Here is a 72089-nt window from a genome sequence, read left to right on the forward strand (position 1 = left end):
AACTGCATGTGTATGTAGAGGAATCGATTATTAGTAAATGTGATACTTTTTTAACATTACCGTAAATGTGTACAGTAAGTAATAAAACCTAGTTTAGCATCCTGAAGTCCACTACAGACGACATTCATAAACAAGCTCTTACTTAGCTCTTATTAAATGTAAAAACAGAAAACTCACCAAACTATTCCAGGTTGAGATATTTACTAAAATCTCAGTGGCCCAGCGCGCATGCGGGTGGAGCGCGCCTACTAGTGATGACAGCAGATGACAGCTGACTGAGCTAGCGCGCTGAAGGAAAGGGGAGATCAGGAACGGTCTCGAATAGACATATCTAGCGATTTAACTGGTTTAAATCTTTCACGGTTATAGGGATTCCATAAAGAACTGGTATACTATCAACAAATTGTTTGGTAAGTCATTTAATTCGTGTTATAGCTAACGCGTTAGCTAGTTCTGTTTTCATCGCTGGCCTTCTTCTGCTAACGTTAGCTAGCTACTTATTGGATGTCCTCCGTGATTGAACGCTATTTTCTTCCACAACTGGCCAGCCTGGCCTACCCGGGCAACATTGACATATCCCTATAAAGGTATCCCACCGTAACTCGATGTTTGGCTAGTAACAGTGCTGCAACATTTCAAGTTGGCTAGGTCTCTAGCTAGCGTTACTTAACCAACGAGCTAGTAAGCTAGTTAACGGTTACCGTTGTTGATAGCTAGCTAAGTACAGTAACGTTAGCTATGCTCTCTGTGATAACTAGTTAACAATTTTGATTGTAAACTAGTACCTAGGCACCTAGCTAACTACGCTATAGCGACCTGTTAGTGTTAACGTTAGCTAGTTACGTTAGTTAGATAATTAGGTAGTTTGCTAGATAGCTATCCAATGCGTCTCTAATAGCAAGCTTTCTAACTAACGTTAGAACGTATGCCAGTATGACGAAAGGAAGCTAGCTAACTGTTTACAACAGAGGCCGACGGTGACACATTAGCTAGTATTACTAACTAACGTTAGTTAGATAACTACCTAGTTAAACTAACAATTCCGCAAGATGTCGACTGTGTTGCAAAAGTGAACAAGACAAGGCTGGGGCCCTAAAAATGACTAGATGGGCAAGTTGTTGCTGGAATAATTAACTAGCTAGCGAACGGCGGTCGCCTCTCCCTACCCACCTGAACCCCTACATTAGGTGTAGAATTGAGCCCCACCCAGTGCATGGGCCGTGACTATCCATGACTAGGGTAGTATGATGAACCATAGAGAACTTCATACGTGTGTGTATCAAGCGGGGCTCAAAAGGTTTTCAAAACAGAATGGTCACAATAATTTACGTTGATTTAAGGAATGCACTTTACCTTTTGATTAGGCTAATTGTTAGAGCCAAAACATGAATACATCTCAATCACACAAATGAAGAGAAGAGTGTGCTCCTAGCTTTTTAAATGTTTTATTCTTGAGTTATCGTGATCTACCAGACATTGGATATCATTCAGGTTCCTTTGAATATCAACTGACTTTGCCCCTGGAGTACTAGTCGTGTTGTTCCGAGGCAAGGTTGAAGTCTTTGTTTTGGCAAGGTCAGGAGTTAGGATGTTGAACGCTCCAGAGCAGAGGATCAGGATGTCTCATTCAGCGTAGGAGTGCGCTGTCAGGCTTTGTCTTCCTGGCAGGAAGCATTTGGCCTACATTTAGCAAAATAAGATTTTGAGCATACATCTCAGTGAAGGTGTTGATTTTAGGCATACCAGAATTTCTCCTTTCCTTATATTTGGAAGCTACCCATTTGCACCCACCTCTGAACTTAAAGCCTTTGTAGATATTGCACTGCTTTGACCTACAGAATGCCCTCCTTTTTGGTATGGTTGTGTAAGAGGAAATGTTTACAAATTTTTTATCCCTGGGATCTGATTGCCTAACCCAAGGTTGTAGGCATTGATGATATCACTAGGGTTATTTTTTCCCAGTATTTTACAAATGTTTCAACCCCGAGAATAAATCATTTTCCTCCCGAGTAACACAGTATTTCCTGCCAAAACCAGAAGTGTCATTCAAAAGCATTATAAAGCATATAAATATGCCTATGTCTGGATTTAAATAGAGCTTTGATTGAACATTCAAGCTTGATGCCTGATGAGCCATACTGACTCTGCGTGCAATGAAAGCAAGAGAAGTGACACAATTTCCCCCTAGTTAATATTGCCTGCTAACATGAATTTATTTTAACTAAATATGCAGGTTTAAAAAATTATACTTCTGTGTATTGATTTTAAGAAAGGCATTGATGTTTATGGTCAGGTACATTCATGCAACGATTGTGCTTTTGCTAAATCATCACCCTTTTGGCGAAGTAGGCTGTGATTCGATGATAAATTGATTATATGCAATGCTGGACAAGCTAGTTAACCTAGTAATATCATCAACCATGTGTAGTTAACTAGTGATTATGTGAAGATTGATTGTTTTTTATAAGATAAGTTTAATACTATCTAGCAACTAACCTTGGCTCCTTGCTGCACTCGTGTAACAGGTGCTCAGCCTGTCAAGCAGTTTCTTTGTGGAATGCGATGTAATCGGCTATAATCGGCGTCCAAAAATGCAGATTATCGATTTGTTATGAAAACTTGAAATCGGCCCTAATTAATCAGACATGCCCGATTAATCAGTCGACCTCTACACTCTACTGTCAATGTTTGTCTCTGGAGATTGCATGGCGGTGTGCTCGATTGAATACACCTGTCAGCAACGTGTTTGGCTGAAATAGCCAAATCCACTTATTTGATGGAGTATCCACATACACTACACTGTATAACGCATATACAAAAGTATGTGGCAGGTCTTTAAAAAAATACATTAAAAAAAACTTGTTCCTACACAGTAGTTGTAGGACAGGCATATGGTAGGCCTACTAGATGTGACAAACAATGTCTGTGGGGAACTCACGCATGAAAGAGACAAGGGTCTCTTATTCATATTTTTATTGTGCTGTCCGACACCCACTATTCCTGAGCTTCGGTGATGTAGCCTAGTGAATCACTTCTCAGATCCTTGTTCTGACTGAAGTACTTTAGGCTGTTTATTACCACTACCTCACTTTCAGCTACCCTGCTTACCCTGGTTTCAGTTTCATATTTGTATTTTCCTAATTATCTAAGACCAAATATCTGACTATCTTATGTTGTCAGTTTGATGTGGTGGGGCAGGATTGCTGGAATTGGTTGGGTAGAGTTTTGCCATGTCTCTTTGTGCTGTGTGAGCCCCTTCTGAGAGGTGATTGTTGGGAGGTGCAGCGTGCACTCCAAACCATTGCACACAGGAGCTGGTAAAATGTCTGCAGTCCAACGGAAGAAGGCCTTGACGAATTTCAAAGGGACACAGCCTTTGAAGCTGCTGTTAGGCTAGGCAGTGGCGTACCACAGATAATACAACTGGAGTTGTTAACCTGCTAATGCAAACAGTCCTATTTGATCTCATGTTGAGGGGAAGTGAAAAGGGGACTTTGTGTTTGAGTTTCGAGTGCCTTTAGAAAGTGATTCCTTTCTGTGTGTCTATAAAAAGCACTTTGTTCTGTTGGCTTGTGTTGCATGTTCAACTGAGGGAATGTTTGGGCTGTGTTCCAAACACCTCCATAAATGTGCTCTTGTGGTGAGCTGCATCATTGGTTGAGGTGCTTTTCAGTTTTCTTTTCCAGATGGTTTGCTTCACAATGATTCCTTGTTCTGAGCCTAAGCATCATGTACGTAATGTTGGGAGGGATGGCTTTGGACTGAATTCTATTTCTAGCGTACCTACCACTAACTACCACCACTAACTACCGTCATTCTCTCGCACACCCCCACCTGTGCCTTTTCACACCACCTATAGTGGTTTTTCTTCTGCTTTTGAGTTCCCCTGTCCTTTTCCATGACTTACTCATTAGGTAGGTCTACTCAACAAATATTCAACTCAGAAACTGCTTTACCTGTACCAGGCCACAGGTCCTACAGTATCACCTGTGTGTCGGCCCTAGGCCTACACCCTTTACTTCCACACAGGACTGTGACAAATGTAGTCTACTCTTTCAAGAGCCTACGGCACATGCATATTCTCATGGACTGGTACACTATGTTGGTCATTAATCTATTGATTAGCCTTAAGTAAATGTTTGACAGATTTTATTTTTATTTGCCTGAGATCCCCCAGTATCTTCATGGTTCCAGAACTCCACAGTGGCCAGTCCATCATTGGATTTAGCCTACTAAAGGAACACACTTTGTGTATAACCCATGATTAACCTTTCTTATCTGGCATGACATGGTTAAGAAAACGCTTCTAAGCCTCATCAAAATATTTATGCCTCAAACCACATACGTTTAATAGTATCAAGCCTTTGTAGTTGTGTGCAAGCTCTGAGGCAGGGTTCTCTGGGCTGTTTTCACAGGCCTCCAAGCCTCACAATCTTGTCTGTTTTCCTCAGTAGCAGCCATCCACAAAGAACCTCGTGTCAAAGAATGCTCTAGGAAATCATTTAAATTTCATGCATTTTGTCTGGTTTGTGTGTGACCGAAAGGGAGACTAATATGATTTGCATATACTCTCGTGCTGTGAATAATGCTACCAGATGCTTGTATGAGCGAGAGTAGGGACTTGCTTTTGTTTAAAAGCTTCCCCACCCCACTGTCAATCTTAGCCAATAGAACTAGTGTTTCTGCCTTCTCTTGACTACTGACAGTCTACTTCCTCTGTCAGTGTGTGAGCTAGGATTCTGCCAACATGGCCTTCCCTGCTCTTCCTCAGGATTCCACTCTGAGAAATAAAAATTATCCATTGTCCTCACTTGTAAATCTACTCCAAACTCCCCTGCATGTACAGTTAAAGTCGGACGTTTACATGCATCTTAGCCAAATACATTTAAACTCAGTTTTTCACAATTCCTGACATTTAATCCTAGTCAAAATTCCCTGTTTTAGGTCAGTTAGGATGACCACTTTATTTTAAGAATGTGAAATGTCTAATAGTAGAGTGATTTATTTCAGCTTTTATTTCTTTCATCACATTCCAAGTGGGTCAGAAGTTTACATACACTCAATTAGTATTTGGAAGCATTGCCTTTAAATTGTTTAACTTGGGGCATACGTTTCAGGTAGCCATCCACAAGCTTCCCACAATAAGTTGGGTGAATTTCGGCCCATTCCTCCTGACAGAGCTGGTATAACTGACTCAGGTTTCTAGACCTCCTTGCTCACACACTTTTTCAGTTCTGCCCACTAGTGTTCTAGGCTTTGTGATGGCCATTCCAATACCCTGACTTTGTTGTCCTTAAGCCATTTTGCCATAACTTTGCTTGGGGTCATTGTCCATTTGGAAGACCCATTTGCGACCAAGCTTTAACTTCCTGACTGATGTCTTGAGATGTTGCTTCAATATATCCACGTAATTTTCCATCCTCATGAAGCCATCTATTTAGTGAAGTGCACCAGTCCCTCCTGCAGCAAAGCACCCCCATAACATGATGCTGCCACCCCCGTGAATCACGGTTGGATGGTGTACTTCGACTTGCAAGCCTCCCCATTTTTCCTCCAAACATAACGATGGTCATTATGGCCAAACAGTTCTATTTTTGTTTTCTTTTGATTTTCCCATAATGTCAAGCAGAGGCACTGAGTTTGAAGGTAGGCCTTGAAATACATCCACAGGTACACCTCCAATTGACTCAAATTGTCAATTAGCCTATCAGAAGCTTCTAAAGCCAGGACATCTTTTTATGGAATTTTCCAAGCTGTTTAAAGGCACAGTCAATGTAGTGTATGTAAACTTCTGACCCACTGGAATTGTGATACAGTGAATTGTATGTGAAATAATCTCTGTAAACAGTTGTTGGAAAAATGACTTGTGTCATGCACAAAGTAGATGTCCTAACTGACTTGCCAAAACTTTAGTTTGTTAACAAGAAATTTGTGGAGTGGTTGAAAAACGTGTATGTAAACTTTCAACTTGTGCTCTGTCCTGACTGTCCAGTACTCATTCTCTCGCCAACAATGTCATTACCATCCTCATTACCATTTATCCCCCAGTGTCACTGATCTCCCTCTTCTCTCACTCTTCTGCAGACTTTAGCCTCTGAGTGAGCTGGTAAAGATGGTGAAGCCAGACATCCACACTCTGGCCCACCACCTGAAGCAGGAGCGGCTGTATGTGGCTTCAGAGAAGCAGCTGATCCAACGGCTCAACGGGGACGTGCTGAAGACTGCTGAGAGGCTGTACCGTGCTGCCTGGATCACCAAACAGCAGAGGATCAACCTTGACCGGCTCATTCTCACCAGGTCAGCATGGGGCCCCCCAGAGCTGTTCTTACCAGGGCATTTCAATGAGATTGATCCAATTGGAGAATAGAAACAGTTCTAATAGGAACTCGCCATTATAAAATGGCGATGGTTTGTTGTAAATCCTGCCAAACACAGTGCGTGTCAGAGCCAGCCGAGCACTATGTAGATTAGCAGCCCAAAAGGGAAATAGCAAGGAATCAGAGGAGTCCTGTGATCAGCAAGAATGTCATACAAGCATGTCACTCCAATCAGTAATCAACAGCTCTCTGTTGCTCACTGTTGCCCATTTCCAGCCACTGGTTTGTGGTGCCTTCTCCTCTCGTAGTAATTAAAGCTCCCTGTCCTACAGTGCTGAGGCCTCCCCGGCCGAATGCTGCCAACATGCCAAAGTGCTGGAGGACACGCAGTTCCTGGACGGCTACAAGACTCTGGGCTTTCAGGAGAGCATCTATGGGGAGTTCCTGGGTCGGGTGCGCGAGAACCCTCGGCTGTTGGCCTCCTGCCTGGTGGCCGGGGAGAGGCTGAACCAGGAGCACACACAGGGGGTCATTTACACGGTCTTCACCTCCCTCTACGGTAACTGTATCATGCAGGAGGATGAGCGCTACCTGCTGCAGGTGAGCTGCCCGGACATATTCTGATCTAGACACTTGTACTATAAACACACAGCCAATAGCCAAATGCACTCACCAAATTCACAGCAGCCACCTCTTATTTACCACTATTACCTGTCCTCATAGGTAGTGTGATGAGGCCATTTCTAACCTCTGTACATTATACCTTGATGCTATTTTATCGCCCCCAGAAACCTCCTTTTACTCTATGTTCCAGACGTTCTAGACGACCAATTCTCATAGCTTTTAGCCGTACCCTTATTCTACTCCTCCTATGTTCCTCTGGCGATGTAGAGGTGAATCCAGGCCCTGCAGTGCCTAGCTCCACTCCTATTCCCCAGGCGCTCTCTTTTGACGACTTCTGTAACCGTAATAGCCTTGGTTTCATGCATGTTAACATTAGAAGCCTCCTCCCTAAGTTTGTTCTATTCACTGCTTTAGCACACTCTGCCAACCCGGATGTTCTAGCTGTGTCTGAATCCTGGCTTAGGAAGACCACCAAAAACTCAGACATTTTAATTCCAAACTACAACATTTTCAGACAAGATAGAACTGCCAAAGGGGGCGGTGTTGCAATCTACTGCAAAGATAGCCTGCAGAGTTCTGTCCTTCTATCCAGGTCTGTACCCAAACAATTTGAACTTCTACTTTTAAAAATCCACCTCTCTAAAAACAAGTCTCTCACCGTTGCCGCCTGCTATAGACCACCCTCTGCCCCCAGCTGTGCTCTGGACACCATATGTGAACTGATTGCCCCCCATCTATCTTCAGAGTTCGTGCTGCTAGGCGACCTAAACTGGAACATGCTTAACACCCCAGCCATCCTACAATCTAAACTTGATGCCCTCAATCTCACACAAATAATCAATGAACCTACCAGGTACCTCCCCAAAACCTTAAACACGGGCACCCTCATAGATATCATCCTAACCAACTTCCCCTCTAAATACACCTCTGCTGTCTTCAACCAAGATCTCAGCGATCACTGCCTCATTGCCTGCATCCGTAATGGGTCAGCGGTCAAACGACCTCCACTCATCACTGTAAAACGCTCCCTGAAACACTTCTGCGAGCAGGCCTTTCTAATCGACCTGGCCGGGGTATCCTGGAAGGATATTGATCTCATCCCGTCAGTAGAGGATGCCTGGATATTTTTTTTAAATGCCTTCCTAACCATCTTAAATAAACATGCCCCATTTAAGAAATTTAGAACCAGGAACAGATATAGCCCTTGGTTCTCCCCAGACCTGACTGCCCTTAACCAACACAAAAACATCCTATGGCGTTCTGCATTAGCATCGAACAGCCCCCGTGATATGCAGCTGTTCAGGGAAGCTAGAAATCATTATACACAGGCAGTTAGAAAAGCCAAGGCTAGCTTTTTCAAGCAGAAATTTGCTTCCTGCAACACTAACTCAAAAAAGTTCTGGGACACTGTAAAGTCCATGGAGAATAAGAACACCTCCTGCCAGCTGCCCACTGCACTGAAGATAGGAAACACTGTCACCACTGATAAATCCACCATAATTGAGAATTTCAATAAGCATTTTTCTACGGCTGGCCATGCTTTCCACCTGGCTACTCCTACCCCGGACAACAGCACTGCACCCCCAACAGCAACTCGCCCAAGCCTTCCCCATTTCTCCTTCTCCCAAATCCATTCAGCTGATGTTCTGAAAGAGCTGCAAAATCTGGACCCCTACAAATCAGCCGGGCTAGACAATCTGGACCCTTTCTTTCTAAAATTATCTGCCGAAATTGTTGCCACCCCTATTACTAGCCTGTTCAACCTCTCTTTCGTGTCGTCTGAGATTTCCAAAGATTGGAAAGCAGCTGCGGTCATCCCCCTCTTCAAAGGGGGGGACACTCTTGACCCAAACTGCTACAGACCTATATCTATCCTACCGTGCCTTTCTAAGGTCTTCGAAAGCCAAGTCAACAAACAGATTACCGACCATTTCGAATCTCACCATACCTTCTCTGCTATGCAATCCGGTTTCAGAGCTGGTCATGGGTGCACCTCAGCCACGCTCAAGGTCCTAAACGATATCTTAACCGCCATCGATAAGAAACATTACTGTGCAGCCGTATTCATTGATCTGGCCAAGGCTTTCGACTCTGTCAATCACCATATCCTCATCGGCAGACTCGACAGCCTTGGTTTCTCAAATGATTGCCTCGCCTGGTTCACCAACTACTTCTCTGATAGAGTTCAGTGTGTCAAATCGGAGGGTCTGCTGTCCGGACCTCTGGCAGTCTCTATGGGGGTGCCACAGGGTTCAATTCTTGGACCGACTCTCTTCTCTGTATACATCAATGAGGTCGCTCTTGCTGCTGGTGAGTCCCTGATCCACCTCTACGCAGACGACACCATTCTGTATACTTCCGGCCCTTCTTTGGACACTGTGTTAACAACCCTCCAGGCAAGCTTCAATGCCATACAACTCTCCTTCCGTGGCCTCCAATTGCTCTTAAATACAAGTAAAACTAAATGCATGCTCTTCAACCGATCGCTACCTGCACCTACCCGCCTGTCCAACATCACTACTCTGGACGGCTCTGACTTAGAATACGTGGACAACTACAAATACTTAGGTGTCTGGTTAGACTGTAAACTCTCCTTCCAGACCCATATCAAACATCTCCAATCCAAAGTTAAATCTAGAATTGGCTTCCTATTTCGCAACAAAGCATCCTTCACTCATGCTGCCAAACATACCCTTGTAAAACTGACCATCCTACCAATCCTCGACTTTGGCGATGTCATTTACAAAATAGCCTCCAATACCCTACTCAACAAATTGGATGCAGTCTATCACAGTGCAATCCGTTTTATCACCAAAGCCCCATATACTACCCACCATTGCGACCTGTACACTCTCGTTGGCTGGCCCTCGCTTCATACTCGTCGCCAAACCCACTGGCTCCATGTCATCTACAAGACCCTGCTAGGTAAAGTCCCCCCTTATCTCAGCTCGCTGGTCACCATAGCATCTCCCACCTGTAGCACACGCTCCAGCAGGTATATCTCTCTAGTCACCCCCAAAACCAATTCTTTCTTTGGCCGCCTCTCCTTCCAGTTCTCTGCTGCCAATGACTGGAACGAACTACAAAAATCTCTGAAACTGGAAACACTTATCTCCCTCACTAGCTTTAAGCACCAACTGTCAGAGCAGCTCACAGATTACTGCACCTGTACATAGCCCACCTATAATTTAGCCCAAACAACTACCTCTTTCCCAACTGTATTTAATTTTTATTTATTTATTTATTTTGCTGCTTTGCACCCCATTATTTTTTATTTCTACTTTGCACATTCTTCCATTGCAAAACTACCATTCCAGTATTTTACTTGCTATATTGTACTTACTTTGCCATCATGGCCTTTTTTGCCTTTACCTCCCTTCTCACCTCATTTGCTCACATTGTATATAGACTTGTTTATACTGCATTATTGACTGTATGTTTGTTTTTACTCCATGTGTAACTCTGTGTCGTTTTATCTGTCGAACTGCTTTGCTTTATCTTGGCCAGGTCGCAATTGTAAATGAGAACTTGTTCTCAACTTGCCTACCTGGTTAAATAAAGGTAAAATAAATAAAAATAAATAAATAAAATCAAATGGTAATGGTGCTACTGTTTCTATCAATTCCAGGTCCTCCGCTACTTGGTGGAGTTTGAGCTGAAGGAGAGCGACAACCCTCGGCGGCTGCTGCGGCGGGGCACGTGCGCCTTCAGCATCCTCTTCAAGCTCTTCTCCGAGGGGCTGTACTCAGCCAAGCTTTTCCTCACCGCCACCCTCCACGAGCCCATCATGCAGCTGCTGGTGGAGGACGAGGACCACCTGGAGACGGACCCCTCCAAGGTGACGGAGCGCTTCACGCCGGCCCAGCAGGAGCGCCTGTTTGGGGAGAAGGGCTCGGAGGGCTACAGACAGAAGGTGGCAGCTGCCGTGGAAGCCAACGAGGCCAAGCTGGTGACCCTGGTCAACAAGTTCATCGGCTACCTGAAGCAGAACACCTACTGCTTCCCCCACAACCTGCGCTGGATAGTGTCTCAGATGTACAAGACGCTATCGTGCGTGGAACGGCTGGAGGTGGGTGAGGTGCGGACCATGTGCACAGACCTGCTGCTCACCTGCTTCATCTGCCCAGCCATAGTCAACCCTGAGCAGTACGGCATCATCTCAGACGCCCCTATCAACGAGGTGGCTCGCTTCAACCTCATGCAGGTCAGTGGACAACCCAACAGACTCATACATCCACACTATTCTTATCCATGCCTGGACATTGACCGCTTACGATTAAATATTGTTACCTTTCCCCTTTATGCATTCTAATCATTATCTTTGTCCTGTAGGTAGGGCAGCTTCTTCAACAGTTGGCAATGGCTGACGATGATGGAGACCCCCGGAGGAAAAACAGTTTGGCCAAGTTCGATAAGGTAACATCCTCAAACACACATCTTAATATATAACCGGTTTGTCCATGGGGTAGCTTTTATTACATTCTGAATACATGTTTTGCTTCTTGCGTTATTATTGAAGTTGACTGTCTGGTTGTGTCACCTCAGAGCTGTGTAGCTGCCTTCTTGGATGTGGTAATCGGAGGGAGAGCTGTGGAGACACCTCCCATGTCCTCCATGAACCTACTAGAAGGACTCAGCAGGACTGTGGCGTACATGACACACAGTCAGCTCCTCTGCCTGGTACGCTGCTGATCCGACTGTTTCAGTCTGAATCTTGTGTGGCTTATGTTGTAGTTAGCCTAGTCTTGAACAGTATGTACACATGTTTTAGACGGGCAGCAGTAAGCGTTCCTATGTTACAGGAAGTGAACTTGACATGCCCAGGCTTGTCAGACCAGAAAGGGAGGAGACATTTCACACAGGTTGTTGAGGGTGCTGTTATGTCTCAACGACTGGGAGTTACCGTAGCGTACTCAAGAAACAAAGTATTACCACATCCTCCTGGAATTGTGGTGCTGTGGCTCCTACCTTAGTTACCTTTCCTTATGACATTAGTGTGGTAATCAATAATTACCCTAGCTGTATTCTGTTGGCATGTCTCAAGCCCCACTTTTAGTTTGATTGTGAAGAGCCCTGCATTTATCACCCTTGTCATAAGTTCTCTACCAGCTTAGCTATTGAAGTCTTAGTAAAAAGGTAATTGGATTCCTCATAGAAACTAGGATGTGAGAGTATTAAAATAAGTAATTAACTCCTATGGTGTTCAGGTGGACTTTGTACGGAGTGTGATGGCAGGGGACCACCTCCGGGAGGAGGAGCACATGCTCCTGGAGACCATGCTGGCCAACGTTCCCCAGTCCCGCACGGTGAAGAGCAACAGTCTGGAGCTCACCCCCTCCAACACCCCTCAGCTCTCCCCAGCCACCACCCCCGCCAACAAAAAAAACAGGAACATAGGTACCTACCGACCTCCTCGGCTGTTGTTACTGTAGACCTGCAGCCACTGGCTTTCTGACAGAGAAATACATAGTGCATAATGATATACGTGGTTTATCTCCAGTATTTGTTATTCTTGTTATAGCATTGTACCAGTTCGAGATTTCAGTTTGAAATGACAATGAAACCAGCCTTTTATGTACTAACTATAGGTTCTTTCATTCATGGTAATAAATAACTAGCTGAAGTAGCTCAAGTTGTAATGGCTGCAGGAAGCCTCTTATGTAGGAAGCTAATGAGGTTCTGGGCCTGTTCAGGTAATTAGCAGCCTCTAGATTGGAGATCCATTATGCAAATGAAAGCCAATTAAATTACAAAATATAAATGAACCCTTTCTTAATTGGTATGGATGGAGAAATATATACCTTCTCCATCATTAGGAATAAATCAGTTAAATGTGATGGCGACAACATCCTCCTCCATTTGAAATAAGCCACTTTAAGCTGCCCTACTGAAATGTGAACCGTTTTGATTTGAAGCTGTTTTACGCAGTTGCTTGCTACTCGCTCTGTATTCTCTCTGTTGCCCTCAACCTTCTTCCTCCTTTCCTCCTTTGCTGCCTGTGATCGACCCAGGACAACAGTTAGCAACTTCCTGGGACTCCACAACCACCACCCTGTCTGCTCACATTCCATTAGTTACCCCTTTTGGTGGGTAGCCTGGCAGCCCTGTGAGGCTGACTAGAACTAAAGCGTGTTTGTGCCACCTAGTCATGTGCCACTGCCAGTCACATACACCCAGTACCAGCCATACTCATAGCCATGGTCCCTGCTGCAGTCCCACGGCTTCACCACCAGATAGAGCTAGCTGCTAGATGTGCTCTTGTCACCATGCCTTTTCACCATGCCTGCTTTGCCCTGTGCTCTAGTCTTGTTGACCTGGTTTATACCTGGTTCTCTGCTGCTTGTTTTCACTCACGTGGTAAATTCTATTGTGTTTAATGATATGTGCTTTTGGCTAAAGAGAAGATTGAAGTCAGACATTTTTTGGGGGTGTTTTTATTGCTGATGTTGGGATCTTAGATCCTTCTGCATAAAGCAATGTATCACAATTACCATCCAGAGCACAATCAGGTCAGTCATTAGAATGGTATGCATGCCACGTGCTGATTGGGATGTGGAGTGTGGCTGCCTCAACATGTCCGACATGCACTTGTGATTTGTGAACCTTATTGGATGCACTCATTGACCTGTATTACACTGGACGGGTTACACAGCACAGGTTGTCTAAGCAGTGCAGAGCTAAATATCCAGTCTCTATTAGGAAAGATTGATTGATTGATTTAATGATTGAATCCAATTGAGTCATTTCACTGCAATACCTCTTTCACAATGCAAAACTGAAAGGTTGGGAGCAGCTTACGGGTTGGGAGCAACTAACAGGTAATCAAAGAAGCAATGCAGTCCGTATGTAGTTGTGTATAGGTACGTGAGTTTTTGTTTATAGTTAGTATAGCCTACCTTTTTGCTTTTATTATTATTATAGTTGAAGCCGATCCCTGTCTTTTGCGCCCCCTGAATCTGTGAGTATTACAGAGTAACACCTTGTCCCCTGCTCCCACTGAGTCTCTGTTGGTTAGTAACATCTCGTCCCCTGCTCCCACTGAGTCTCTGTTAGTTAGTAACATCTCGACCCCTGAGTCTCAGTTAGTAACATCTCGGCCCCTGAGTCTCTGTTAGTTAGTAACATCTCGGCCCCTGCTCTCCCTGAATCTGTCAGTGAAAGAGTAAAGCCTTATACCCTGTCTCTCTCCCTGCTCCCCCAGCAGCCTCCCGCAGTCGTAGCCGTTCCGAGCTGGCCCAGCAGGGGGAGGCAGAGGCTAGCTCTCTGGAGTCCCTGCAGGAGGTTATGCCAGAGGAGGTGCTGGTGATCTCACTAGGAAGCAGCCCGCAGACCATCCCTGGGATGATGTCAGAGAATGAGGTAACTAACGAGCCTGGAACATGCACGTTGTTATGGAGAGTAAATGGTGTAATATATACTTGCACACAACATTGGAAATGAAGGGTCAATGCATTTTCTATATAACAGGTATATTTGTCATTATCGGAGGCCCACATTAAGAGCCAGGATGGCAGTAACCAGTGCTGTTCCCTCTCAGGTGTTGACCATGCAGCTGACTGATGGGTCACAAGGGGACACTCCTGCAGATGACACCAAGCACCATGGCAAGCCAGACAAAACCCTACGCTTCTCCCTCTGCAGTGACAACCTGGAGGGCATCTCAGAGGGTCAGCGTTCTAACAGCCCACATGCCCTGCTGACTTACTAGTTACTACAGCAACACAACATAATGTTTTTAATGTATCACCATTGAATGAGGTGTTAATGGCTCTTAAACTACTGTAATAAGTGTATCTGTTCTAATGTAAACAGTAACTCTTCATGTACCACAAAAATAGGACCTTGTGTATTCTGATGCGTTGTAGTTGGAGATCTCTAAATGTAATTGTTTTCTTTGCACAGGTCCATCCAACCGGTCTAACTCCGTGTCGTCTCTGGACCTGGAGGGAGAGTCTGTGTCTGAGCTGGGAGCTGGGCCATCAGGGAGCAATGGGGTGGAGGCTCTGCAACTGCTGGAGCATGAACATGGTGTGTTGTGGGAAATCAATGTCAGGGATCATTACATTGAGCCATGATAACATTGTCATTATCCCTGTCCCACCCCCAGCCACCACTCAGGACAACCTGGATGACAAACTGCGTAAGTTTGAGATCCGCGACATGATGGGCCTGACAGATGACCGGGACATCTCTGAGACAGTGAGTGAGACCTGGAGCACAGACGTGCTGGGCAGCGACTTTGACCCCAACATGGATGAGGATCGACTGCAGGAAATAGCTGGTAAGTCATAGGGAGAATCTCCATCTCCTCGCCTCCTTCTTAAAATCCATTGGATTTATAAGCCAGAGGTCCCTCCCCTCTGACCTTCTTTAACAATTGGTTTTGAGAAGGGGGCAGGGAGAGAAGATGCGAGGAGTATGCAATTGAGATTCTCCCAAAGACATGGAGGTCCTTACTACATCAGAAAATGTAGCAGAATACTGCCACCTTGTGGTTTATGGCTAAAATGGCATGTTAAGCCTTCATCAAATCAAATTGTATTTTAATTGTCACTTGTTTCGTGAACAACAGGTGTAGACCAAAAGGGAAAAGCTTACTTATGGGTCGTTTTCAACAATGCAGAGTTAAATATAAAAAATACAAAAATATAAATAAATATTGACAAAAGGAATAAAATACACGGTGAATAACAAGTAAAAATAACATGGCTATATACAGGAAGTAGAAAATAACAATGTGGCTATGCACAGGGAGTAGAAAATAACAATGTGGCTATGCACAGGGAGTAGAAAATAACAACGTGGCTATGCACAGGGAGTAGAAAATAACAACGTGGCTATGCACAGGGAGTAGAAAATAACAACGTGGCTATGCACAGGGAGTAGAAAATAACAACGTGGCTATGCACAGGGAGTAGAAAATAACAACGTGGCTATGCACAGGGAGTAGAAAATAACAACGTGGCTATGCACAGGGAGTAGAAAATAACAACGTGGCTATGCACAGGGAGTAGAAAATAACAACGTGGCTATGCACAGCCACGTTATTTTCTACTCCCTGTGCAAGCGTATGAGGTAATTGAGGTAGCTATGTACATAAAGGTAGGGGTGAAGTGACAACAGGATAGATGATAGACAGTAGCAGCAGTATACTGTAGGTAGGGTAAAGTGACTATACAACAGGATAAATGATAGACAGTAGCAGCAGCGTATGTGGTGAGTGTGTTTTGCGTCAGTATACATGTTATTTGTGTGTGTGTATCTAGTGTGTGGGTTGGGGTGTCAGTCTAGGTTGTGTGTGTGTGTATAGAGTCTGTGCAAATAAAAAGTGTCAATGCAGGTTGTCCAGGTAGCTATTTGAGCTATTTAGAAGTCATGTTTAGCAGTCTTATGGCTTGGGATTATAAACTGTTCAGCGTTCCTGTTGGGTCCAGATTTGGTGCACTGGTACCGTTTGCCATGCGGTAGCAGAGAGAACAGTATGGCTTGGGTGGCTGGAGTCTTTGAAAAATGTTTGGGCCTTCCTCTGACACTGCCTGGTATAGATGTCCTGGGTGGAAGGGAGTTCTGCCCCAGTGATGTACTGGGCCGTACTCACCCCCCTCTGTAGCGCCTTGCGGTCAGGTGCTTACAGTTGCCGTACCAAGTGATGCAGCCAGTCAAGACGCTCTCAGTGGTGGAGCTTTTTGAGGATCTGAGGGTCATCGCCAAATCTTTTCAGCCTCCTGAGTGGGAAGAGGCACTGACTTGCCTTCTTTACAGCTGTGGGTGTGGACCATGTTCATTCCTTTGTGATGTGGACACCGAGGAACTTGAAGCTCCACTACAGCCCTATTAATGTGGATGGGGGTGTGCTCGGACCTCCGTTTCCTGTAGTCCACAATCAGCTCATTGTCTTGCTGAGGGTGAGGTTGTTGTCCTGGCACCACACTGCCAGGTTTCTGACCTCCTCCCTATAGGCTGCCTCGTCGTCGATGATGAGTCCTACAACTGTTGTGTCGTTAGAAAACTTGATCATGGTGTTAGAGACGTGAGTGTACAGGAGGGGACTTGAGCAGCCCCCGTGTTGAGGGTCGGCGTGGCAGGAAGTCCAGGATCCAGTTGCAGGAGGAGGGGTCCAGTCCCAGGATCCTTAGCTTATGTGATGAGCTTGGAGGTCACTAGGGTGTTGATTGCTGAGCTGTCACTGAACAGCATTGTCATGTAGTTCCTTTTGTCCAGGTGGGAAAGGGCAGTGTGGAGTGCAATCGATTGCGTCATTCTGTGGATATGTTGGGGCGGTATGCGTATTGGAGTGCGTCCATGGTGTCTGGGATGATGGTGTTGTGAGCCATGACCAGCCTTTCAAAGCATTTCACGGCTACAGATGGTGAGCGCTACTGGGCGATATTCTGGAGCATTCCATCTATTTTTTTCAGTTGTTAAATAAGTAAGGACAACCTTCAATGTTCTCTAAGACATAATTATCAGAATGTTCATTTTATTCCACACAAACCTTTCTTCCTCCGTTCTCCTTTCTTCCCTCACTGGTTTCTCTCTCTCGCTCTCTCGCTCTGACATTCACTCAATCCCTGCAGTCTTATTGACCTTGGTTCCTTCTCATTTGCATCCACCATTTTTCATTGCTTGGAATATGGCGTTGGGGGACTTTTCCATCATTAAGTGAATTTACAGCGATTTCCTTATGTGTTTTCTCCAAGGGATTGGGTTATGAGATGCACATTAAATATCCATTAATACCTCATTATCCCACTGATAAGATTACCATGATAATGAGGCAGAAATTCTAATTGTTTCACTTCTTGTTGTGCCACTCATTTAATCATCCACCTGAAAGACAAGTGCTCTGCGCCCCTACCTTGAAGACTGTAAACATGGACAGCAGGGTAGAGCTCTCCTGCCGCTAGAAAGGGCCCTGCCCCCTCCCAGCCCCGCAGACTGTTGCCTGGGCGCTGGCACGCATGTGCGCCCATGGTGTGTGTGTGCTGTGAAGTGGAAACATGGCGTACCTGTGGGTGCGGGTACCACGGGTCGACTCCTGATCCGCTCCCCGGCCACCATACTCCCAGTCACACCTGCTAGATCTTTCCCTCCTCCGCATTCTTCCGCCTTGTTAACCTGCCGCATCCCAAATGGAAATGGAGGGACGTCGTGTGGAGGACTTTGTGGGTGTGGGGTAATTTAGTTGAGTAATGCCCAGCTTAATCAACATCTCAAAGTCATGGCTCAGGAGGCAATGGTGGGGTGAGATATTACCATTAACCTTTGAACTTTGGCACAGTAGTGTGTGCCTGTGGGCCCAGTGTGAAATGCCTGTGACCTCAGGCTCTCTCTCTCTCTGTCTGTCTGTGCTAAGGGGCGACTGTTGAGAACATGCTGGGCAGCCTGCTGTGCCTACCAGGCTCCAGCTCAGTGCTGCTAGACCCTTATGGATCCACCATCTCAGAGACCACCAGCGAGGCCTGGAGTGTGGAGGTCCTGCCCAGCGACTCAGGTGGGTTCAATGTTGAGAAGGGGTTCTAGGAGCTGAATGGAGTCTCCTCTTGTCTGTTTCGTAACTCTACAAACTTTTTCCATGAGTTTCTACGTAGAAGTACTTTCCTTGTCTTCCTCCGTGCACTACATCGGCAGGAATCACTCCAGTAGGTGTGTTTACGGTATAACTCCATGTGTGTGGGTGGACACGCCAGGTGTGCCCCCCCCCCAGTCCATATCAAGGAAGTGGGTGCAATCTGTCATGTTTGTGTACACTACCCTGTCTATCAGGGTAGATCTGCCTTTGCCAGTAAAATACAGCTCTGGGTTTCCCCAAAGGAACCTCCAGGTGTGTTTGCACCTGTAGTGGAGGAACAGCCATGAGGAAATGTTTAAGGACAGCAGCTGTTTGCAGTCTATTGACATGGTGTCAACCTTTCTGCTGGCAACATCCTCTCACAAATCTGTAGGGGGGGATTTATGTATGGACATGTTGTGCTGAGCAGTTCCAGCACAGTGTGAATATGGTCCCATTGCAGCAATTACAAACCAAACGTTATTATGAACAGTAGGAGTCAAATCAATCTTAAAATATGTCTCTTTGTTTAACACAATGTCCTAAAACGTATGTTAGATTACATGGTTAAACCCCCTTGAAAGTCAGTGTTTCATGAATCTCAATAGATTACTTTAGTAATAGCAGTACAAGTGTTTCTTGGGAAAGCCCGGACTCTCTCTGTTAATTGAAGTGCACCATTGCAATATGTGCAGTGTTAAATTGACATGCATGAGTGTCTTGATTGCTTTTTGTTTCTGTTTGCTGCCCCTGTTCTGCTCTGTAATAGGGCTATCTGATGCGCGCCTGGAGTTGAGCGTTTGTTTCATGGCTATGCAGCAGAAAACTACACTCCAAAGAGCACTTCACTAGCACATTATTACTAACGAGCATGCAAATGAGTACTGCGGTTACTTTGGGGCCTCTGGGTTAAGCTGAACAGCTCCATTGGGCAGCCACAAAACGGCCTGGACTCGAGTTTACGCTTTTCCCTTTGTCAATTGTAGATGGTTTGTTTGCTTTCGTGCATATTAGTTTTCTTAGCTATTACTTTATCCTGCCAGAAAAGGGAGACTAAACATACAGTAAGGTATATGCCTACACTTGCATTCTTACATGCACTATGTGCCTATGAACGACTTACATTGTTGACTGTAACTGGATGTGACTGTACTCTCTGTGTGTTGCTCCTCCCCCTCCAGAAGCCCCAGACCTGAAGCAGGAAGAGCGTCTACAGGAGTTGGAGAGCTGCTCAGGGCTGGGCAGCACCTCCGATGACACAGAGGTCAGAGAGGTCAGCTCCCGGCCCAGCACCCCAGGGCTCAGCGTCATCTCAGGTACCCTGCACCTCTTACACTCATAGAAGCTATACAGTATGCCTAACACATCAGTTTCTATACTAACGTACATATTGAAATAAAACAAGTCTAACCAGTCAAATAATTATAATGAATGTATTTCAGAGCCATATTGGGTTTTGTCTGTGTTAGCTGGAGAGCAGTCAGATAGTGCTAGATAAGCCAGTACAACCAGGTCTTTGTGAGAGTTTGGCTAGGACACAGAGGTTAACACTGGTAGCTCAGGTGAACAGGGTGCATTGACATGCTTGACGTAGCATCTCAGATTAAGATGACTAGGCCTGTGCCCACGGCTGAGCTCCTGTAGGAACCTGTCCCACAAGGGCCGTGCCGATGGGTAGGCTCTGTCTGATTTATCAATCTTACTGCTGCATTTCACTTCCCACCCAAGGGAGCTCCCGCTACCATATTTAGAGGTCCCAGTGGGCCCCTGTCTGAGAGGGACTGTTCAGCATATCCTCTCAATACGCTTTGTATGCTCTGTCTGCTAACTGTCACACATTCCCCGTCACTCAGAATAGAAACTAGTCAGCCAAATCCAAACCAAGTCTTCCACAAAATGCTACCAACTCCTGGATGGCACAGATTTTAACAGATGTTTTTTTTCTTATTTATTTTTCCTGCAGCGACATCAGAAGATAGAGGCAAGACGGAGGACCTGCGGTCGGAGTGCAGCTCGGACTTTGGGGGAAAGGACTCTGTGACCAGTCCAGATGGGGAGGAGTTGTCCCACGGTAGGAGAGAGGGGAGAGTGTCACCTCCCGTGTGGCCTGGACGTGGCATCACTACACTGTCAGCAGCTAGACCTATCAATCCCTGTCAGATGAGCTGCCATAACCTTTCCACTATACTAGAATGCTGCTGACCCTGTTGGAAATGTTCTGCTTTGTTTTCTAATGAATGTTTAGACCAGATGGCTCATCAAGCATAGGTACATGATGGCCAATACAAAGAACAGCCCATTTGTTTTTTTTTAATGGCATGAACAATTCTATCAGAAAGTGGCTCTCTGTTTAATGTATGAATAACATTCTTGTTTCAGGAGCACACCACAGTTTGGCTTCTCCAGCCTCGCAGGCAGACTCCTTACTGGCCATGTTCGATCCCCTATCCTCCGGGGAAGGTAATTTCTGCTCCCCCAATCAGACCAGGAAATTAGCATCATTAAGTTTCTAGTGGCGTAGGCTCACAGAACAGCTTGATCTCTGAGAAAATGAACCAAAACAGTCTTGCCCCAATTACTGGACAAAACATTAGTGCAATAAAAATGTCTACTGGGTGGGAATGTCATTTCAATTAGCTAATTTGAGTGAGGGTAGTGAGGTGAGGGGGATGAAAGGTTGAGAGACCATGAGCACAGTCCCTTGTGCCACTGTGCTCATGGCACCAGGCTGCCATTGGAAGCTTTTCAGGAGTGAGAATCTACCCTTGGAACAGGTGGCCTACCGACACCTAGGGCTAGTCTCCCACCAACCAGCCTCACTTTCCTCCACTTCCTCATTGTTTTGCTGTGTTTCCTTTGTTTCTGGACACACTCGATAATTGTGAAAGTGTTTCTGAGGAATGAGGAGGTGGTTGTTGTTCAGATACACCCCTATGTGCTAAGCTGGTTAACCAAACTAAGCCTTTTTTTCCCACAGGTTTCTCTACTGGTACCATTGTGAGGCCCAAAGTGCACTACGCCAGGCCCCTTCATCCTCCCCCTGACCCTCCCATCCCAGAGACCTGTGCCCTGGGCCAGGAGCCCCGCTACTCCCTGTTCACGCCCCACTGCCTGGCCCAAGCCGAGCTGGAGCACACCAAGCAGCGCCACTCCTACCCAGACAGGCTGGTACGCAGTCGCAGCTCTGACATTGTCTGCCAAGGCCGCCGGCCTACCAGCGACCCGGGCCTCAACCGCAGAGCAGCAGCCGAGGAGCGGGATCCTGCCGGGCACTTCTCCATGGGTCCGTCCTCGTCCCCCAGCAAGGATTCCCTAAAAGGAGAGGTGAGAGCTGCTGTTCATCATTGTCACATCAGTCCTGCATGCTGCTCTGCTCTCCAAGCCCAGTTTTATACCAACTGAATTCTGGAACAGTCTTAGTCATTTCACTAAAGATAACATTTATAAAAGGTGAAGTGAGATAAGGAAGTAGAATGTCACTTTGTCAGTACATTAAACCTGTCTTTCCTGTGCTACCCATACAGCGTCAGTATGCATTCAAAAACATACTTGAATATTTATTTTCCAAAGGTTGAGGAGAGAAAGGACAGTGATGAGGAAAAGTCTGATCGCAACAGACCATGGTGGAAGAAACGCTTTCAGTCAGCCATTCCCAAAGGTAAGAAAACTTCTAAACCTGCTCTTTCCCCCTCCATCTCTGTGTCAGTTTGGCACACCCTCTTTTCTATGTTGCAACAAATGCTTTTAGTGGGTTAAGCATTTTGACAATTTCTTTGAAAATTGCATGAAATTGTTACTATTTTTCGTTCATTTTCACTCTTTCACGATGTTCTCTTAATAACATCTATTGCAGAAAATGTACACTTTTTTAAAAAAGACCTGTACTTTAACACTTTGTAATGTGAGAAGAATGATCGCTCCACTCCACCGTCGATGTTCTGCTTTGAAAAATACCGTTTCTTGTTGTTGAATGTTACACCAGACAAATGGACAAGTGTTTTCTTACATCTCACTTGCACTAGATTTTCTCTTTTTTAGTTTCTAAAAACGAATCAGTCGTGAGGGGTTTGAGTGGGTGTAGAGTGTGCATTGGTACCCCTCCCAGCGGTCCTGTCATCCCCAGCCAAATGGTCATTACATAGACCTCTCTGTCATCACAGCTGATTGATTACACATCTCTTGTTGCGGTTAAACTCCAAAACCATCTCTCATAGAAGTGTCAGGGAAATAATGAGCTGTGCCTACAAGAGATGACTGCTTATTACTCTTTTAGATAATGATGTTCCTTTAGTAAACATTAAACATTGTATTAATAAAGCCTGCTCTGCACAGAGAAGTGTAAACCCGATAAGTTTGAGTTTGACAAAGAACAGCAGAGCACCGTTTAGTGTACATGGAATAGCCTATTTAATATTTTATTCTTTGAGGGAAGAATGTCCTTGTCCATCCATTCTATATCAACACCTCTGTCGAACTGTTGAAAACCAGAGTCCACAAAAAGGCCTTTCTGTTGGCCTGGTCCTGCTGCTGCTGTGCTGTGAAATATATCATGGTGATGTGTAGCCTAGCCCCTCAGAGTGTCAGCCAGGTAGACTTGAGTGTGTGTGAAAGGCCAACCCTGTCTGTTGTGTTCCTCACACAGTGCTGTATTGGACGGCTGAGAGTGAAGTCCCAGGTAACACTTCCAACACTAGCTGTCATCATCGAGCTAGCTGCCCTGACGGCAGTGCTAGTGGCTGAGTGCTGTAAGCCGTGACGCTTGTAGACGTGGCCCTTTGTGATAGAGAGAGCTGTGATGTGACATGGTGCTGCCTGAGTTGATGTCCCTGCTCCTCATTCATGCATTTCTTTTGGATGCCCCCATTTTTCTGTACTGTAATGTTTGCAATGCAGCATTAGGGCTCACAGAATGGCAACGCATTTATACATTGCTATACCTCTCCACGTTCTCTGGCTGTAAATACCGACCTGTAAGATTATTCTGTCATCTGGATCTAGACCCCCTGTTTGTACTTTTGACACTCGTGTGTTAATAGCCTCACCTGCTTATTTGCATATATATCTCTATCGCGCAATATCTCTATCATATATATATATATATATACACACACACACACTCACTGTATATATTTATCTTTTAATATGTGTACACTGAGTGGACAAAACATTAGGAACACTTTCCTAATATTGAGTTGTACCCCGTTTTGACCTCAGAACAGCCTCAATTCTTCAGGGTATGGACTACAAAAGCGTTCCACAGGGATGCTGGCCCATGTCGAATCCAATGCTTCCCACAGTTGTGTCAAGTTCCCTGGATGTCCTTTGGGTGGTGGATCATACTTGATACGCACAGAATTGTTGAGTGTGAAAAACCCAGCAGCGTTGCAGTTCTTGACACAATTCCTGGCACATGCTGCCATACCCCGTTCAAAGGCACTTCAATATTTTGTCTTGCCCATTCACCCTCTAAATGGTACACATACAAAATCCATGTCTGAATTGTTTCAAGGCTTAAAAATCCTTATTTAACCTCCTCCCCTTCATCTACACTGATTTTGAAGTGGCTTTAACAAGTGAAATCAATAAGGGATCATAGCTTTCACCTGGTCAGCCTGTCATTGGAAATGTTCCTTATGTTTTCTACACTCGGGGTGAATCTGACATGTTTTGTCCATTACGGTCTGGCAGTTGTATTATTTCAGACATTTTGCTTTTATTTACCTCTCTAGCATTCCTTTGCTATTATCGTGCATTCAGAATAGGGATACATCTTAATTTTGTTCAGTTTATATGCTGCTATGCTACTGTGTGCATGTCTCATCTACATTGTTAGTCAATGGTAAAAACCACCGTAAATGTGTGCAGCAACCACTTCTTGTTCTGCTGTCATGAAGTGAGTCATGATGAGACTGCGGTCCAGAGAGAGTGAGAGCAGTGCATCACTTCTCCTAGCCTACTCATTATGCTCTCTCCACAGCTCCGATAGCCTTCCGGAAAAGGGACAGGCAGGAGAAAGACGATGTGGGACATGAACGCGTCCCACAAGGTCTGTCCTGATTTGTCATTGCACTCAGATATTGCTGAATTGGGGGGGGGGGGGGGGGGGGTGGTGGTATGTTTCCCATGGTAGGTTTAACCCAAATGCGTCCTGTGTGTTTGTCAGATGACACTCTGTCCAGGAACTCCCAGGCCCAGGCAGCAGAAGACATCCTGGACAAATACAGGAACATCAAGAGGACCAGCCCTAGTGAAGGAGCCACCGCTGCAGCCTATGACACCACAGGAGGTCAGTGTCTTTCTCACACACACACACACACACACACACATTCAGTGAATTAATTTGAGCATGTGAATGTGTTGTGCACAGAGCTGTGTGGAGAGGAGGGTTTACACGACGAAGCTCTGCAGAACATGTCCACAGACGACCTGCCAGACTCAGCCAGCCAGACAGCCCAGCAACACGACTCCAGCAAGTTCTCATTCAGGTCAGTAAACCCTTACCAGCTCACAGAAGTCACACACCTATGATAACAGTAATAATACAAAATGTGTTAAAGCATTGCATGAAAGCTGAAGTATTATTAACAAGAGGTGCCTCAGAGGCATGAAGATTGACACAATTAGACAAAAGTGATAAGAACCAAACCAAATCTCCATTTTCCTTTTTTCTGCTCATATGTTGCAGTGATGCAAAGAAGAAGTTGAGACTGGCCTTGTGTTCAGCAGACTCTGTGGCTTTCCCCCTCATGGCTCCTGCCACCACACGCAATGGGCTGCCTGACCACACGGACTCTGAAGGTACCATTCTATTATTTCTGGCCATGTTATATCTGGCCACATTCATTCCTATCAGTAAGCCTGCCCGCTGCACGTTTACCAGCAGGACATGACTACACAATAGAAAGTGACATCCTTTTGAAATGGTTACATTTGAAATCCATAAGACACTCTCTTGGTAGTCATCAGTCACATCCACATGTCAGGGGGGACCATGGCAGGCTGATCCGATTACAGCAGTAGTCCTTCTCCCAGCGAGGGGCCAGTGTGTCTGAGCGTCTCACCCACCGCTGTCTGTCTCCCGTCTCCTTCCCAGACAATGAGATCGTGTGCTTCCTGAAGGTCCAGCTGGCGGAGGCCATCAACCTGCAGGATAAGAACCAGATGGCCCAGATCCAGGAGACCACTCGCTGCGTCAGCCGATTCGACGCACGTACCTGCAGGAAGTTGCTGGCAGCCATCGCTGAGGATTACAGGTAACTGCAAAAGGAGCAGCACTGCACATTCACTGCTATTACTGCAAGGACATATCAACTGTACCACTGAACTTTGTATTGTTTTGTTTGAAATATGTACAGTTGAAGTTGGAAGTTTACATACACTTAGGTTGGAGTCATTAAAACTCGTTTTTCAACCACTTCCCAAATTTCTTGTTAACAAACTATAGTTTGGGCAAGTCAGTTAGGGCAAGTCAGTTAGGGCATCTACTTTGTGCATGACACAAGTAATTTTTCCAACAATTGTTTACAGACAGATTATTTCACTTAAAATTCACTATCACAATTCCAGTGGGTCAGAAGTTTACATACACTAAGTTGACTGCCTTTAAACAGCTTGGAAAAATTATGTCATGGCTTTAGAAGCTTCTGATAGGCTAATAGACATATTTTGAGTCAATTGGAGGTGTACCTGTGGATGTATTTCAAGGCCTACCTTCAAACTCAGTGCCTCTTTGCTTGACATCATGGGAAAATCTAAGTAAATCGGCCAAGACCCCAGAAAACAATTGTAGACCTCCACAAGTCTGGTTCATCCTTGGGAGCAATTTCCAAACGCCTGAAGGTACCACGTTCATCTGTACAAACAACAGTATGCAAGTATAAAAACACCATGGGACTATGCAGCTGTCATACCGCTCAGGAAGGAGATGTCTTCCGTCTCCTAGAGATGAACTTACTTTGGTGTAAAAAGTGCAAATCAATCTCAGAACAACAGCAAAGGACCTTGTGAAGATGCTGGAGGAAACCGGTTCAAAAGTATCTATATCCACAGTAAAACGAGTCCTATATCGACATAACCTGAAAGGCTGCTCAGCAAGGAAGAAGCCACTGCTCCAAAAACGCCATAAGAAAGCCAAACTATGGTTTGCAACTGCACATGGGGACAAAGATTGTACTTTTTGGATAAATGTACTCTGGTCTGATGAAACAAAAATAGTTATATTTGGCCATAATGACCATCGTTATGTTTGGAGGAAAAATGGGGAAGCTTGCAAGCTGAAGAACACAATCCCAACCGTGAAGCACAGGGGTGTCAGCATCATGTTGTGGGGGTGCTTTGCGGCAGATGGGACTGGTGCACTTCACAAAATAGATTGCATCATGAAGAAAGAAAATTATGTGATATATTAAAGCAACATCTCAAGACAGTCAGGAAGTTAAAGCTTGGTCGCAAATGGGTCTTCCAAATGGACAATGACCCCAAGCATACTTCCGAAGTTATGGAAAAATGGCTTAAGGACAACAAAGTCCAGGTATTGGAGTGGCCATCACAAAGCCCTGACCTCAATCCCATAGAAAATGTGTGGGCAGAACTGAAAAAGCATGTGTGAGCAAGGATACAAACCTGCTCTGTCAGGAGGATTGAGCCAAAAATTCACCCAACTTATTGTGGGAAGCTTGTGGAAAGCTACCTAAAGACATTTGACCCAAGTTGAACAATTTCAAAGGCAATGCTACCAAATACTAATGGAGTGTATGTAAACTTCTGACCCACTGGGAGTGTGATGAAATAAATAAAAGTTGAAATAAATCATTCTCTCTGGTATTATTCTGACATTTCACATTCTTAAAATAGTGGTGATCCTAACTGACCTAAAACACGGTATTTTTGACTAGGATTAAATGTCAGGAATTGTGAAAAACTGAGTTTACCTACACCTTAGCCAAATACATTTCAACTTCTGACTTCAACTGTAGCTCTATTTGGAAGGCTAAAATAAACATTTAGATAGCCTATCAATGAATGTTGTGAGTAATGTCCGATTACAGTAGTCCTAATTTTGTCACCGAATGCAACCGTTCAGAAGCATAATCCGTAATGCCTGCATGTTGTCGCGCCCCCCGTTAGGAAGCGGGCGCCCTACATAGCGTATCTGACGCGGTGTCGACAAGGCCTGCAGACGTCCCAGGCCCACCTGGAGAGGCTGCTGCAGCGGGTCCTGAGGGACAAAGAGGTGGCTAACCGCTACTTCACCACAGTCTGTGTTCGCCTCTTACTGGAACACATGGAGGCGAAGTCCCTGGACTTCATCAAAGGTCTCTGTTCCTTATTACTTAGTACTGACTGGGTCTTTGGAACCATGAATTGACTGATGGTGTCTCTGCTAGTTGATTGACCTCTGAAGGGCCATAGTATGGAATTCAAAATACAGACACTGAAATTCAACCTAACTACCTGCATCACATTGCAGTGTTTCATTTACAACCTGGAACCTCTAGAATACTCTAATTGCTCAGTGTGTCTGTACCTCAGGTTCTTTCCCCAACCTTCCAGGGGTGAACAGTACTCAGTGTGTCTGTCAGTGTTCAGTTTCTGTTCCAGTGCTCAGTGTGTCTATCTGATTCCCCCCCCCCCCAGCCTTCCAGGGGTGCACAGCGTCAGACGACAAGACGGCGGCGGTGGAGGACTTCCTGCGCTACCTGTACGGGGCCATGGCCCATGATGCCATCTGGCAGTACGCCAGCGAGGACCAGCTGCAGGATGCCCAGATGGCCATAGAGCGCAGCGTCATGAACCGCATCTTCAAGCTGGCCTTCTACCCCAACCAGGACGGGGACATCCTGAGAGACCAGTGAGTAACTGTGACCGCAGCCACCTCACCTCGGTCACATGGCCCCAGCATTCGTGTGGCTGCTGCCACTCATGCTTAGAAATTACCCAGCTTCCTGTCCTCCTCGGATGCTAGTTTACGTCATATCCTTTACAGATTTGAATGAAGATTACACTGTATTGCTATAGTAGTAGGTTTCAAGCTTAGATTAAGTGAACAGTCAATACACTATGTTCCCCCCTCTAGGCTTCTACAGGAACACATAGCGCGTCTCTCAAAGGTGGTGACGGCAAATCACAAAGCTCTTCAAATCCCAGAGGTAACTCCCCACAGATTTGTAGCCCCTCAATTGTCCATCAGTCATTTTTTTCATTTTGTGTTGATGTTTGGAGCTCAACAGAGTTGACATGCTGAATGCTTTTTTCTGTCTGGCTCCAGGTGTATGCGAGGGAGGCTCCCTGGCCATCTGCCCAGTCAGAGATCCGGACCATCAGTGCCTACAAGACTCCTCGGGACAAAGTGCAGTGTATCCTGCGCATGTGTTCCACCATCATGAACCTCCTGAGTCTGGCCAACGAGGACTCTGTCCCTGGAGCTGACGACTTCGTCCCTGTGCTTGTCTTTGTCCTGATAAAGGTGAGCATCCATCGCGCATTGATATCAAGTTACTCTGAGATGTTTACGTCAATATCATATTCACTTTAGATAACACAAATTGTACCTCCATTAAATGGTCAAACTGCTTCAACTGTGAGCAAAAGGCCTTGCTAGAAGTATGAACCCAGTCTCCCTTATGCACAGAGGGAGAAACTGAATCCTCAGAGCACACATTCTGACAATCATTTCTCACATTGACAGCTGTATAGTACATGTGTAGTAGCATGAAGATCTTGCTGTATGATAACCTGTATAGACATTTACCCATGGCATGTATTATACATGGCCTGGCGTATGGCTCTCTGTGGTTAATGTGAGCCCCCCTACCCCCCCAGGCAAACCCGCCCTGCCTGCTGTCCACTATTCAGTACATCAATAATTTCTACGCCAGCCGGCTGAGTGGGGAGGAGTGCTATTGGTGGATGCAGTTCACCGCGGCAGTGGAATTCATTAAGACAATCGATGATCGCAAGTGAAGCAGAACCGCCACCTGTATGGGGAAGGAGATGGGAGACTGGGAGACTTCCCAACCAACCCTCTCCCTCTGCTCCCCAGGACCCAGACCCACACCCTGTCTGTATAGCTGTACATAGTCAGAGACTTAGAGATTTAAAAAGTATATATGATTATTATGTGGACAAAATCCAGGTTTTATCATGGAGAAAAAGTCCTTGGAAAAAATGGCAGATGTTAACTTTGAATTTAAACTAATTAGCAGTTTTCATTTAATCTCTTGTCTCTAGTCATGGTGAGGTGTGGGGGTCTATGTCTTGAATGTTATATCTAAAGTTACGATTCTGACGTTAAATTGACTGATAAAGCGTCTAACCAGATGAAAAGGGACCATGTTTCCTAGAGATGATCTCAGATATATGTTGTGGAAGCGGGACTACCTGAAGGTGAGCGAGAGAGAAAGGTTGTTAAATTGTGCAATCTTTCCCCTGAAATACTCTTCATCCTAATGCTCTTCAAGATGCATCGTATCCTGGGGAATCACATAACTCAATAGATACTGACTGAGTATTAGTGACTCAAGTAAATAAATATAAAATCAACCCAAAATCATCCTGCTAATATTAGTATATATTTTTTTGACATTGGCACATCAATAATAGGACAGATTTTTTCATAAAATGTAAACAGATGTATTCATTATTCGGTTCATCCTTCCCTAAATACTTTCCATGGCAATTTGGACAGAAGGGCCCACATATTTATATATAAAATGTATTTATTTCTTTCATTCTATTTAATGGAATTGTATTTTATTTCTATAAATGAAATCACACATCATGCCTATTTAGGAGATTTAAGGCAGCTGTTAAGGGTTGAGATATTTTAATATTGTTAGGAGGGCAAGCACAGCATTGTCCTCAGACTGAAGCCCCCAGGATAAGTTGTTGGCTGTTTGCTACAGCTTATAGACAGGGTCACCACTGATCAGCTCCTGCACAATATCAGTAGTGCTGGTATTTTTAGAAATACTGAAATGTGCCTTGAGGGCCACTTTGTAAGTCTGTTTTAAAAAAACAAACAAAAAAAAACATGTTTTCTTGAGAATGAGGGTTCTGCTTTTGGTTTTCCATCACCTTTGATCCCCACAGCCGGTCTCTCTGAGAAACCTCTTTCCAACCTTAGTGCTGGGAGTGGAACACCACTGGTTGTTTCGGTTCATTCCCTTTGCACTCATCCCCTTTCCGTTTTCCCCTTCAATATTTAATATCCTACCTCAAAGTTAGAACCAATGAGCCTGACGTTTCTGTTTGTGCACAATACTCTTTAATATTGGTTGGATATGAAGAGTAATGGAACAGGTATTCACTGTTTAGCATCAGCTTCCTCTATTGACACTGACTGCTCTCTTGCAATTACATGGTATAACAAGGTAGTAAAACATTTCCAAATGAACAAGTTGACTATTTCTGTAGTTGAAGCTGTTATAATGCATGCATGTTTCAGCATAGAGCAGAAAGACTAGTGATTGGATTAGCTCTTTACCTTCTCACACGATCAAGAAAGGGACTCTTAAATGTATATGCACTCTTGTATTATTTGATTTCTTCTTTCATTTTAGAGTGCAGGGATATTCCAGTTTCATGTTCTTTCATCTACAGGCATGTTTCTAATCACTTACAGCCAAAGGCACCAAAACTCATAAAATCATCTGTTTGTTGCAGCTACAAAAAGCAGGAACACTGCCCCCTCTGTTTGTGCAACTTTGCATTGTGCCAAGTGTATGTCTTATTTTCTCTTTTAAATCACTACTTTCAAACAGTATCCCATTAATAGACAGCACAACAAAAAGAGCAAATAATCAGAACACTATCTGATATGTTACTGACCATTTGAAAAAGGCAGTGTGGGACAGTGTGGGCTATGTTGCGTGAGAGGTTTGTACAGTGAATGTGTGATATGTTGGTTTGTTAAGTGTTTTTTTGAGAGGTCCACCCTCTTCCTCTTTCACAATGTCAGGACGATCTCCTTACTGTAGCTACAGTACTCCTCGATGAGCAGTAAATCCTTGTTGGTGAAAAACCTAAAATATCTCTCGAGTTAATTTCGAACTCAGACCAGTTCTGAAAGGGTTGTGAAGAATGAGGCTGGGTTTTCTTGTCTGTCTCTCTGATGTCATTTCTTTTTCAATGTTCGGAGTTTAATTACTCTGGATTTTTTTGTACAAGGTAAGCGAAGCTTGCTCCGTACATTTGACATGCAGAACTTCACATGTTTTCTACTCTGCTCTTTAGTAATGAGTCACACTTGTTTTAACTAAAACCTCTGACATTACAAATGATACTGTAACAGAGATTTATATGGGTAGCTTAGCTAGGTCTGACTGTTACACTTTATCCAATAACATCAGTCAAGGACACACATTTATAAACAATCTCAAGTTGTGATATTAGTGTTGTCTCCCCATTTCCTGACTTATGTTCCTGTTTTTTTGAGTAATGTGTGTACAGCATCTAATGGTTTTTAAATACACCTGTGCAAAATGGATGATACTGCTGTTTAACCTGTTTGAAAACATACCCATGTACTGATTGGTCACAAAATGTAGATAGACTGTAACAAGAAGTGTTTATGTGATGTCACTTTAGAAGTATGTACAGTACAGACCAATGTGATCAAACAATCTGGACCTGGCTTGTGTATTAATGTTGCCTTCTACATATCAGTGAACAAAGATACTTTTCAATAGCTAGAAAACTACAACCAGCCTTTGTCTGACCTGATTCATACTGTTCATACACAGTGACAGAATACCTCACATTGTAAAGTTAAAGTACAAATACACATCCTAACATTGAGAATAATTCTGTACTATAGCCTGAGTTTAGCATTGATTGTATGCAAACAAGTGGACAGTTGCCAGAATGGCGGACTAAAAGAGACTTGACTATGGAAATCTGGTCTTCAAAGCTTTACAATCCTCTCTGTGCTCTAGTCCCGGTACAGAGTAGGCAGAACAAGCAGAAAATAATCCATTTTACATTTGTAAGCTTGCACAATTATGACATATGCGAAGGGGAAGCCGTTTGTCTTATCATATAATTCTTTAAAACAATAAAATGCATTTTTCTGTACCTGTATCCTGTTATTTCTGTGCATGCAGGTAATAGTATGTGAGGGCTCTCTTGTGGACAAAGGGAAGGTGTATGCTGTAGTTTAGTCTTGTTCCATTTCGCTCCCGAGTGGCGGTGGTCTAAGGCACTGCATCTCAGTGCTAGAGGCGTTACTACAGACACCCTGGTTCGAATCCAGGCTGTATCACAAATGGACGTGCATCGTCCGGGTTTGGCCGTTGTAGGCCATCATTGTAGATAAGAATCTGTTCTTAGCTGACTTGCTTAGTTAAATAAAGGTTAAATAAAATGCTATGGGAGAGAGAGCTCTGTAATTCAAATCAAAGTTTTTGTCACGTGCAAGGTGTAGACTTTACAGTGAAATGCTTACTTACAGGCTCTAACCAATAGTGCAAAAAAGGTATTAGGTGAACAATGGGTAGGTAAAGAAATAAAAACACCAGTAAAAAGAGTGAAAAACAGTAGCGAGGCTACATGGACACCGGTTAGTCAGGCTGATTGAGGTAATATGTACATGTAGATATGGTTAAAGTGACTATGCATATATAATGAGCAGAGAGTAGCGGTAATGTAAAAGAGGGGGTGGTGGGTGGCTGGACACAATGCAGATAGCCCGGTTAGCCAATGTGCGGGAGCAGTGGTTGGTCGGCCCAATTGAGTTAGTATGTACATGCGTGTATACTTATAGTGACTATGCATATATGATAAACAGAGTAGCAGCAGTGTAAAAAAGATGGGTTGTGTGTGTGGGTGGGGGCTCACTCACAATGCAAATTGTCCAGTTAGCCATTTGTTTACCTGTTCAGGAGTCTTATGGCTTGGGTGTAAAAACTGTTGAGAAGCCTTTTTGTCCTAGACTTGGCACTCCGGTAGTAGAGAGAAAGGCAGTGTGCTTGCCATGCGGTAGTAGAGAGAACAGTCTATGACTGGGGTGGCTGGGGTCTTTGACAATTTTTAGGGCCTTCCTTTGACACTGCCTGGTGTGGAGGTCCTGGATGGCAGGCATCTTAGCCCCAGTGATGTACTGGGCCGTACGCACTACCCTTTGTAGTGCCTTGCGGTCAGAGGCCGAGCAGTTGCCGTACCAGGCAGTGATGCAACAAGTCAGGATGCTCTCGATGTTGCAGCTGTAGAACCTTTTGAGGATCTCAGGACCCATGCCAAATCTTTTTAGTTTCCTGAGGGGGAATAGGCTTTGTCGTGCCCTCTTCACGACTGTCTTGGTGTGTTTGGACCATTCTACTTTGTTGTTGATGTGGACACCAAGGAACTTGAAGCTCTCAACCTGCTCCACTACAGCCCCGTCGATGAGAATGGGGGCGTGCTCGGTCCTCCTTTTCCTAATTCAGATTTAGGTTCTGAGAAATTCTGAGATTTAGGCTGCACAATAGGTGGTTCATGTTGACCACATTTTTTACATGGAACATAACTGTTGGAGAGGGCATTCGAGCAAGATCATAACTACTCATGGGGTGCCTTGCATCTCCTGATATCTCCCGATTGTTCATTTAAATACAAAATGTTGTGAAGTTTATTAGATGTATTAATAAGCCAATGGCTAAACTGGCCTCATTTGCAGATTGGCTCTTTTGTTTATTTGTTACTCTGTTGATTTCAGATACATGGAGGATGAGTTCTTTGTTTCCCCCTTCTCTGCTTGTACATGATCCCAATGTGGTCATATTAGACCACTCTAATTTCCTCTGCTGTATGGGCAACAGCATACATTTTGTTCTATGCTGATGTTTAAATTAGATACAAAAGATGCTTGCAGTTTTTATTTTTTGGCGGATGAATTGAAGAAAATGCGGACTGGGCTTCTCTGACGCAACTGTTTCATATTGATGTCAGATTGTTGAGGATATAAACAGCCCTGGAGCCTGGCCCAGATGGCTCTGGAATAACAGATGATCAGTCCAGCGGGGCCTGTGCATGACTTCACACACACTGGTCTGCACCAAACACTTCCATTGACTCTGGGGGAACCATGGAGAGTCATATCTCTCCTTGCTCCTCCACTAGTAGCCTACATTGAGAGGTTAAATTATATCTGTGTTACAGGTCTATAGACAAAATAGAGTACTGTGGTCATCTATATTCTTTAATGATAACATTTATTACAGGGGACATACTGTAGTCCAGCCTCAGTGCATTAAGTTCCTTGAATTAGGAGGGAATTGAATAGTGTTTGCAAATGTAATGTAAGTCTGACCTCAGTGAACTTAGAACAAACTCAATTATTGAGAGGCTCTTTTTTCTTTGCTAATTTATTTCACGATTTGGTAGATACTAATACTGTCCATTACAAAAATGTACCATGATACTACAATGAAAAAATACCATGGTACTATAAAGATATTTTGGTCACAAATACCATGGTATTTCTGTGCTATGGTAGTGATGAACACCACATGTTGTGTTGGTTCCATGTTTCGTGAGCTGAAATAAAAGATCCCAGAAATGTTCCATACACACAAAAAGCTTATTTCTCTCAAATTTTGTGAACAAATTTCTTTACATCCCTATTAGTGAGCAATTCTCCTTTACCAAGATAATCCATCCAGCTGACAGGTGTGGCATTTCAAGAAGCTGATTAAATAGCATGATCATTACACAGGTTCACCTTGTGCAGGGGACAATAAAAGGCTACTTTAAAATGTGTAGTTTTGTCACAGAACACAATGCCACAGATGTCTCAAGTTTTGAGGGAGTGTGCAATTGGCATGCTGACTGCAGGATTGTCCACCAGAGCTGTTGCCAGATAATCTAATATTAATTTCTCTAACATAAACAGCCTCCAACGTAATTTTAGAGAATATGTCAGTACGTCCAACCGGTCTCACAACCGCAGACCACGTGTATGGCATCGTCTGGGCGAGCGGTTTGCTGATGTGAACATTGTGAACAGAGTGGCCCATTGTCGTGCCATTCATCCGCTGTCATCATCTCATGTTTCAGCATGATTATGCACAGCCCCATGTCACAAGGATCTGTACACAATTCCTGGAAGCTGAAAATGCCCCAGTTCTTTCATGGCTTGCATACTCACCAGACATGTCATCCATTGAGCATGTTTGGGATGCTCTGGATCGACATGTACGACAGTGTGTTCCATTTCCCAACAATATCCAGCAACTTCGCACAGCCATTGAAGAAGAGTGGGACAACATTCCACAGGCCACAATCAACAGCCTGATCAACTCTATGCGAAGGAGATGGCATGAGGCAAATGGTGGTCACACCAGATACTGACTGGTTTTCTGATCCACGCCCCTAGTTTTTTCTTTAAGGTATCGGTGACCAACGGATGCATGTCTGTATTCTCAGTCATGTGAAATCCACAGATTAGGGCCTAATTTATTTATTTCAATTGACTGATTTCCTTACATGAACTGTAACTCAGTAAAATCTTTGACATTGTTGCATGTTGCATTTATGTTTTTGTTCAGTATACTAGCTACCATGGTACAAAAATGAACATAATGCAACATTGACTACCTGCTCTGCAATGGCAAAGTCTAGCTGTAGTACCCTCTTAAACCCCTTTAGGTCATAGTAAAAAACCACAACACACATGGTCCAATAGAGTAGTGCATCCTCTTAAACCTGGGGACCTGGCTCCTGATTGGCGCAGCAGTCTAAGGCACTGCATCTCAGTGCTAGAGGCGCCACTACAGACCCTGGTTTGATTCCAGGCTGTATCACAACCGGCTGTGATTGGGCGGCGCACAATTGGCCCAACATCATCTTGGTTTGGATGGGGTAGGCCGTCATTGTAAATATGCATGTGTTCTTAACTGACTTGCCTAGTTAAATAAAGCTTAAATAAAAAATGTAATACAAACCTGGATAGGGTATGGTGAGAAGAATTGAGTCTGACACCTTGAAGATATAAAAAAGTTATTTAATCTGGTGCTTCTCTCTTCATTACAGTTTTCAGTTGTCTCTCTCTCATTCAACTGACTTGGCTAGTCTTATACAATTCTAAATAGTCAACATACTAAAAAACTATTTGCAAAAATGTATAAATTATCATAATATCGCATAGATACATTTCCATCATGTAATTCTCCACATATCCATTAAAACAACGAGTTACAATGTTTCCCTTTGTTTACACTGTGTGAACTTTCGGTGGTCCTGCTGCCATGAATAGACAGGTTAGCTTGACTGGAGCTAACTACGTTTTTTAAATTGAAATTCATTAAGCGTCGTCAAAAAATAACAACAATCATATCATTATACTCCGTCTAACTTGGTTTCATATCATATGCGTTATAACTCACTCATCGTGATAATAACGTTTAAAATATTTAGTTTATCTGGTTCTTCACTCTTTAGTTTTCAGTTGGATCTCATTCAACTGACTCACTGACGAGGCAGGCTAGCGCAACGAGCGGCTCCCCCTGCGGGCCAAAACAAGAGTGACACCATTTGACTATAAATACTGAAAATGATGACAAAATGCCCAAAATTACGTTACAAAATCTCACATGATCGATATTTCAGGTTGGCAACACAGGGAACCCAAACATGAGAAAAAAAACTGTACTATTAATATAGAAGGTATTACTCCTTTTTAACAGCAACGATTTCCCTTTTTTCTTTGACGTTACAGACAAACCAGGACCACTAGTAGCCTGCCTCTGACTTTATCAGAAACTAGCCTATAATGGTATATAGATTAATCAATATAATGCCAACCAACCTCTTTTGAAATCAGGGGGTTAATGCATTATACTGCAATTGTACTATGGCAACTAACATATTGATAAAGATGGGACCATATGATCATTGTTGCTACCATTTATCATAATGGTGCGTTACTGTGGTAGAATGTATGCTATAACGCATTTTAAAACCATGATATTTCCATGATCCACATCTATGCCAGTACCATAGTAGGACTATGGTATGAATTAAAGTACCATAGCAGTACCATGGTACATTTCTGTAAGCCTCACCAATCAATATTTGAAAGGTTAGCTTCAGAGAGGAATTTAGGCTACTAGTGTACAGTGGGCCTCCACTGTGTTAATTGACGTTTTGTAATGGAAAATAGGCCTACCCAAACCATGGGAACTGAGGGAAATGAAGGTTCACTCTAACTGGACATGTTTAGTGCACTTTCCTTTTTAACGATATGTGGTAAATCAATAGTCTGAAAAGAAGAGGTGCAGCCTTGAGAACGTCTGAATGTGTGGACTGTGGCCAATGGAACGGTCATTTAATGTGGCGTGCGGTCGCTCTCCTGCAGATGGCAGACGCACCATTCCCGACGACGGTCTCCTGAGCTGAGTTTAGACAAAGAACACCAGGGACCTATGGAACATTACCAAGTTAAAAGTCTATGGACACAGGCATGTCGGTTGATGTAATTGTAAACAATATCCATGATAGAGCGAACGTGGATTATTAAAAAAAATATATATATAAATGCATGGACAAATAAAGCGTTAGAAAGTAAGTTATACACAAATGTTATAAAGCCAATTCGCTTTATTATTATTGTCTCTATATCTTTAATTTATTAGATCAATAAAGCTTTACTTTTGTAGAGAAGTCTATGTTCTTTATTTGTTGTCTATATACATCTTAGTCATTAAGCAGACGCTCTTATCCAGAGCAACAAGGTTTATGTGCCTTGCCCAAGTAGGCCTAAACATTTTTCAGACGGTCGGCTCGGGTATTCGAACCGGAAATCTTTCGGTTAATGGCCCAACGCTTTTAACCGCTAGGTTATGTGGTGCCCTGCTTAATAAAGATGATATCAAAATCCCTAAGGATAGAAGTAAACTTATCATTACAATTAATGAATGACTGACAAAGACAAAAAGCTACTTAGCAAGTGCCCATAACATTAAGACCTGTATTTGGTATTAAACCAAATTGATGGGAACCGCGGTAATGCGGTAAATTTGGCCACAAGTGAATCCATCAATTGGCGCCACCTAATCTAATCGTAATAATGAAAGGTGTGCGTCCCATTAATTTGGGCAGTTCACCATTAGCGTTGCACAGTTGCGCTCTGAAACAAATCGCCACAGCCGAAGCTATTTTCGAAGTAATGCATATTACCATCACACAGCCCTACATTCAAATTACTGGGTAGACAGACAGAATCGATACATATTTACATGCACATACCTGTCTGTGGTTACCACTGTTTTATAATTCCTCTATTCCTAACTACTTTTCATACATGCATGCATTCAAGTGGTAAAACAGTTGATGATGGCATTGCAAAACTCCCTATCTAACCCCATATGGGTTTACATGTATATATTTATGGCTCAAAGTAGTACACCAACTGTCTAAATACATTGGAAGTTGGACTGTGTGTGTGTCTATGTGTTATGTATGTCTAAATGGTCACTATTAATTCTTTAGTTCAAATGTTCAAAAGTCCTATTTCTGTTTTTTTCTTCCCTCCTCTCTAATACTAATCAACCTACTCCACCTGGGGATGCAGTGAAGAGAAGAAGTTGAATAAGCAATAGGCCAACTATGAGAAGTAGGCATGCAATTGTAAGGAGTCCTTTCACCGAGGAGAAAACCAACAGCACAAGGCAACAGCACGTCAATTAAATTAAAGGAGAGGCTAAATGAACAAAATGTCAAATACACATATTAAAACCTAAATGAAATAGCCTGGAGGATGCTGGGAGACGAGCAGATTAAAACTCAGGAGGATACAGAGTATCTGTGCCTGAGGTGATAACAGGCGTAAATAATGAAACTCAGCTTTCTTCTCTATGATGATTCCCAAACTACACAGACTGGGAATGAATGTGATGGAGATCTCCCGCTGATATGATGCAGCTGAAAACTCAGCACTGTCTCACGTCAATAGACCCATTCTACAAACTGAAATGCAGTACAAAATAATTGACAACAAAAAAATGGAGGAGCCTGTGGTATTGGTGCATAATATAAAAAAGCTGATTTCATCAACATGATCAGGAAAATTATTCAAGAGAACATTTTTGTTCCTCGGAGACTGTATCAACCTAGACTCACCGACAGAGAGGCAGATATACTATAACATTGAATTAGGCTGTATGGTCAAAGACAGCCCTGAGAAATCCATCCTTGCCAGTGAATAGAAGTGGTTTAGTTCTGAAATAAGAGATAGGAAATTAAATGTGTCTGCATTGTTCCTTTATTGTGTACCAAAAAGTGTTAATTAGGCATTGGTGTCATTTACATCTGTGCTTGTGGTGGTTAGAACACAGCACACCTTCATAAAATTGCACTTACCTACACCATTTGAGACAAACAGTTTTCTATGCATGTGTAATCACCTACGGGTGAAAGTGTAGGTGGTGACATCAAATTGAACCATGGAAATGGAAATATAACAAGAATTAGATGCACTTAGCCATCATGTAAATGGAAACAATCAACATGCAATTACCTGGTGGACTTGACACGTGAAGGTGCAGAAACCCCTCATTTGACTTTCATACATGATTATAGCATTCCCATACATGGCAACAATGAGATGCTGCTATTACTGTACATGCACTTTCCTTTGTTCTTCAAATTAAGCAGCATAGTTAGGGAAGACTTCTATTCTAAAAAAAAATCCCCTGGAGAAAGATGTGATTCCTGAACCATGCATTTTTCTATGATGCTTCTAAATGAATTGAGCTGATGTTTCTGAGAAAAGCTCTTATGTATTGTTTACAGCAATATACAGTTTTGTGAATTGTGTGTGTGCGTTCGTGCATGAGCGTGTGATGTATTCAGTCAAAAAGTGATACTTCTTTCTTATTAAACTGTACCATTCATCAGTTACATGAACTAGTCATAGTCCCACAATACTGTCACAATCAGCCTAAGTGCCACAGACTATTCTCAACTGAATCATTCCCTCAAAAACGTCAGCTACTACTACACACATGCTGTCCAGCAGGACGTACTGTCAATGCCTGGCCTTCACAGTGAGTATGATCTGGACAGGGCATGTGATGCTGTTTCTGATTATGTTGATCTCTGTCAGGATGGATATCACAGATCAGTTGTGAGCTTGAGAAGGGATTTGACTGGGCGCATCGGATTGGTTAGATTATCATCCCACCCACATCCACTGAAGATGTCTTGGGTACCTCCTCTGTCCTTGTGTGACCTACTTTGGTTATGCTGTCCTTAAAAGGGCAATCTGCTATTTTCTACATCCATTTTTTGACTTTTAAATTCATGATATATACCCATTGATTCTTGAAGAGTATAACTTATACATGACTCATGAGCTTAGCGCATCTGTTTTATGGATCTATTCAATCTGTATTGTGGAAGTTCAGAGTTACAGCGTGATTTAAATTTCAAGGCAATGATCCCGCGTAAGCAGAGACTGGATTCATGGTAAACGCTGCATATGTCGGCTCAATCGGAAATTACCTTTACAATTCTATCGGGCAATCTGTAACGCGACAGCGATACAGATTAAATATAGCTCAACCAATCAGAACCCAAAATATAAGCTTGTTTTACATCTTTGTTCAATTGTTAACAAACACTGTATAGTCTCAAAACTATAACAGGGTTTCAACTGCAGATTTCCCTTTTCAGCAATAGCTGATGGGTTTTCCTAGGCATTGTCTGTGTCATCAACCTCTGCCCCCACATGAAACAATGCTACAGTTTACTATAGAATACTACATTACTTACTATAGGATTTTACAGTAAACTGTAGTATACTGTAGAATACTATACTACACACTGTAGTATATATCAATCATGTGCAGTACTTAGTATAGAATATTGTATTATAATGTAGAATACTATAGTAAATACTACAGTATAGTATAGACCACAATACCACTACAGTAAATACTATAGTAATGTTTGCATTAACACTACTGTCTGCAAAAACACTACTGTAATTACTAGTATATACTACAGTATTTATTTTGCATATACCCTGCCCATTCACATCCCCCATATCCCAATTTGTGCCATCCATACGTGAGAAATCTACATGCCCAAGTATAGAGCATATTTTGTGGTCCCTACTGGTTATAAAAAAAAATAGCAAAAGAGCTGAACTTTCTCTTCAGATGTCAATCCTATCTACCTACCAACAGGTTATGGAACATTTTCTCTTTTCGTATTTTGTCCAGTAGGTTTCCTGAAGGATAAAGCCCCCACTGCTATGTCAAAGATAATAAAACAAAAACACTATAGTAAATACTACAGTAATGTCTGCAAAACCATACAGTAAATTCTACAGTATATTAAAGTCCACAAAAACAGTACAGTAATTACTATAGTATACACTACAGTTTTTTCCTCACTGCAGTATTTCTACTGTAGTAAACTGTAACTACTACAGTATACTACAGTCATGCCCCCAAAACTACAGTAAATACTATAGTATTTCAACATAGTATACCATAGTATTTTTTCATATGGGCTCTGAGACGACAACTGGATCTCAGGACCCGAGGAGGGCTGGCTGGCAACGTGCCCGATCTAGAAGTGAGCTGTCCTATCATTGACATCAAGTGAGCGGAAGATGTCATGTCATGTCTTCATCTTGGAAGAGTTCAATCCACATTTCAGGAGGAATCGAGTTTTCTGTCATTGGAGAGAACCCATGAAGAAACGTGTATCCTCAGATCCCTATCCTTTTCAGACATACGGTTGCCCTATCATACACTATTTAAAAATATGGCATTTAATCAAGGTGTAAAGATTACATTTAAATTATCTCTTGCTTCATTATGTAAGATGGTAGGAACAGAACTGTTTTTCACTTTTGACATTTCTGTATACTCATACATTGTCACATTCTATATCTAAAATATATGAATACGCATGCTACAAAAACAGTAGCATTGACACAATTTACAATTGGAGCCATTTAAAAGTCAGTAATTCTTGTGCTTGTGTCCCATCCATCTCTTTTAGGCATTGCACAAAGGCATTAACATTTTACTACAGCTCTGTGTCAGTGCAGGGTTCAGTGAGAAGCCATGCTCTGTGAAGGATCTGGATGAACCCAGGCTAGCTGTCCGGTATTCAGGTTACAGGCATCCAGGGGGGAATAGGAGGCTGTAGTGAGGGAAGCAGGCTTCTCTCTGCTGTGGAGAGAGAGAGAGAGAGAGAGAGGAGAGCTGTCTGTTGAGACTTAACTACAGTACTGTGCTGCTCCTGCATGCAGTAAAGCTTATGATCCTCCTGGAAGGGTAGATTATTCCATGGTGGGCAACACGATTTTTGTGGGAGAAAATACAGTAAGTCACTTATCTAAGTAATTCAAAATGGTAACCTTATATGCTGTTTTTTAAATAGTTGAAGTACATGTCATGGATATGTTATGGGTATCGTTTAAACAGTAAAACCAATAAATTCATAATTGTTTGCAAAGGAATATAAAAATATAAATTGTGGTGAACCTCAGTCAAATGTTGTTACATTACAGCCTTATTCTAAAATCGATTAAATAAATTAAAATTCTCAGCAATCTACACACAATACCTCATAATGACATAAAAAAAATAAAAAAAATAGAAATACCTTATTTAAATAATTATTCAGACACTTTGATCATCCTTGAGATGTTTCTAAAACTTGATTGGAGTCCACCTGTGGTAAATTCAATTGATTGGACATGATTTGGAAAGGCACACAACTGTCTATAAAAGGTCCCACAGCAAAAAACAAACAAGCCATGAGTTTGAAGGAATTGTCCGTAGAGCTCTGATACATGATTGTGTCGAGGCACAGATCTGAGTAATGGTAACAAAAAATATCTGCAGCATTGAAGGCCCCAAGAACACAGTGGCCTCCATCATTCTTAAATTGAAAAAGTTTAGAACCACCAAGACTCTTTCTAGAGCTGGCCGCCCAGCCAAACTGACCAATCGGGGGAGAAGGGCCTTGGTCAGGGAGGTGACCAAGAACCCAACAGTCACTCTGACAAAGCTCTAGAGGTCGTCTGTGGAGATGGGAGAACCTTCCAGACGGACAACCATCTCTGCAAAACTCCACCAATCGGGCCTTTATGGTAGAGTGACCAGACGGAAGCCACTCCTCAGTAAAAGGCAAATGACAGCCCGCTTGGAGTTTGCCGAAAGGCACCTAAAGACTCCCAGACCATGAGAAATAAGATTATCTGGTCTGATGAAACCAATATTGAACTCTTTGGCTTAAATGCCAAGCATCAGGTCAGGAGGAAACATGGATGTTTTTCAGCGGCAGGGACTGGGAGACTATTCAGGATCTAGGCAAAGATGAATGGAGCAAAGTACAGAGAGATGCTTCATGAAAACTTGCTCCAGATTGCTCAGAACCTCAGACTGGAACGAAGGTTCACCTTCCAACAGGACAACAACCCTAAGCACACAGCCAAGACAACGCAGGAGCGGCTTCAGGACAAGTCTCTGAATGTCCTTGAGTGGCCCAGCCAGAGCAGGGACTTGAACCCGGTCAAATATCTCTGGAGAGACCTGAAAATAGCTATGTAGCATCGCTCCCCATCCAACCTGACAGAGTTTGAGAGGTTCTGCAATGAGAATGGGAAGAAGAATGGGAGAAACTCCTCAAATACAGGTGTGCCAATCTTGTAGCGTCATACCTAAGAAGACTCAAGGCTGTAGCCGCTGCCAAAGGTGCATCAACAAAGTACTGAGTAAAGGGTCTCAATACTAATGTAAATGTGATATTTCCGTTTTTTTTTAAATATATAAATCAGCCAACATTTCTAAAAACCTGTTTTTGCTTTGTCATTATGAGATAGTGAAGTATTGTGTGTAGATAAACTATTTAATAAATTTTAGAACAAGGCTTTAACGCAACAAAATTGGGAATAAGTCAAGGGGACTGAATACTTTCCGAAGGCACTGTAAATGTATTTCTAGAGTCAATGCATAACTAAAACACTTATTTCTTGCTGCCTGCATAATCCAGTCATAGCTCCCTACTAATTTACCTTTTCAGATGCCCTAGATCGCTCCCCCTCTCTTCCCCTCCGTATGCCCTGAAAGTACTTGACTTGCACAGAATTTTTCTGCTGTGCAAGTCTGTTTGTCGAACCCTAGCTTAAAAGGGTTCAGAGCCTGATTCCCTGCACAGTGTGTCAGCCCAGGCTCCAGTCTGTCGTTAGCTGTAGGTGGACTGCGCACAGACACCCAGCTCAGATTGGTCACCTTGGTCTGCTCTTATTATCCTGTCTGCCTTTTGTAACCTAAACACCCATTGCACTTCCAGGTTAACTCTTGCTCTGGAAGCCAAATGGATCAACCACTAAAAACACAATGTAGCTTGATCAATAGCTGCTGCTCTCAGCCTTATTAATACATACTGACTGTACAAATCAAATCAAATTGTATTTGTCACATGAGCCGAATACAACAGGTGTGGACCTTACCGTGAAATGCTTACTTACAGGCCCTTAATTAACAATGCAGAGTTTTTATGTAGAGTAAGTAAAAAAATATATATGCTAAAAATATATAAATAGATAAACTAAAGTTTAAAAAAGTAACACAATAAAATAATAATAACGAGGCTATAAACAGCGCGTACCGGTACTGAGTCAATGTGCTGGGGTACAGGTTAGTCAAGGTAATTGATGTAATATGTACAGTACATGTAGGTAGAAGTAAACTGACTATGCATAGATAAAAAACAGTGTGTAGCAGCAGTGTAAAAAAAGGGGGTCAATGCAAATAGTACGGGTAGCCATTTGATGAACTGTTTAGCAGGGTTATGGCTTGGGGGTAGAAGCTGTTAAAGAGCCCTTTGGATCTAGACTTGGCGCTCCGGTACCGCTTGTCGTGCGGCAGCAGAGAGAACAGTCTATGACCTGGGTGGCTGGAGTCTTTGATCCTTTTTAGAGCCCTCTTCTGACACCGCCTGGTATAGAGGTCCTGGATGGCAGGAAGCTTGGCTCCAGTGATGTACTGGGCAGACTACATTATCCGTATGATGATGACTATGCTATTGTTGTATATTCGTGATTTAAAATTGAGGTATACTTTAACTTGAATAATTATCAATGCATTTCTCTTTTCAGTTAGCATACTTTTTGGTTCATAATTTTGCACACATCCTACTTTTCTCCATCCCTAGCAAACACAGCTGAATAATCAAATTGCATTCTAAACTGAAGATCATGATTAGGTGATTGTTGGAGTCAGGTGTGTTAGTTGGGGCAAAACTGTGAGACCAATCAGGCCCTCGAGGACTGGAATTTCCCACCCCTGTACTAGGCCCTACTTGCAGTGTCTGCTCACTACTACTACTAGCCGTATGTGCAGGACATGAGGTGGAGTAAGCTCTCCCAAGAAAGGAGGAAATGAATCCATTTTGAGAGAGAAACGCAATGCCCCTTGCCACTAACTGTGATTTGGCTTTGTAACAGTCCACTAAACACTGGGCTGGGGATCACTTACTGGGAGGTAATCTGAGTGACACCTCTGGAGGAGGGAGTTTATTTGGCCACTGGCCACTGCTCCCTGTCTACAAGCAGGAGACAATGCCCCTGGGCTTCCCATCCTAGGGGTTACCACAGGGAAATGCTATTGAGGAAAACACACATCTTATCAAATTATAATGCATCAGGATCATTTACATACTTTTTTGTCTTGTAAAGGAATTTTATCTTGTAAAGGAATTTCAATTGAAGGTAATACAGTGAATGTAACCATCTACTAAATCAATACATCTATTTAGTGTAGAGTGGGACCAGCAAGCACTTCATATGTATTAGATGCGTTTGGATCAATAGATGCCTAATGGAAAACGTGCCAATTAAACATTGATTACTCCAAAATGTGATCAGTGTTGTTAGAGGTCATGTATAGAGGTCAGTGGTGTTAGAGGTCATGTATAGAGGTCAGTGTTGTTAGAGGTCATGTATAGAGGTCAGTGTTGTTAGAGGTCATGTATAGAGGTCCGTGTTGTTAGAGGTCATGTATAGAGGTCAGTGTTGTTAGAGGTCATCATGTATACAGGTCAGTGTTAGAGGTCATGTATACAGGTCAGTGTTGTTAGAGGTCATGTATCGAAGTCAGTGTTGTTAGAGAGAGCATGTATAATAGCAGATACTGTTTTAGTAGACAAAGTTGGCATCAGTTCTCTCGCTCTGTGTGTGTGTCTGTGTGTGCATGTGTGCATGAGTGTGTGCTGCAGGTGTGTATGTGTGTGTGTCAATACTGTATGACCTCGGTCTCACGACAGGCAATGACGCAGTCACCATGCGAGATGCTCTCTCACTTTCTCTCTTCCTGCAGCACACCTCTTTCACTCCATCACTCTGTCACCAACACTCCACATCTACCCCACAGATGAGTCCACAATGCTATATATTAATGAAGGGTTTCAGAAATAATAATAATAACAATAAAGAAATCCCGCCCCCTCTCTTCTTCCAGCCTCCCTAGACGACATTAAGAAGCATACAAGAGAAGGCAGAGGAGAGATACTGCTTCTCCTCTGTGGAATGTAATATCCTGATGTTACATGGTGCAGCCTAAACTGATAAATTGCAGATTAAATGACGGCCACACTTCACTTCATCCTCCACCCTACACCACACCTCCCTTAGTTGCACACGTTTCTGCTATTCGCTGCCTTCTTGGCCTGTCAATTCTGCCTAATCGTGAGAGGCACTAAAACACTAGGCCCTGACAGAGACAGATCAAGAATGATGAACATCTCTCAGTGGTGAAAAAACGCCAGCTCCTAACTCTAGTGGAAGGCTTGCATCACTTATGCAGAAGTCAGTGGTGTGCCAGCACACAGGAATTATGTCTGCTGACAGGAGGTACATGAGGTACATATTGTGAGGCTGGAGCAGTCTTGACAAGGTATAGTTATAGCAGGCAATGGTGACCCTGAACACAGCGGATACAGCAGCTTATTAATGGTCTAGCATACATGTCAATATCACATGCTTTTGGATTGTGTCCGTATACCCATGCATCTTACATTCATATCCTGTGGTATGTCTGTGGTATTTATCGTATGTTCACTACCTACAGTATGTGCCACTGTTTTTCCTCCTGAAAGCTTTTTAATTATATAGGTCCTCCTACAGTATTTAAGACAAATCCAAATGCATATTCATACCACTACAGTAATTATTTATCTGATTTCCTAAAAAGCTTTTTTTAGGGAGGGTAAGAATCCAATCCACACCCATTGAAAACAAAGAAATAAGTTGTTAAAAACCTAACTGCATGTCGTTGATGTCTTCTATGGAAATATTTGTAATGTATATTCTAATTCCCCGAATAAATTAGAGGAATAAGCATTTCCATGTAAATTTATTCAAGGCTAAGGAAGAGAGTGTGGGGGGGGTGCAGTAAAATCTGCCAGATTATGCATAATTTTAGTATTGCAGCCCTCATTTCTACATCAAGCTCCTGCCGTACTGCCTGGTCATTAAATGCTAAAATAATGGCAACCTCACAGCTTCTCCATCCTAATTGCCCCTTCCATACAATTGCATTCTCCAGACAATAATGATGCAGTGTGCCTGTAGCATGTGTCTGCCTATTAATAAGATGGTGTTTCTAAATGAGGAGGACAATTCCTTTGGAGTTCAATTCCCTGTGTATACTAGGCGGAGTGACTCCTCTCACTCTTCCTCTTTTTTCTTTGTTCACATGTTTATTGTTTGATGTCTTTGTGGAGGCAGCAAAACAACTGAGCTCATTGAAACTCTTCACATATCTGGAGGAACCTGGGATTTCTGCATGTCACGACGAATCTAAATATGGGCTGAAAATCAAAGAGAAAAAATGCTAATTAATAAAAAGTTGTGTCTCCAATCCGCTCAGTGGTCGGGGAGGAAGAGCACGCTATTTGAATGAAATACATCTCCAGGCTTAATTGCGTGGCTTTACAAGGAGTGCAGTGTGCATTTCAAAGGGAAAGCTACAGTAAACATGGGTCTATTTCAAATCAGATGAGGAATTTATTTCCTAAATCCAATCCCAGTAGAGATCACTCTCTATTATGCTTCTCGCTCAGCAAACTTTCTCCTCATTACCTTTCAGTTGTAGCCCGATCACTATCCTCTAACACCACTCACAATACAAACAAACACCCTGATAACACATGGAAAACTTTTGTCACAAAAGCAGTGAAAGCTTGGTATGTAACCCTTAGTATCTACGCCATATTTTACAGGCCACTCACATGGCTCACAGTTTTTACACTGAATGTAATGTCATATACGCTAGGGAGGCCAGGCAGACTGGTACCATTGAAGTGTGTCTGAAAGGGTTGTAATATCTTGAATTGGCCCCAGTAGATATGTCTTCCCTTTCGGCTCTGCCTGGCTCTATGTAGTCATCACGGCAGGGTAGCCTAGTGGTTAGAGCATTGGATTAGTAACCGAAAGGTTGCAAGTTCAAATCCCCGAGCTGACAAGGCTACAAATCTTTCGTTCTGCCCCCACTGTTCCTAGGCACTCAATGAAAATAAGAATTTGTTCTTAACTGACTTGCCTAGTTAAATAAAGGTAAGTTACATTTTAAAAAATCACCAAGGGCTTTCCTTTCCAGACCTGGTCTGACTATGGAGAAACCCTGCAGAGGCCTCGCTAGTCTAACCTACTAAACATGCTCTAAACTCTCCAAGGTTCCAGCGTTTAGCCATGATTCATCTCCACATCCTTAAAAGCAGAAATGAATGACAAGCACAAAGGCGCTCATTTATAATTGCTTCATTATACAGTTGTGTTCTCCTTACAATAATGGTGTTTGTGGTGTTTTTCTAATTATGTGTCTTTTTTTTGTTGCTCATTATCAAGGACTTCAGGTAATTGTGGAGAAAATAATGACTGCCTGCCTGGTTGCTGTGTCTCTCATGGATTGCGCATCACAAACAGTCTAAGTGAAACCAGGAACTTTATCAGGGAGGCCACTCTGTCCTCTTTTAAAGCATCCTCAATTTGCAATGCTAGTCATCAGAGTGGTCCAATGGCTCTGATGTCTTTAATGAGGTGCTTACTTCAAAGTGTTTAACTTCAGCTTTATGACAGATTACCATTGGTTTCTATTCTAATGTCTGCTATGTTGTTGTTTTTTATGAATGAAGTGGCGTATTTGTTTTTTGCGTTATTTAGCTCCAGTGTATATTTCTTCCTCTACTGCTAGATCCTGGTCTTTGGTATTTCCTTTTTCTTTGCCTACTAATACATGTTCTAATATAGATACTCAAGGGGAACATGTTGGATTCATTTTCTAACTTGCCTGTCTAAAGTAGCTTGTATAAATATATATACATACATGGCCCCAGTAGATATGTCTCCCCTCTCGGCTCTGCCTGGCTCTATGGAGTCATCACGGCAGGGTAGCCTAGTGGTTAGAGCATATATATATCTGGCTTGACAATTTCAAAAGAAAATACTCAAATGCAGCATAACAAAAATATGCATCATAGTATTATCATGTAGGGAGACAACAGAGAATACTATAGGAAAAAGGCTTTGTGTGGTACATCTGCCAAAAGTCTCCAATATTGTGTTGCACTGATGATGATAGCATCACTAATAATGCCTTCTTTATGGTGTGATCTCATTTAACAGTGAAGAGATTAAAAACCTGCACTTAATACCCGGTGGGCCTGGGTTTCTTTTTCATGCAACATTGCCGCATATGGATAATGACATTATAATAATTAAAGAATAGTATGAACAGAGGGAGCCGTGCTATTTGCAACTGCACATAATGGTGACCACCACTGTTATTTCTATTTGAATCCATTCAAGTGTGAAACAATAATAAGCCCCCAGTGACATTTTTTATTCTTCTACACAAAACGAGAATAAAATACTCAACCTCACTCACTCTCTGATTCTCTTTCTCCCCACTTTCCTCTCCCTGTCTTTTTCTTTTTTAATTTTGCTGTTACAGCATCCACCACCATTGCTGCTTGGAACCTCAGAGGCGGACTTAATTAGTTGCTAAGAGAAATGTGCCAGTAGCGGGGAGCTGGGAGAGCTGGGAGAGCCCTGCAGATTTTAGTTTGCTCTGAACTTTAGTAATTATCAGGTAGTCTGTAATTTTCTCTTCTCCCATGTGGTCCACTGACAAAGAGCTGCGCTAACGTAGAGGAGAGAAACCAGAATGAATTAACAGAAACTATTCTACTTTACTTCTCTCTTCACATTATATTGCTTACATTTGGGATGGCGGCTGTTTCTGCGGGGAATGGTTACAATGTAACACTATGACAAGGTTCTACCTGAGAGGGTGTGAGAAGGGAGCTTGCATGCCGGTCATGGATCAAAAAGAAAGGAAACAGAACATATCATTCAGTATTTCCAAATGAGGAGTAAAATATGGAGAATGTGAGCTCAGGATATATCATTTATATCCAGCTATGTGTGTGCAGTGACAGGGATTGTGTTTAGCTGGTTCCTATCGTACATGCATCACATTAGGAATCTGAAGTGCCTCCGACGAAAGAGGAGGTTGAATTGCCATTGACCTGACTGAGCTAAAATGACATAGATTCAGACAAATAGAGCACTGTGCTGAGGGGAAACAAGATGGATGTCTGCTGGCAACATTACAACACACCACAGGCCTTTTCTCACTGTGGAGAGTAAGTAAGCCTAAACTTTCACATTTTCTCCAGCTACATAAAAGCAAAGCTGCTAATATTTCATTTTCAAGTTTTGAAAAGTGATTGACATGAAAATAACTAACAAAACGTTCTATGGACTATTATGTTGACATCACATGATTCAAGACGTTTCTGGTATATTTCAATATTCTCCTGAGAAAGAGAGACTGCTTTTATACTGTACTCTGTTTATGTAACCCTTGATGTATAAACACTGGGTTTCAGGACTTTTAAAACATTGAAAGGACAGATTTCTTTCTGTCATGAAAGAAATAGTTATTAAGTTTAGGGGCCGCCTTACAGGCTCCCCCCTTCTTGTCTTGGCAGGTCCTGCTGTATGTATATTGCCATGGGTAATGCTTCTAATATGTATGCCCCAGCGCATTGTGAAAAAAGAGTACTTCTTCCTCACTTGGTTTAATTGTCCCTTAGAGACCTGTGGAATTGGAATCTAAGTAGAATACCAGTCTCTCTCTCTCTCTCTCTCTCTCTCTCTCTCTCTCTCTCTCTCTCTCTCTCTCTCTCTCTCCCTCTCTCCCCTCTCTCTTCTCTTTCTCTCTGGAGTTGGGGCTGGTGTTCTAATACCCTTTATTTCATTGCAGGCGTCTCCTCACCCGGCTCTTCTGTGGAGCGTTTCAGTGCCAGAGTGTTAGGCTTTATTAAACCCCCTAAACATGAAGCACCCAAGGGAGGTCAGACATTGGTCGTTAAAAATCTATTGTGACTCGTCTGAAAAATGAATAAATGAGCACATTATTTCCTCCCGTTCCGGAGCCCTGGTGCACTGTTTGTCTAATCAAGTACGAGAGCTGGCGAAGTCAACCAGGGTTGACATGCACATTTTCTTTAAGTTTTTGTCTGTCAGAGGAGTTTAAATGTGTAATGAACAAAGGAGTGGTGATTTGAAATATAATCCCATTACACTGATGAAATTACAAAGACGGCGAGAGTTCACAAATCATGCTCATTGTTTTCTATCATGAGCGATGCCCCTGTTGAGGTTCTGGTGCTGGAAGGAGGAGCGCCCTCTCAATGAATAGTGACAGCACTGTAACCGAATTGAAGGCGCAGCAGCCCAGCCTCTAGCACACCTCTCTGGGCTGAGAAATGCCTAAGGCTTTGTTCTCGCCTTTGAAACTGCTCACATAGGACACGTCCACTGGAGCCTAGCTATCCCACATCACAGGCACCAACGTCCCCCTGGTCTGCCTCTGAAACACTTATACCTGACCTGGATGACAGTCTCCTTCAACAATAAAGGAAATTGTATCCGTTTGTACAGAGGGATTGTTTATACTGTTAATGCACTTAGTGTATTCATTCTTCTATTCAGCATTAGCTCAATAACTGGATTTGGGTATACTAATTTATGTATTTAAGGATCCTAGAGAGGAAAACATTATGAATGGAATTTGGTATTCAAGAATCAAAATGATCATGGGTGATACAGAAGACAACACATATTGCTTTGGGGATTAGGCCTATATCACTGTAACAGATGTTTAGTCCACGATGTTGTCCGATGTACAAATACATTCATAGTTTCAATACTTGAAAAGCAAAACATCTCCTAGGAAGGATTATGTGTTTTTAAAAATTATTATATACATAATCTTGAGATCCAATCTCAAGGCTGTTGGTGGTAATATTGTATAGAGGAACCCCTTCGATGTCTCTCCTTGATAAGGATGGGGCTAACAGTTATGGCTTGGGGAGAAAATGTTGCATCCAACACTGCATAAAATATAGAAAAACGTTTCTATTTCAGTTTTTCTCTGCTTTAATAGAGAGCCAAAATATGTGAGGTTTGTCTAACTTTTCTTTGGATTTAGGATTTAGGTGAAAAGTTGGGTGAAAAAAAGACTAAATGCTGATGACTTTTTGCAAATCCAATCAGATTTCCACATTGATTCAACATCATCACATAGATTGTAATGGTTGAAATGATGTGGAAACAACGTTGATTAAATCAGTTTTTGCCCAATGGGCTGTTTGCATGCACCTCCCCTGTTAAGGTGTTTTGGTACTTCCCTTACACCATGCCCAAACCGGACGCGTGCGTGCGTCCGTGTGCGCCATCGTGCGTGAATTGATTTTGTCCCCCCATACCAAACGCGATCACGACACGAAGGTTGAAGTATCAAAACAAACTCTGAACCATTTATATTAATTTGTGGACAGGTCGAAAAGCGTTAAACATTTATGGCACTTTGGCTAGCTAGCTTTCAGTTTCTAGCTAATTTGTCCTATTTAGCTAGCTTGCTGTTGCTAGCTAATTTGTCCTGGGATATAAACGTTGAGTTGTTATTTTACCTGAAATGCACAAGGTCCTCTACTGCGATAATGAATCTACACATAAAATGGTCAACCGAATCGTTTCAAGTCATCTCTCCTCCTTCCAGGCGTTTTCTTCTTTAGACTTTATATGGCGATTGACATCTAACTTTCATAATAAGGTGTATTACCACAACCGACTTACCGACTTACCGACCACCTAGAATGCTTCAATATAGCATGTATTACCTTTTATATGAGGAATGAACATAACCAGCCACCATGTTTTAATCTGATTAGGCTACTTCAAAAGTCTCCTGTAGGCTACCTGCGCATGTTCGTCCACTCCACTGTAATATAATTCCAGCATCCAAACTGTACACCGGCCATGCATTTGATGAATGGAAAGAGACATCTGTTACAAAACACCAAAAGTGTAATGACATCTAGCAATTGTCAATTGCCAAGCCTTCAATACTGGGTACAAGGTAGGGAGGGATGTATTTTTTGTTTGTCGAGATAGTCTATTTGATTGTGGTGTTGAAACTCAAACCATGATGTCGGTAATAGGTATGCAGTTATGCTTTGTTTATTGGTTGTGTGGTGCGTTGGCACATAAACACCCCCCACCACCCGGTAATTTTCAAACTGTCCCCGATGAAACTTAACAAGTACATCTGCCTCTAAAATGCTTACCATTTTTAACCCTAATGAACATGTAACGGCTGTTGGTGGAAGAAGGTGAAGACCAAGGTGCAGCGTGGTTCGTGTTCATGTTATTTTATTGACACTGAACACTAAATACAAAAATAACAAAGGGAATAACCGAAACAGTCCTGTCTGGTGCAGACACAAAAACAGAAAACATCTATCCACAAAAACCCAGTGGGAAAAAGCTACCTAAGTATGGTTCTCAATCAGTGACAACGATAGACAGCTGCCTCTGATTGAGAACCATACTTAGGTAGCTTTTTCCCACATGGGTTTTGTGGGTAGTTGTTTTCTGTTTTGTGTGTCTACACCAGATAGAACTGTTTCAGTTGTGCCGGTTTGATATTTTTGTATTTAGTGTTCAGTGTCAATAAATTAACATGAACACATACCACGCTGCACCTTGGTCCTCACCTTCTTCCACCAACAGCCGCTACAGAACTGAATCGTGCAGTGGAGATTGCCAAATGTGGGTAGATGTAGAGAATATTATGCTGAATTCCCCCGTTACACGGGAGCCCATAAAACACATCTGAAGAAAGAAAGTTGTATCTGGTTATTCGTGTTTAATTGAAAGCTCTGAGTGACGCAAACTAGGTGTTAATGCCCTCCCCTACTGACTGGCTACAAGTAGCATCAGCTCTGATGCCCCCTCACCCACCAATCCACCCCTATGTAAATCACATGTGCCCCTACTGACAGATACATTGGATGCTGCTTCTGGTGATCAGCCATTTCAATATAGCATATTGATAATAGACATAATCAATTCTAACTATTCAACATGATTTCATATTCATGCATGGTAAAAGTATGGGCAGCACTAGAGGATTCATATAAATGTAAGTACTCTGTGGATTTAGCGTTTATACATTCAACACCACAAATGTTTCTTTAACATTGAGCTTAGTCAAGAAATGGATCATATTGAGCATGTCCAACATGTCCACCGTCTACCAGCAAGCATTTAGTTCAAGCCTTTGATCTTCTCCATGCTCATATAATGGCTCATGCTGTAAACATGATAGGAGATTGAATAAATAATACTTTGGTTTCCCTTGGCCCTGGAAAACAGTTCTGTCATGTGCTGTCCACGCTCATCTTCGTGCTCGGCTTGCCTTGGCGCCTTTATGCGATGTGACAGAGGAGGGCTGGGGACTCTTTCTCCCGGCACCCCGGTACCAGGCACACTGACACTCTCCTCTGAAGTGCCACATTAATTCTAATAAAGCGCTGCTTTACCAGGGCCCATGAAGACCAGGGCTGTTGGGGGGGGCAGACGCTGGTATAAATACCTAGCTTAATGAAGGGAGGCGGTGGGCGCAGGTGGTGTGGCAGTGCAGGTGGCACCTCTCGCCCTCAGGCTCCTGGGTGAGTCCGCTGCCACCGCCACTCCAGGGGGCACGGCAGCAGAGATTGCATTTTAATTACCAGGTACGCCTTGTCCTCCTGATGGGTCATAGCCTATGTCTGTGTCTGTGTCTGTGTGTATATGTGTCGCTGTGTGTTCAGTCCCATTGTATATCCCCACCGCTGTCCACGGTTGAGCTGTCAGCTCTAAAAGTAACTACCTTACATGGAGATCTCGTTGTATATGGATGGCCTACAACTATTCCATATTCCCCAACTTGCATATGTGTGAGAGGCATACATCTCCATTGTGATACGATTTCGGCCACAGAACGATGTGAACATTCCAAATATATCCAATGGGGGAGCATCAATCCAGCTCGACTCCTGTGCTAACCCTTCGAGCTCTAACAAAAAAAGGAGGTCCACTTCCTGGTTCTCTCCTTCTCTGGAAAAGTCCTCTCTCCTCTCTCTGATCACTAACTCAAAACTACTTGACACTTTAAATGTTCCTTTTCTGGGATTTCCATTTTTAGCAGGTGTGGTGACCTTGGTGAGAAGTAGTTTATGGATTTAACCCACCCACCCCCACCAATGTGTCAAGTCCCTGTTCAGAGGGGTGATGAGAAGGGTTGGAGGAGGGGGTGTCTGTAAGCCCAGGACAAGTGAAGATAAACACCCCTTCCCCCCCATCATCCCACTCTGGGGACTCCCCTGCGTCGGCACACAGCAGTACAGATGTTGTTGTATTGTCTGAAGCAGCGGCCCAACGGGGGGCTCCCACTCATTAGCTATTGTCTCTCTCTGTCTGACCATCCCTTTGATAAATGCAGCAGTTGCCTTAAGACCATTCTGTTAAGAGAAGCATCCCCCACCACAGGAAACCCATGAATTAAACACAAAGAAGCCCGCTAATCCATATACACAGTGCTGAACTCACAGACCGTTTTCAATGCTATGCGGATTGAGGGTGCCTGATATACAAGTAAGTTATTTTTATTTTGAATGTGGTCATAAGACATTGGAAATCAAAATCAAGAATTTGGTGTAGGAAAAACAATGTAGCAATTGTATGCAAATAATGAAACAGTATTTGTTTACCATCTCCTTAAGACATTCATATCATTAGCATATTCAGGTTTCCTTCTTTGATCATATGAAATGTCTGTTTCAGCAGTTCTCCACAGCAAACACTATCATTTGTAAAAGCTTTGTGTTTGCTGCAAAGAGCGCGATCTCTCAGCTCATGAAAATGAAAGACACCATGTCTGCCACATTGAAACTCTATTCTTACCCTCTCTTACTTACCCAGAGAAAGGCCACGGTATTATTTATCTAATTCTCCCTCCATCCTTCCATCCCTCTGTGAACACATTGCACCCACCCACCCAGCCTCCACCCCCTCTCTCTCCCAACCGGGCTGTGAACACATTGCGGAGCCTGAGGGCAGTGCTGTGGACAACCTGCGCTGTGTTCACATGGCTGAGCAGGTTGCGAGTGAGGGAGACTGGCACGCTGAACCAAACAGGTGTATGATTGGGAGGCGTGAGCTGTGAAGGGTGAATTTCTTACACAAGGCAATGTTGCTTTTGGAGCAAACAGCGGCTTGGAGCGCTCCCAGGAAAGGCTTTCAGCGTAAGGCAAGCTACGCTCCTATTGTTATCAAGGAACATAACGCATGCTCATCCAAGGGACAAGGTGACTTGTATTTTCTCGTCTTAACTCAATGAGAGATCACATCCATTTACTTGAATGTCATGATTTATTATTAAAACATAAATGTTCTGACGAAGACCTTAATTCTTTGATTCTTTTGAATGATTTGGATATCTTCTAGTTCTATAGTGTTGGACAACCATTGCTTTCAGTTCATTTAGGCATTTTTGTTGTTGTCACAATGTCCAAGACCCAACAAATCACAGCAAGTTTGTAGGACTCTTCTAGTTGCCTGCACTGACATGTCTATTAACCAATCTTGCCATATCCTCATCCCACCTCCCAGAAACATCTGATGCAAAGTGAAGATATTGAAAATGTACCCATCAACTTGGTGGCAACTAGAAGTGTCCTAGAGGTGGCATCTTTAATAATGTGATGTAACAAGCAGCCAACAGACCTCTCCACACTTTGGAATAAAGAAATGACACAAACTCCCAGAGGAGTCAGTAAGGCATTGGACATAAATCTCTGGCCAGCCAGTTCTTGAAGGCTGGACCTTGGGGTTAAGATAAGAGACTATGCTAGTGGTTATTAAGTGAACGTTGCAAATCGATAGCCAGAGAGACGTAATCAGGGTGGGTTTAATTGCACTGGGGACGACATCTATTCAGGTTATTGCAGCAGTTGTCCAGAGAGGGTTCATTTACGTCCCTTTCAGCTAATCTGGTCACAATGTGGACACATTGGATGGATAAGAGACACATTTTAATACAATGTGTAGACAAAACAAACCATTATCATATAGTGATTGGTTCATATAGATCAGATCACAAAACCCACATGATAGCACAAGGTGTAAACAAAGCTTATGACATATCCGCTGTTCCATTTTCCTCAGAATAATGTTACACATTTATGACTGAAGAGTCTTAACAAAACATCATATTAGCATGTTGTAATTAATCACTCTGCGTTGCATGTTCAACAGAAAGTGACAAAATAACATAATTTAACTTGAAACCACTTGATATTCTTCAGCTAATCACCTTTCAAACTAATCAGGAAACAGTGTGTGTCTACAGACACACTTTTAAATGAGTAAAATGCTTCTGTGGAGAACCGACTTCTTTCTTAAGAGCTAAGAAAACAATAACACGAAAAAGTCCCTGTTTATGACTTGTAATTCTCTTCAGAATTAACCTTCGGAAATTGGATTTACAGTTGTATTTGTGGACCGCAACTGAGGTAAATCTGCCCATACACACCACAGAGACCTCAAGCCCTACAAGAAAATATTTCATCATTTGGCTGAAGTTATGAATCAAACATCAATGCACAGTCATGTAACATTATACCTAATCCCTCAATGCAATCCCATTTCTCTGAAATATAAAATATCTGCCCACACACTGTCAAGCTAATAGTACCATGAGTTCCTTCTCACTGTGGGAAATACATTGATGAGCTAGAAAATGAGTGATTTCAAGGGCTAAAACCCAAAGCATTTGAAGTATCATTCAACGTATTGTGAAATGAATCAAGGCCACTGCAGTGACTCAATGGTTAAACAATATGGTTCAACAGTAGTGGAGGTGCATTGATTCCCCTGAGTGATACAATCTGTGAATTGACAGTTTGAGTAGCTATGACTGAGTTTATACAGGCAGCCCTATTCTGATATTGTTTCCACTAATTGGTCTTTTGACCAATCACATCAGATCTGTTTCAATTCTGATATAAAAAATATCAGAATTGGCCTGCCTGTGTAAACAGCCATAGTGGCACAGTGATTTGTCCACTTTCTTACCACCTAATTTTGTATACTGTTGCTCTCTTGTTCTGCCTGTTAATAATAATAACACTATAATAATAATACTTTTTCCAAATGTGTCTCGTAAGTCCAAAAGGTTCAAAAGGCAGAGCCCCAATGAGAGTTTTGGAAACAAGGAGATTTGGATGTCTCTTGCTCCCAGCGCCACAGGCTGTTAATTTCCAGCTCCATGTGCTGCTTGATCACCAAAATCCATGGGCGACTTATTGCAGTGAATTTAGTGCCATGAAATGATGATGTGAATGGATGGCTGATGCCACGTCAAATCCAGTAGATGTCACTAAATTGGAACATATGTTACTTAAACTATAACATCATGATAATTCTCCTCTAAGACGGCTCATAAAGATGGAATTTATTAGCTTAAATCTGAGGTGATGATAACATCGAACATTTTTAATGGAAGGTTAATGTGAGAATCCATAGATAAAAATGAACCCTTTGGCCTTGTATCAGCTGGGTTCTATACTGAAGGGCTAAAATATTAACCATTTTTATGCACCGTGGGGTGTTCCCCTTTCATTACATTTTATAGCTTAAGGCATAAAAATATATGGAACATTTTCATGGCTAATAAAATCCTCGATCTTCACATGATAAAGAGAGTGGAGTCTCAGTCCAAAGGAAATCTAGCTTATGCAAAGCTTCAGACATAATATTCCCTCTTGCTTTTCTCTCCTCCTCCTTAGAGTCAGACAGAGGTTTAGAGCCAGACAGAGGTTTAGAGCCAGACAGAGGTTTAGAGTCAGACAGAGGTTTAGAGCCAGACAGAGGTTTAGAGTCAGACAGAGGTTTAGAGCCAGACAGAGGTTTAGAGTCAGACAAAGGTTTAGAGTCAGACAAAGGTTTAGAGTCAGACAGAGGTTTAGAGTCAAACAGAGGTTTAGAGTCAGATAGAGGTTTATTACCATAGACACACATTTAAATAGGCCACTTCAGAGAAAACATGATTTTTCACTTTTCTAATAAATGGGGACTTGCCTCTTTATTATTAATGATATCCCATCACATTTGTCTTATTTGGTTTGTGTAACGCCATGTGAGTAATTTATATTCATGCTCATATGTGAGCCAGTGTGTGTATGCTTACTGTCTTTTTACTGTCAGATATGTGCATAGTTGTATGAAATGTTCATGTTTACCAGGTCATTCCTGACCTTCTTAATCCCTCTGGTTATTAATACGCTAAAGCTAGCACAGAGGAACGATTCATCACAAAGGCCTCCTTTCTGGGCTTTCTTCACCTTTAATACATATTCATTATGCTCATATGGTTTGGACAGAGAACTACATTAACACATACCAATGGAGAGAAGCAACTGAAACAAGCAGACGTGGGGGGTAGTCTTCTGGAATTAGACAGAGGTTGAGTGGCAGGAACTAGAACATGACAAAGTGCTGATACACTTCCCAGTCCAGACAACGATCTGTGGCCTACTTTTAAAGCTAATTCTACATGGGACCCCCAGGTTGTGTGTGAAGCATCATGGTGGGTGTCAGTCACAGGAGGACCAGACTGCCCTGGGGCACAGCTACTGGTCCCAGAGGGAGGGAGGAAAGGAGAGAGGGGCTGGCTGATTGAAACAGCACCCCAGAGATTAAAAGACACAGGCCCATTACACCGGCCTCCTCATTGAGATTAACAAATACACAAAGCAGAATGAAGCTATCTTGTCAACTTCAAGGTCTAACCATAATTGAGGCACATTTATACATAGCAGTGAAGTATACATTTTTGTTTATGATTTCTCCATAGAGACAGTTCATCTAGTTCATGTCTATAGAATGGTTGGATGTTTAGCAACAAGCAACATGTGCGCATATATGATGCAAAATAGACAAGGTTGGCTTAGATTGTTAAACATGTAAGCTATATTTAGTTGCCAAATGTTTATTGAAAGCATAAAGCTCGCACATTTTTTGCCATATTAGCAGAGACGTGAAATTGTAATGACCGACACCGGAGATGAGAAGCAGGTACGTGGAGTCAACATTTAATCAGGAACAAACAGGTAACAAGACAGGCACAGCGTCGGCACACGGGTAAACAAGGACATACAACAATCAATGCTGAAGCCCGGAACAGAGCAGGGAACCAGACATATATAGGGAAGGTAGTGACAGAGGTGATAGAGTCCAGGTGAGCCCAATAATCGCTGATCTGCATGACGAGGGGAAGGCAGGTGTGCGTAATGATGGTGGCAGGAGTGTTTAATGCTGGGGAGCCTGGTGCCCTCAAGCACCAGGAGAGAAGAGCGAGAGCAGGCGTGACAGAAATCAGTCAAAACACCTCAAAACAAGACATGGTATCAAGAACAAGATGAAACTAGCTACCTATAATTCACCACATGGCAGCTTCTCGTCATTGTTGCTAGCTATCTGGCCATTCAGAATCATAACAATGCATAGCTTCCAGCCCCATTGATGTGTGTGCATCACCTTGTGACATTGTCTGCCAACCTGTCTATATGTACCACGAGGTCTATGTTCATGCAGGACTACTCAAGAGCTAGAAGATGAAGCAGCAGTTTCTATTCTCCTCATTACTCACCTTCAGTGCTATCTCATTGACAATGGCAGCATGAAATTTCGAAGGGGGGAAAGGCCTATTGTCATGATTACTGAGATATGTGCTTGAATATTGCATGACCTACAAGTGGAAGAGAAAGACAATGTGAGCCTGCTGAATGAGGGGGCATCAGAGTCCATGTCCAAGGATGGGGAGGATGGGAAACAGATGGCATCAGCCCTGTCCCTTCAGCACAACAGAAGGAGGACTCAAGATGGCGACAGGCCTCTTGCATCAGCTGTGTTCAGGGAGACGCCTCATCATCAAGGCAGCTCGATACGTTTTTAATAACTTTCAACCCCCCAACCCCTCATCACAATGTCGGAGATGCTGAATCAATCATCTAGGTACTTAGCCTATCCATGTGATACTCAAGGGCAGAACCCTCCCTCCTCCATATCCGAAAACAGGGAGAAAGTCAAGTTGAGGGGATATTTTTTAATTTGTGGGAGAAAAAACCAAACAGGTTTGGAATGACAGAGCATGACAGGCTCAGTCTTGTCTGTGGTAGGCTGTGAATGAGCCTGCAGCATATAAGGAGCTTGCCTGTGAGATATCCTTCACTGGCATCCCAGGCTTCCCCTCTCCTCCCAGTGTGAGAAGTGTGTATTCAATAGCTGGTAATTAAGCCTAGAGAATGTAAAAAGGATGCCATGTTGCTCGCTCCGACCCGAGAATGCAGAGGATCAAACACCTGGAGAAGTTGCAACCTTGCCTCTATTAGCTTTATAGTACCTTCTGTGAACTCTAGGGTCAATTCAAACTGATGAACTGACAATGTAAGGCTATGTGGTCTAAAAACATTTGACCAAGTTAGATTTGGAATTGAACTGTCCCTTTATTGTTTATTGAAAGGAGTTCCTAAGACACATGCAGAAGTTAACATAAAAACATTTGCACAGTTTTGAAACGGAGACCTCAGTACTCCAATATTCATTAATTTGGCTGTAATCAGTAGCAGATTCTAAGTGGTTACTCTAACGCTTTTTTCCTTAACTGCACAGTTTTTCATACAGGGCAAAGACCAAGCAACAAAGAACCTAAGAATCATGCATCTTAGGGAATAGAAATTAATAAAAGCACAATATGTCACATGTGAAGAAAAATGTTTTTCACTAATGGATTCTCAACAGAAAACAGCTTTTATACAATCAATCTTTCCATTGAAAGCCCAATTATTAAAGTAATTGTTCATCACAGTTGCTACATGAATTTGTCCTTTTGACATAATAAAAGTAAGCATCCTTTTTTGTCACTCTCAAGATAGCAAATGTATTCTGTTAACACTATCATTGCCAGAGCTGCCTGCATTATCATGACATTTTTAAACGTTTTACATTTTTCTTTTATAATAATGCAATGTCAAACATCCAAGCTTGGTTACCATTAATAATCAGGACCCCAAATGACTGATAAACTGTCATTATCTCAACACAGTTATGTATGTACTTGTATTAATACATTTTGCTTTGTATAATTTGATCATGCAGCCGTTTAATTGACATTTTTGGATCCTCTAGGAAACATCATTTTGGAGGTGGATAAATACATTCTACATACATAGAGTTTTTATTTGTTTAAGTGTGTGTTAGGGCGTCTGTCTCTTTGTGCATGTGTAGGTTACTGACAGACTGTACTGTAATGTTACAGTTAAGCCAGTGGCAGTCTAGTGAGATGTTTCTCTGAGGAGGAGAGAGGGAGATCAGCGTGTTGATCAGAACACCTGTCTGATCAACACACCGGAAAAGCAGTGCAGAGGTTCCATCTGGGTTTTGAAGAGTATACCACACTAAATGTATTTGTCAACAACAACAACAACAAAATGTCCATGTTCAAGGGCCAATATGTAATTCCTAGACATCATTCCATACACATTATATGGTCCTCAACATTGAGTGTTTTCAGATGGCGACAGCGTCCACTAAATTCAGCTAATAGCTTGTAAGGCTAATGCAGTGTTGCTCATCCCTTCAAGTGTTCAGGTCAGTTTCTATAGCAACCTGCACAAGCTGGGGATGAGATAAGGGCCAGAGCCAGGGCCTCAGGGGAGTTGTTAAGCATCTGTCTCCTGGCTCCCCCCGCCATTCTCAGAACTGGGTGGAGGAGGCTGCCAGGGAGGCAACGGTTAAACAACAAAGGTTGCTCACCTCTCCAAGGGCTGAGCGCCATCTCCTCTCTGAGTTCATAATGCCAACCATCACGTTTACCCTTGGCCTTGGTTACCTGAGTTGGTTCAGGGGACGGAGGGGGAAAATACCATTTGATTTAAACATCAAACGTTTTTTTCTCAGAATTCATTCAGAGTAACTGAATTCATTTAAGTTACTCTTGTGTTTGAAAAAATGCTAAGACAAGAGAGATGTCAGAGGCTAAGTTCATCAGTGGATTCTGATGAGGCATGTGTCGGTAGTGCAGTGAGCACACACGCTTCACTGGGCCTCAATGCAGCTGTGCTTTTCAAGATGTTCCAATCAAGATGTTACAGTTTTCCTTTGAAAACTAAGTTTGAAAAGAAAATATAAGACCCGAAACTTGTGTTAAAAAAGACCAATGATGCACAACGAAAGACTACAAAGATAACATTGTGCAGTGTCATTTAATCCTGCGATGTGAAACTTCAATTTATGTTTTCAAGTGTCTGCTCTATGAAGTGCTTAATTGCATATAAGTTGTCTTTTTGTTGAAGATAATCACTGTTGTTCATTGTAATGTAGAATTATAATCGACCCTCTCAGCAATTTCATGCTACAAAAATAAGTTTGAATTCGAGGTATGGTGTAACAACCTGTACAGTGTCATTTCCATTCTAAATGTACAGTGTTGTAAAATGAATGTGCTGGAGATTGAAAGTAATGTCATCACTTTTGTAACAGATGCCTGGTAATTGTTCTCAAGACAAATATCCTTTGGTATCTCTCAGCCTCTAAAATCCCCACTACGTTTTAGCATTTTGGGTTGAACCAGTTTCAATCACCCATTTTCTGTATTCAGTGTTAATTTATCACTTGCTAAACAAACAAAACAGCAAGACTCAGCTAACGAGAGGCACCTGCTGGTAGCCTAGAGCCAGTCAACGTCAATTATGAAAATATCAAGTGGACACAACTCTAACTAAACACAAGTGTTAGCTGAATGTAACACAATAACACCTCTAGAGGTACTCTAGGTAATATCACACATAGTAGGCCTATTCCTAACAAGAGTAAGGTCTACACGCTCTAACCTTTGTAAAAGCTGCTATTTAAACTCCACGCCCTGTGCACCAAGGCTACAACACACCTCTACACCATCACTTAGCAGTGTGGGGCTGGGAACAGGCAGCCTTGTTTCAGAAACAGATGATAAATAAATCAAAGTGCACTAAGCACTGCCTCCACATGGCAATCGCCTCCTTCATAGCGTCTGCACCTCATCAATCACACCATTGTCTGCTTGAAAGGCGAGCCTTGTAAATGTCATATCCACTCAAACCCAAGGAGAGGCGAATCAGAATGCGGCAAAGAGGTTTTTTTAATTGGATAGTGTAATTAAACAAAAAAACCCTGCTAGGCTGCCTTTTGACAGGACGGATGAAGACCCCTTTTAATAGGGCTATGAAACATATTTGTTAAAAGGATGAGACAATATGCACCATATGATTGGGCGCCCTTATGTGTCATACTTTTCATTTATGATTAAAAAGGCAGAAAGGTTTCTTAGTAAGACAAAAAAATCCGTAGAAAAAGGTTTCAATTTATCAGAATTATTTATATCATTTGCTACCTAAATAAAAATTATAAAATGTCTTAAAACCCATTGAAAAAGAAGCCTCACATATCCCATACGCATGCCCACAGTACATCAAATGGATACATCCAAGCATATGTTCAGCTATATTTGCAAAACATTTATCTTGGGACTAAGCGATTAAGACGGGTAGTGCTTGTTCCTGATTAAAGCAACAACCCAGAGAGGCCAAGCTATAATATTGATTACATGCACTAACGAAACACGGGTCACTTTCGTAGCCACACATGCTTTCAATTTAATTTCATTAGCTGCATTCTTTCCTTATGTACTAATGTTGCAGATGCACACAGATATACATTAACACACACACACACACACACACACACACACACACACACACACACACACACACACACACACACACACACACACACACACACACACACACACACACACACACACACAGAGAGAATGCTGTACCTCTGTCCCGTCCTGGTGAGTGTGTTGTTTTTTGGGCAGTGAGTGTGCTGTTGAACATGTCTTAAGAGGGCCCCTCCTGATAGGCAGTGTTAGGCCTCCTTAGAGACGGTCGATAGAACAGAGGTGCACAGATAAATCACAAAGCTCAACTGACGTCTGTCATAAAGTCCCACCCCCCCAAAGTTGCAGCACTCAGGTTTATAGCGGTGCTGAGTGTTATTGCAATCTTTTGATAGCTATAGCTAATTTATCTGATTACAAGAGCGCCCCAAGAACACGTTGCACTCAACAGCTCAAATCTCAAACATTGCATCAGATCAAATCCATTAAAGTATCGCATTTACCTCTCAATATAAAGGAGGTGTTTTCTGATGCCACATTCGTAAACTAGCCAATGACTGAGGAAGGGTAGCTATTAGCTACAGTATTGGGTAATAAATGCAGTTACATGTTTTTTTGTGTTTTTTTTAACTTAAATCCATCTCACTGGCTCAGTAAACCCAATCTCTCATGGTAGCACTGAGGATACCTTTAGTTTTATCAATTCAACTTATTTTGTGATGTGTGACTTGAAATCAAAACCCCCTAGACAATATGTAGCAGAATGCCAAAAGTGAATGAACACATTAGCTGCCTTTTGGTTGTAAATGGAACTGCATAAAGTGCTGCCCTGCCATTCTGTCTACTGGCAGCCACCATGAAATGCGCTGGAAAATCAATTTTGGAGCAGTAGCCCCCTTCAATTGAAAGGGAAAAGACTGACTGCTGTAGTGAGATCAACCAAAGGCAGGATGCCGTGGCGGCTCGCAACAGAAGTGGAAGGTCCAGAGTTCACAGGTTAATGTAGGCAATATAAAAAAGGTAACGAAAAAAAATGGAAACAGAGGGAGACAGAGAGAGACAGAGGGAGGCAGCAGGCTGTTGTTGGGCTCTGATACCTCCTCAGTGGAAGTGTTGGAGAGGTACCCCCTCCTGTATTAGATGGCCTTCATTAATCTTCATGCCATCTTCTTTAACTAGTCATGTAGAACGGCTCAATAGAAAGCCGTATAATGGGGAAGGCCCAGTGCCAATTACGAGGTTAACATAGTGTTCAGCCCCAGTGCAACAAAGGAATGAGATCTTGGAGGAGATCTTGGTTGCAGGGAGCAATACATACCATTAGAATGGACCAAAAAAGAGGAAGAAAAAGACAAAGTTACTGGGATAAAAATGTTTTCAATATAAATATGATGATTAAGCAATATGCCCTGAGGTTGGTGTGGTATATGGCCAATATACCACGGCTAAGGGCTGTTCTTATGCACGACGCAATGCAGAGTCAGCACGGCTGTCAGCCAATCAGCATTCAGGGCTTGAACCACCCAGTTTATAATATATTATATCCCCCAGTGTCATCTCAAAAAAATATTTTGCTCCACCAAAAAATTCTTACTATAATATATGATATATACTATAGGATATAAACGTATCTTATTATGTATCTTCTGGAAGGTAAACATCTGATATGTAGATAGAGAAAGGCATAGTGGAAGGCGTAAATTTTAAAGCAGTTCTGATATTTTATTAACAAAACCAGTATCACAAGAAAAGGCTAGAAAAAAAGGTCATAACATAAATTATGGAATTGTTCCATAATAATAACCCCAAAATAATATAAAGTCACTGCTTTCTTGTTTCCATTTCAGAATCTCTTCAGTCTCCATTTTTTTCATTTGTATTCTTATTTGACTGGGAGGGGTTTGCTGTGCAATCCACTTGTCATGGCTTCTGTCAGAACCAGTGCAGTGGTAAACTGCACTTATTTAATTCCATGTGATTAAAATAGGTCTCGGTCAGATTGGGGAAGGCCTGAGGGCTATGGTTTTATTTAGAGGATCAAGATTAAACTCAAGTAAAATGGAAATGTCACACCGTCATAGAAGATTCTGGAGGAGTGGAGGAAAGGATCATATTATTGTGATCTGAAGTGATGATTCGCCTCGTTCACCCTCATTATCCAACATCTTCCTGTCAATTGAAGCTTGCAGCTGCATGTTGTATTGTGGCCCTGTCTGCACTCTCCACACTCTCACTGCAAACTCAAACAACATGAAGGGTGTTGACATCTATACCTGCCAATATCTCTCAGCCCTTAGTTTAGCCCCTTCAGAGCATTGGTGGTACTACCATGTGTGTAAGATAGAGAGAGAGAGAGAGAGAGAGAGAGGGAGGGCGGGCGGGGGGTATTGTGTTGCCATTTAAGATAGTTATTGCACCTAACTGCACATACCAATGTTATCATATTGAAATGAGAGCATGTTCATGTATTTAAATACTGGACATACACATCTCAAGTCATTCATTTCTGAAGACAACAACAGCAACAAAAACACACACATATACAAAGAAATGTAATAGCAGAAAGATCTGGAGGGGGCTCCACATTCACACAGTTCCAAGCAGTCTGAGATAAGGTATATTTTTGTCTGGCGAGATAAGGAATAGAAAGCAAACATATTACAGTGCTCAAAATTCCATATCTATAGCTCCCATTCCAATAGTTCATTCATGGCCTCTGATTCCTCCCCCCTCCAGGAACATCTGCCTCATACATACATCATTGCACTGATAAAGATCACAGACAGAATTGGTAATACACTGTGAATGGGAGACTGATTAAATAACTTCTGTAGCCCAGTAAAATTGAAGCGGCACAAGGATGAAAGGGGACTTATCGGGGCTTTATTACAGGCGCCAGGGGATGATTTGAGCTTTAAAGTGATGTACAAAGATTTAAGACACAATGTAACGCTGGGTAGGGACTTAAAAGAAACAAAGATGACCTTTTCTGACCTCGATGCATTTCAGAGCTATACAAGGACAAAATAAAAAATGATATATTGGATATCCAAGGATTGGATATTGGCAGAAAATGCTTGATTGCACTGTACTGAAGGTAGTCCTGTCGTGCAATGTTTCTTTTTACATTCTCTACCTCTTGCCAATTCACTTCAATTCACATCCGGAGAAGGTTTCTACTCTTAGATTATGATTATTAACAAAATTCCTATAGGCACTGAATTAAATATTCCAAACTAAATCGAAGTGGAGTCTTGAGACGTACTGTATTGGGACCTGTACTGGGAGATAGTAACACCTGGCTTCCTCTCCGCCTTAAGGGCACAGGTGCAGATGAGGTCAAGATTAATTGAAGTGGATCTCTGTCTCATCCAGTTTGGTAATGACCCTTTGATCAGTTACACAGTCCATCTCCACTTTCTCTTATTAGGTACACATGGCTGGATGACAGGGCTGGTTACAGGAGAGAGCCTTAACAATATTCACAGCTTGAAACATACAGTACCACCACATGATAATTCTACAATTGGTTTAAGTCTAAGTTTAATATCCTACACATAATAGCAGATTCTCCATATAAAAGATAGCTCTGTTTAGCGCTTGAAGCACCGCTTGCAGATACAGCTTCAGGGAGAAACCATTACCTTTATTGGGATCACTTGTGATTAACAGGAGATTTAAAAGGCTGTTGAGTCTCATTACATTACAAAGGCCAAAACAGGGAGGGTTCACTTCAGTGGTCAGCCCCTGATGATGTATGGACCAATCCATCTCTTATGAAATATGCAATGGAAAGACATGTTTAAGTTGGAGTGCCTCAGCTACAGTTGAAGTCGTAAGTTTACATACACCTTAGCCAAAAACATTAAAACTCATTTGTTCGCAATTTCTGACATTTAATCCTAGTACAAATTCCCTGTCTGAGGTCAGTTAGGATCACCACTTTATTTGAAGATTGTGAAATGTCAGAATAATAGTAGAGAGAATGATTTATTCCAGCTTTTATTTCTTTCATCACATTCTCAGTGGGTCAGGAGTTTACATACACTCAATTAGTATTTGGTAGCATTGCCTTAACATTTTTTAACTTGGGTCAAACATTTCGGGTAGCCTTTCACAAGCTTCCCACAATAAGTTGGGTGAGTTTTGGCCCATTCCTCCTGACAGAGCTGGTGTAACTGAGTCAGGTTTGTAGGCCTCCTTGCTCACACACGCTTTTTCAGTTCTGCCCACCAATTTTCTATAGTATTGAGGTCAGGGCTTTGTGATGGCCACTCCAATACCTTGACTTCGTTGTCCTTAAGCCATTTTGCCATAACTTTAGAAGTATGCTTGGGGTCATTATTCAATTGGAAGACCCATTTGTGACCAAGCTTTGACTTCCTGATTGATGTCATGAGATGTTGCCTCAATATATCCACATAATTTTCCATCCTCATGATGCCATCTATTTTGTGAAGTGCACCAGACTCTCCTGCAGCAAAGCACCCCCACAACATGATGCTGCCACCCCCGTGCTTCACGGTTGGGATGATGTTCTTCGGCTTGCAAGCCTCCCCCTTTTTCCTCCATACATAACAATGATCTTTGTCCCCATGTGCAGTTGCAAACCGTAGTCTGTCTTTTTTAAGGCGGTTTTAGAGCAGTGGCTTCTTCCTTGCTGAGTGGCCTTTCAGGTTATGTCGATATAGGACTGGTTTTACTGTGGATATAGATACTTTGTACCTGTTTCCTCCAGCATCTTCACAAGGTCCTTTGCTGTTGTTCTTGGAATGATTTGTACTTTTCGCACCAAAGTACGTTCATCTCTAGGAGACTGAACGCATCTCCTTCCTGAGCGGTATGACAGCTGTGTAGTCCCATGGTGTTAATACTTGCATATTATTTTTTATACAGATGAATGTGGTACCTTCAGGCGTTTGGAAATTACTCCCAAGGATGAACCAGACTTGTGGAGGTCTTGGCTGATTTCATTTGATTTTCCCGTGATGTCAAGCAAAGAGGCACTTTGAAGGTAGACCTTGAAATACATCCACAGGTACACCTCCAATTGAATCAAATGATGTTTATTAGTCAGAAGCTGATGTTTATTTATCAGAAGCTTCTAAAGCTGGAATTTTGCAAGCTGTTTAAAGGCACCGTCAACTTAGTGTATGTGAACTTCTGACCCACTAGAATTGTGATACAGTGAGTTATAAGTGAAATAATCTGTATGTAAACAATTGATGGAAAAATGACTTGTGTCATGCACAAAGTAGACGTCCTCACCGACTTGCCAAAAACAATAGTTTGTTGACAAGACATTTGTGGACTGGCTGAAAAACAAGTTTTAATAACACCAACCTATGTGTATGTAAACTTCCGACTCCAGCTGTAGGTACAATGGAGGATGTTAACTGCACATCTCTGCTCAGGGACCTTTGTTTATACAAAACATAGGCTAACACCTTTTTCCTGTACTGTAGGTGGGTGTCCATTTACAGTGAACTAAGCTGTTTTATATTTGGTTCAGGACACCACAAATCTTTTATTAGGCATAATCAAAGACTCCTGTTATACAGAATGCACTAAAAGTCATGTTTATTGTTGATTTTGAATCTTTTGAAGTTATTACTATTTAGGTCATTGTTAGGTCATTGGTACCGTAAAAAGAATACAGGCAAGACTTGCAATGTATACAGTGCATCGCCAGAGACAAGGCAGAAGGAACATGTTTGGTCCCATATCCACAAACATCCTTCAGCTTTACCAAAATGTAATCAATTAAAACAGGAGGCATGTATCAAAGTGTAAAAATTAACCTTGTTAACCTCTTTAAATCCTATTCATACCCCAAGACCCTCTCTTTTCCCGACACATCAAGGCGCAACAAAGACCACAATCTGAATAGGAATGTTAAATAATATCCGAGAATATCAGGGAACAACATTTCAAAACATCATATATTGTAATTCATTTAAATATAACAATATGCACACTGTGCGCAGACGTCAGTTCAATGTGTAGTTTCGATTTACATCAATTCAACTAACGTGAATTCAACGTGAAGTCGGCAAAAGATTTCACCATGTCATTGGACTTCGGTTCAAAGTTGCGTAAAAAAATACGAAATGGCCGCACATTGATCCATTTTTTCAAATCCAATCAGTTTTCAACATTGATTCAAAGTCATCAATCACATTGATTTGTTGGGTTGAATATATGTGGAAACAACCAGTTTTTTTCCCAGTGGGTAGGTACTAATTTTAGAACAATAAATGAAGGCAAAATCTCTCCCCCATCCCTTTTATTTTGGAGAGCCAAAACAGAGGAAATTGGAATTGTCTCAAATGTAACCTACTATCGAGATGATTCAGATGCTTTGGGGTTTACTCAACACTGTTAATCCACACAGTAACATTTGATGGAAGTCATCTGCATGGTAACTCCACACAGCAAAATTATATAAAACTGTTCCAGATGAACCGACAATAGTGACATGAATTAAAA

General features: G+C 42.5%; 1 protein-coding gene across 7 annotated transcripts; it reads left to right on the top strand.

Annotated features, from left to right (window-relative positions):
- Positions 1-243: 243 nt before the first annotated feature.
- LOC109895846 (GTPase-activating protein and VPS9 domain-containing protein 1) lies at positions 244-32565 on the top strand. 7 transcript variants are annotated; one of them, XM_020489879.2, is made up of 29 exons: positions 244-410; positions 6085-6297; positions 6650-6917; positions 10570-11145; positions 11274-11357; positions 11487-11621; positions 12149-12338; positions 12953-13027; positions 14146-14300; positions 14479-14608; positions 14844-14969; positions 15049-15222; positions 18298-18435; positions 19674-19808; positions 20456-20563; positions 20872-20952; positions 21470-21816; positions 22063-22150; positions 23135-23167; positions 24470-24538; positions 24656-24778; positions 24860-24977; positions 25178-25290; positions 25586-25745; positions 27619-27806; positions 28129-28342; positions 28568-28640; positions 28760-28957; positions 29314-32565. In XM_020489879.2, the coding sequence occupies exons 2-29, from the start codon at positions 6113-6115 to the stop codon at positions 29452-29454; spliced, it is 4425 nt and encodes a 1474-aa protein (XP_020345468.1). In that variant the 5' UTR covers positions 244-410; positions 6085-6112; the 3' UTR covers positions 29455-32565. The 7 variants fall into 7 exon arrangements, with proteins under 7 accessions (XP_020345468.1, XP_020345469.1, XP_020345473.1 ...); XM_020489880.2 differs by lacking the exon at positions 23135-23167; XM_020489884.2 differs by lacking the exon at positions 18298-18435.
- The last annotated feature ends 39524 nt before the right edge of the window (positions 32566-72089 follow it).

The sequence above is a fragment of the Oncorhynchus kisutch genome, linkage group LG8 (assembly GCF_002021735.2).
Source record: "Oncorhynchus kisutch isolate 150728-3 linkage group LG8, Okis_V2, whole genome shotgun sequence".
In the NCBI taxonomy this organism is placed as follows: domain Eukaryota; kingdom Metazoa; phylum Chordata; class Actinopteri; order Salmoniformes; family Salmonidae; genus Oncorhynchus; species Oncorhynchus kisutch.

Excerpts from the sequence above, each read along its gene's own strand:
- LOC109895846 (XM_020489879.2), top strand. The coding sequence starts at position 6,113 with ATGGTGAAGCCAGACATCCACACTCTGGCCCACCACCTGAAGCAGGAG. Across the intron at positions 23,168-24,469 it reads GGCTGAGAGTGAAGTCCCAG|CTCCGATAGCCTTCCGGAAA; the intron begins GTAACACTTCCA and ends CTCTCTCCACAG. Across the intron at positions 24,539-24,655 it reads ACATGAACGCGTCCCACAAG|ATGACACTCTGTCCAGGAAC; the intron begins GTCTGTCCTGAT and ends TGTGTTTGTCAG.